The 72,089-nt window shown below is 43.5% G+C and overlaps 1 protein-coding gene across 1 annotated transcript; it reads right to left on the bottom strand.

The window, feature by feature from the left end:
* Nucleotides 1–52,489: 52,489 nt before the first annotated feature.
* LOC124775912 (protein enabled homolog) lies at nucleotides 52,490–62,629 on the bottom strand. Its single transcript, XM_047250755.1, has 2 exons — nucleotides 62,344–62,629; nucleotides 52,490–52,749 (listed from the first exon to the last, which is right to left on the bottom strand). The coding sequence occupies exons 1-2, from the start codon at nucleotides 62,627–62,629 to the stop codon at nucleotides 52,490–52,492; spliced, it is 546 nt and encodes a 181-aa protein (XP_047106711.1).
* Between the last annotated feature and the right edge of the window lie 9,460 nt (nucleotides 62,630–72,089).

The raw sequence follows: 72,089 nt of genomic DNA, 5'->3' as shown, positions 1-72,089 counted from the left end.
TATGAGACAGACTAATGGATGTTTGAAACGAAAGGTAGTTAACAAAATTACGCATACAGGCAGGTATTTGGATAACAACTCCAACAATCATCCGCAACGACAGAAAGATGCCATTAAAAGTCTTGTTGACAGAGCTGAAAGAATTTGCACGCCGTAGCACCTGCACGCTTAATTAAAACATCTGAAGCAGCCTTTCGAGAAAAATAGCAATGAAGGCAAAGAAGTAAATACGGCTCTGCAACCAAATAACAGTAGGACAGCAGCAGGACAACAATAGAACAAAAGTTGTACAACAGTAGGAAAACGATAAAACACAGCGGTGGGCAAACGAGGTTTCTCTCCCTTTTATCAAAAAAGAAAACTAATTAGTTCAGGAAAATTTTACAGAAACTTGATATCAGGAATGGTTTTAGAACAAACAAGAAAAAATGTGAAGGACTCCAATCTGTAATGGATAAACACCCTCTTCTGTCGGCATGTGGGGTATATCAGATTCTGTGCCCTTGTGGAGAGGTCTACACTGGAACCACCAAGAGAAGCGTGAATACAAGACTGAAAGAACATAAAAGTCTTTGTCTACTGGAGAAAATAGAAAAATCAGCCGTAGCAGAGCATGCTCTTCGGTGAGGAAATCTTGATACGAAGTTTTTTGAAACCAAAATTTTATCTACGCATATACTGGGGGTTCAGCTGCCTCTGTCTACGGGTTTTGTGCTACCTGCAACGCCTTCAAGTACCTCGTGCAAGATTTTCACATTCCCGCACCACTACATGTAGACTGTTTGTCCTACAGGAAAAAAGAACAGGACCATTTTGTAGGAAATTTAATGTAGTTAAATTTTGTACTGGAACAAATTTTCGCTAGAGTCATAGTTTTTTTGGACAACTCGAAAACCGTGGCTTCCAGCGGAAACTTATTCCAGGCAAAATTTAGCTACATTAAATTTTCTACAAAAAGGTTCTGCTCATTTTTTCTTTAGATTGTAATACTTCGCATGTAGCGAACGAGAGAATATGAAAACCTTGCACGTGGTTTCTGAAGGCGTTGTGGGTCGCGTAAAACCCGTAGATAGAGGCAACTAAATCCTCCTGTATAAAGCACCCATCGAAGTATATAAACATGGAAAATAATTCTGCACTGAAAAGAAGAATCCATTAAACAGAGAAGTTATTATCGTTGATCCGCGACAGTCGATAATCGAGTTTTATCTCTGACAAGGATTGTTTCTACTGATCACGTGTAAACTAGACAGCGCCCATTTTTACAGATTAGGCCTATTTAAGTCGCTCTCCGACGTCCGACTGGGCAGTTGGCAAGACCTATCGTCACCAGGAGCACCAGTGTCAGGAACCGAAACATTTCTTGGCCCAGGGTCATACAACCCAGAAGACTCATCAGCAGCTAATATAACTCGTGGTGAAACCCTTCACTGTACGAAGTGGACAGAATTTTCTCTTGTAGTGTTGGGTGCCAACTTTATGTAAATGTAAATAAATACAGTATAATCCTAATGACATAAAGAAGTCTATAGCGTCCGATTACAAAGTAAGCGCTAAACTCTTGAAACGCGTCACATGCTTTAAATAGCTTACTAGAAACCGGTATGAAATGCGGTGACTGCAAGAAATGAGTAGTTATGGTGCATGGAAGTTATTTCTACGACTCCATGGAAGTGTAGCATATCTGTAAAGAAATCGAAATCAAAGCGGTAGTGCGACAAATTCTAGTGTACTGTTCCGTTCTTTGGAGTCTATCAAGCAAGCAGGACACCATTCATCGAATGAAATCAGAGGCAAACAGCTACAGTCCTAATAAGTCGATTAGACCGTGCGAAATACTAAGAGACGTGCTAAGGAAACTTTAACTGGAGGATAGGCGACTTGTTGTAAATAACACAGAAATCATTTTCAGTTGCTCACTTTAGATCTCTCGCTCTAATTTTTGCACAAAAAGGTAAATTTTAATGAAAAAGCCTTTACTCTGTTACATATTTACACAGACACAAAATACGCCATACCTTCATTTAGAGAAAACGAAAACGATGCAAGTATTAGCAACCTTTGGTTAGCGTGACGGTCTGTAACTAGGTCCTAACTAACAACCATCGCTCTAACTTCTGCTCTGGATTCCCCTTGAGAACGTAGTTGACATAGCTGTTTACTACAGAGGAATAACCCGGTTGTTACCTGGCTAATTGAACACGTGGCAGCACTGACGGTTATACGCTGGAACAGTGGAGGGAGGTGGTAACACTGATCTCTCCGCTATTCTTAGAAGTGGAGCTCTCACATGATTCACGTCTATGTGCCAACGTTTTGCACAGCACTACAATAAAACACTGATTTGCACTTCTGTTTGACAGTACTCGCCACAGAACCGTTGTGACAACGTTTCTTCTCGGCTTTGTGTGTGTGTGTGTGTGTGTGTGTGTGTGTGTGAAATCTTATGGGACTTAAGTGCTAGGGTCATCAGTCCTGTTCTCGGCATTAAAAGTGTGAATCCACATCTCATCTAAAAAAATCACCAAACATTACAACTGTAATACTTCATCTCTTCGTAAGAATCTAATGTAGTTTGCATTTTTTGTAACAACTTCATCGCATTCGTGCAAGATAAATTCTTTATTCTGGAACTTTTCGGTAACATGTTTCCTAGACAGATGAACTTTTCTTATTTCTTCCCTATCAGTGAAGTCTAGTTCCTTCCGGAAAAACTACAAACGTTTCGTTATTTTTCATAATACCACAGGAGTTGCTGCATACTAAGCCAGTTATGCACACCGTCAATGGGATATTTATTTGTGCAAGGTGCTGCTTTTAGTTTGGCGTAAACATTTCAGCTATACTCAAATCAGTGAGTCCTGCTTGTCGCAATTTGCACAATGTCCACGTTTTCAGCTTTGAATTCCTGTTCGCAAGAACCCATACCAAGCCATATCTTTTCCATCTGCACTATTTATTTCTCTTTCTTTTTCTCAATAAATTCAATATTGTTAGCAAAAAACCACTGCTGTTGCCCGGGAAGCCATTTTCGTGATCACTGTCCATACTTCTCTACAAGGTAAAGACTTGCAATAAACTAAACTGATATGAGGCTGGACCTACTTACGTAAACAACTTCCGTCCCTCTATTGCGAGGTCCACGGTTGACTTTGTCGAGTTTCGAGTTTTACGTGGAACCCGAAGGTTCGCTTACTTCGTAATATTTTCTTCTATAGTCTACCTAGTGATCCTGTCCCAAAATACACTGACAAAAAAAGGAATCATTCAGAAGAAATGGTCGAATGTTAATGTAACTTCGTACATGAATACACCATCCGTAGGTATGTAAATGATTGGAACTGCAGTTCTCTGTGAGCGCTAGACCGGCCACCAGCACCAGAGTGCATTAGTGTCGTTCGTGTTTAGTGTTGTTATCTGGCCTGCCTGGGTGTATAAGGAGCGTGAATAGCCACAGATGTTAGGTGATGACTTTCAAGGACATAGATATTACACGTACTCGTGAGAGGCACGGTTAACAAAATCTGACAGAGTTGGAAGGAGGCCTCTTGTGGGTCACCAATTGGCCTGCTGGTCGAATCGTGCAGTATACAGATTTGTGGGGCTTCGGATATGACAGTGGCTCGATGTTGGACTGATGGTGACGTGAGAGAAAGCGTGCTCGCTGTCAAGGTTTCGATCGACCGTATCTGACCACCACAAGTGGGATTGTAACTCCTCAACATTTGCGCCTCACGTCCCAGTTCATGTTATGGACTTTCTCCAACACTATGTGTCATTCCATGTCATTGGTTAGAGACTAGCAACAGCTGGAGTATGGAATTATCGTTTCACTCGTAGCCTGACGTTAACAACACAAATGGCAGTGCTTGGAATGGTGCCGTGGACGAGAAGCATGGACTGCCGATGAATGGTGCCGCATTATGTTCACCGATGAATCACTGCTCTGCACTACCCAGGATGATTACCGTCAGCGAATATGGTGAAGAGTTGGGGAGGTGTCCGTTTCTTCCAATCATTTTGAGCGACTCAGTGATGCTCAAACTTTTTGGCACCTTAAACCTGTGTACCACAATCGAGACTCGGCTGGCCGGAGTGGCCGAGCGGTTCTAGGCGCTACAGTCTCGAACCACGCGACCGCGACGGTCGCAGGTTCGAATCCTGCCTCGGGCATGGATGTGTGAGATGCTCTTAGCTTAGTTACATTTAAGTAGTTCTAACTTCTAGGGGACTGATCAGCTTAGAAGTTAAATCCCATAGTGCTCAGAGCCATTTGATTTTTTCTTTTTTTTTTGCGTTTTCCAGAAGCTACCTTTCTAATCGTCAATACATATCGCTACTACGCGTACTTTTCACCACACGCAGTAAACTGGTTTGCAAAGCGTGGTTATTTGTTCCACGACTTTATTCTTGTGTTGCTCTGAATTTTTTTCTTTTTTTTCCCAATGGAATCGGCTTCATTTTTAATGCGATTATTTACGATGCTCTCACTTTATTTACGGTGCTCTTGTTTACTCTACTCGAAACCACACCAGCGCTTCAGACAGATGAGAGATTCTACGCCTTCTTCAAGCGCTTTACATCGTTTTTTTTAGGGGTTTTATGCAAACGAGTGGTTGCCCTAGTTGTAACTAGGCTCTCGCATGTAGGCGGCCGTCGAGTGCGCATCGTGTGGATGTTTACGAAAGGCTCGTCCGTCTGTTGCAAGATGCAGCGAGCGGGCAGCGACGAGGGGCTGACATTAATTATGGCCTGTTACGTCAATATTTACGCGGCCATCAGCGGCGACCCAGTGGCTCATAATCTAGTGGCGTATTTCAGCGCGAGTCGCTGTTGAACATTACATTGGTCGCGATTAATGTCTGCGATTCTCGCCGTCGCGGTCTGTATATAGCTCGAACTCGGACAGTCGGAAAATCACGATGGGCAACATGCCGGCAGCTTACTCTCCACCATGACACAGCCAGTGTAAAATGTATTCACTGTGTGCTAATCACTATGAAATACATGAATGATGCTGAAAAACTGAACTTAAATCAAGAAGACAACGACAACGATATGGATGGTTGGAGTCCGTCGACTGAGAGAATAATCTAATAATACCGAGCTTACATCTTCTACAGAAGACTATGGAAAGGTTATTGAATAAAATAAGGGAAATTCACTACCAGCCGGCCGCTGTGGTCGAGCGGTTGCAGGCGCTTCAGTCCGGAACCGCGCTGCTGCTCCGGTCGCAGGTTCGAATCCTGCCTCGGGCATGGATGTGTGTGATGTCATTAGGTCAGTTAGGTTTAAGTAGTTCTAAGTGTAGGGGGCTGATGACCTCAGATATTAAGTCCCATAGTGCTTAGAGCCATTTGAACCTTTTTTGAACAGGAATCAATCCCGTGTCCGCCACATGAACCCATCTACGCTAACCACTCATCTGCGGAGGTGAGCTGAGTATTTATAAGAGGCAGTCAAATTATAACGAGAGAGATGAAGAAAAGTAGTAAACTGTTTATTATTTGAAAAGTAATGGCCATAAGGTGTTCATTTATCAACTGTGAGACCAGACGGCCGGCCGCGGTGGCCGTGCGGTTCTAGGCGCTTCAGTCCGGAACCGCGTGACTGCTACGGTCGCAGGTTCGAATCCTGCCTCGGGCATGGATGTGTGTGATGTGCTTAGGTTAGTTAGGTTTAAGTAGTTCTAAGTTCTAGGGGACTGATGACCTAAGACGTTAAGTCCCATAGTGCTCAGAGCCATTTGAACCATTTGAGACAAGACGGCCAGTACCTACATGGCAATAGTTTATTTAATTTTTATCCCTGTGTGTCAATTTCATTTGGCTGACTATTATACGCCAAAGAGCCTATGAAACTGGTACACTTGCTTAGTATCCTTTATGGCCCTCGCGAGCACGCAGAAATGCCGCAACACGACATGGCATGGACTCGACTAACTTCTGAAGTAGTGCTGGAGGGAAATGACACCATGATTCCTGGAGGGCTGTTCATAAATCCGTAAGATTACGAGGGATGGAGATCTCTTCTGAACAGCACGTTCTAAGGCATTCCATACCTGCTCAATAATGTTCATATATGAAGAGTTTAGTGGCCAGCGAAAGTATTTAAACTCACAAGAGTGTTCCTCGAGCCACTCTGTAATAATTTTGGACGTGCAGGGTGTTGCATTATCCTGTTGGATTTGCCCAAGTCCGTCAAAATGCACAATGGACATAAATGGATGCAGGCGATCAGACAGGATTCTAACGTACGTGTCACCTGTCACAGTCGTATCTAGACGTATCAGGGGTCCCATATCACTCCAACTGCACACGCCTCACACCATTACAGACCTCCACCAGCTTCAAAAGTTCCCTACTGACATTCAGGAAACAAGACTCGTCCCATCAGGCTGTGACGCTACAACGCAGTCCTTGCTATGAATTTTTTCGCTTACTTTTCACAGCAAAGCTAATGCAGTGAGCGCTCAGCTACGATCTACTCTCTTCTGCAAGAAGGAAGTCAGTACCAAGACTAAGTTATCTGTGCACCGTTCAATCTTTCGACCAACTTTGTTGTATGGGAGAGAAAGCTGGGTGGATTCAGGTTACCTTATCAATAAGGCTGAGTTACGGATATGAAAGTAGGTAGGATGATTGCAGGTACTAGTAGATGGGAACAATGGCAAGAGGTTGTCCACAATGAGGAAATCAAAGAAAAACTGGGAATGAACTCTATAGATGTAGCAGTCAGGGCGAACAGGCTTAGATGGTGGGGTCATGTTACACGCATGGGAGAAGCAAGGTTACCCAAGAGACTCATGGGTTCAGCAGTAGAGGGTAGGAGCAGTCGGGGTAGACCAAGGAGAAGATACCTGGATTCGGTTAAGAATGATTTTGAAGTAATAGGCTTAACACCAGAAGAGGCACAAATGTTAGCACTGAATAGGGGATCATGGAGGAATTTTATAAGGGAGACTCCAGACTGAACGCTGAAAGGCATAATCAGTCTTAAATGATGATGGTGATGGTGATGAACACATGAAACTGTTTGTATACGAAGTATTGTCTAGTGTAAATATGAATTGTAAATACTATGTTTAAGTTATGTAATATTTAACACTGGCAAGTCAGGGCATATTTAGTTAACGTTGAAGTCAGAGAGATTGTTTTGTCGTGCCGCTGGGCGCGGTAGCGCGCCAGCGGCAGTAGTAGCAGTGACGCCGTGCTCGGAGTAAGACGTACAGTCGAGTGCTGCTATTCCTAGCTGTGTTACATCTAGCGGCTAGTGTGTGGATCTAAGTACGACGGGAAAGTAATGGTCGGCATATCTGGAAGCATGGCCGGGCAAGTTATTATGGATTAATGGGCATAGTGCTGAAGAGCGAGGGCTTAAATGTGAAGCGCACTGTGGGTCCAAGTCGCAACAGTAAAAGCCCGCTGCCACATTGTGTCGCCGCCGTGGACTGCCGTCGATCCACCGACAACGAGGGAAGTAAGATCTACGTAATTTTCGTAGGATAAAATTGTAGAAGGCTTGCCAGTGACTGTGCTTTTCTCTGAAGTTGAACAATTAATACCAAGTACTTTATAATCGAAGTGTTGCAGTTACATTCCACCCGACAATAACACCTCGTAGGTTCCTTCCGATCCTTACGTTATTGAACCAAGTGTGTCACGTCATTATCAAGAGAAAATATGTTAATTATCAAATTATTTGCATAGGCGGTGAAGAGTAAATTTCAGACTGTTTTGAACGGTTGGTTATCGTAGTTAATTGTTGCACTTAATAAGCTTAAGCCAACCGTAGTCACTTAATAATAGACTGAAGTAATAAATTTGATTATTAAGATTTATTTCAATGCGTATTCAGCTGAAGTTAGTTCAAGGATATTTCATGAAACAATAAAGCTTATTCCACCTGAAAATCGCTCAATTAATGAATTATTGTCATTCAAAACATAGTTAATCAATTATTGGCAATATATTTCATCATCAGTAGATTAAACTGTGCGAAGTACGTAACTTTAAAGACAGAATGACAATCCATTATTCAAAATATCGATAGATAATTATCTGAGTTGTCAGTATTGCACTTAGCTGACAAATTATGAACGAAATAATTATCAAAATACTTACTGAAAGTCAACCATTAATGTTTATGTGTAGTTAGATTGTTATGACATTATTTTGTATGATTACTGAGCCTGACACAGCACTTGCGTAGAAGTTCCCGTTCCACCTGCTGCGCTACAAACAGGTAAACTTTATTTTTGACACAATTATTCACGTACTTAACAGTACTGCCGCTCATCAGTTGAGCTGGTGACCGATTTTTTAATTGCTTTTACAGCTTTATCATTTCTTTAGGCAAAATTTCCAAAATATTTCCAATATTTCATTTACCGATCGTTATTGAATGAAATTACTCATTCAATAACGATCAAGTTATAACGTTTTCTGTTTCCCGCGGAATAATCATTATTTACTTCGGATTCGGATGCCTTATCCCGACATTGGTCAAAATTCATAATTCACGGTCATTGTTAACTGGTAATTTCGCGAATCCTGGGGAGCAGGGGAATGTTAGAAGGCAACATGTTTGCAGTCATCAACAGTCCAATGTCGGTGTGGACCGGCCCAGGCGAGGAGTGAAGCTTTGTGTCGTGCAGTCATCAAGGGTACACGAGTGGGCCTTCGGCTCCGAAAGCCCGTATCGATGATGTTTCGCCGAATTGTCCGCACGCTGACACTGACAGCAATGAAATCTGCAACAATTTGTGGAAGGGTTGCACTTATGTCACGTTGTACGATTCTCTTCAGTCGTCGTTGGTCCGATTTTTGCAGGATCTTCTTCCGACTGCAGCGATTTCACAGATTTAATGCTTTACCGGATTCTTGATGTTCACGTTACACTCATGAAGTAGTCGTACGGGAAACTCCCCACTTCATCGCTACCTCGGAGATGCTGTGTCCCATCGCTCGTGCACCGACTATAACACCACGTTCAAACTCACTTAAATCTTGTTAACCTGTCATTGTAGCAGCAGTAAACGATCTAACAACTGCGCCAAACACTTGTTGTCTTATATAGGCTTTGCCGACCGCAGCGCCGAATTCTACCTCTTTACATATCTCTATATTTGATAACGAATGCCTATGCCAGGGTCTTGGGCGCTTCAGTGTATGTGCAATTCATTGTGGTCGCCGCTGCTTGGGGACGTACCGCTTTCGAGATCTGTTCATTGGGATGCCTGACTAAAGGCAGGAAATAATTCGATGCGTCAATACACGATCTTTCCGGCCTACAATTGGGAAAGAAAGTTTGCATAACATTTCGAATGATAATGGTACAAGGGTGGTTAATTTTGCTGTTTCAAAAGACGTGATCGTTGAAAGCACATATTTCAAAAGGAAGGACATACATAAAGCGACTTGGGTCTGTCCGGATGGACACACCCGAAACCAAATTGATCATGTTCTTGTAGATCGGAGATGGCACACTAGTATAGAAAATGTTAGGACTTGCAGGGGAGCAGACTGCGATTCTGATCATTTTCTTGTAGTTGCCAAAGTTCACCAGCGGCTATCTACAGCAACATCAAGGTATCACAATGCAGAACTTGTTAGGTTTGACACTGACAAGCTAAATGATGAAAGAAGGTATGTGAAAGAGATTTCAAATAGGTTGATGCTCTCAGGACTCACGAAGATCAAGACGAGGATGTAAATAAACAATGGATCACTGTGAGGAATAATATCAAAGAAGCAGCGAAGGTCACAATAGGTACGATTAAGAAGAACAGGAGGAAACCGTGGTTTGATGAGGAAATCAAGAAATTGGTAGAGGAGAGGAGAAAAGCGCGATTAGATTGGGATAGAATGGGAGACAGAAAACGAGAGGAGTTCTTGAACTAGAGAAGGGAAGTTGGTCGTAGGCTACGAGCAAAGAAGAGGGATTATTTGAACAATCATATTACAAAAATGGAAACAAACAGTAAAACAAAAAACATTAGGGAACTTTACCTAGACATAAATGGGTACAGGAAGGGCTTCAGGGCTCGGACAAATGCACTTCGAGAGGATGATGCGGGAATACTGACAGACCCCAGTGCTATATTAAGTAAATGGAGGGCGCATTTTGAGCATCTGTTAAATGTACACCAGGAAGCAGGAAATGAGCAGGCGTACGAAATACATACAGCAGAACCCCAGATACCTGAGCCAACGTTAAAGGAAGTAAGAGATGCAATCTACAAATTGAAAAACCATAGAGCACCAGGATCAGATTGCATAACTGCAGAATTAGTTAAAAACTGGGGACAGAAATTGGTGGAAGTAGTTAACAAAGTGGTAACTGAAGTATAGAACTCAGAGATGATACCTGAAGAGTGGCAGGAGTCGATTCTGATCCCAACTTTTAAGAAGGGCGACAAATGGATTGTAGTAATTATAGAGGGATATTGCTATTACCAGTATGTTCCAAAATTTTCTCGAATATTCTGCTAAGTAGGCTTACACCATATGCAGATGAAATTGTGGGGGATTACCAAGCTGGCTTTCGGAGGAACAGATCAACTATAGACCAAATATTTGGAAAAGAAATGGGAATACAATGAACCAGTTCATAATCTTGTCACAGATTTTACAAAAGCATTGATTCAGTACTGCAATCAAAATTGTACAGAATTCCTTTGGAACTTGGAATACCAAAGAAGTATGTTAGACTTATAGAAGCGAGTTTTAAAAACACAAAAGGTAAAGTAGGCTTGGGGAAACTGGAGTCAGAAGAATTTGTAATAAAGAACGGACTTAAGCAGGGAGATGCCCTGTCTCCGCTACTTTTTAATTTAGTCCTAAAATACATTTTACGAATGGCAGCAAATAATTCAGAGGGTGTGGAGTTAAATGGAAATATTAAGATATTAGGGTATGCAGATGATCTAAACATCATTAGCGGTAGGAAAGAATCTGTAACAGCAAATGCGAATGCGTTAATCAAGGCTAGTGAAGATGTAGGTCTAAGGATAAGTAAAGAGAAAACTAAATACCTGGTTACTACTAAAATACCAACAGCAGTAAATCAGGAAATGTTAAGAGTTGGAGACATTCATTTCGAAAAAGTGAACACATTTAAGTATCTAGGCGTGGACATCACTTCGAGAAATGAGATTGAATCTGAACTGAAGAAGAGATTACGGGCGGGCAATGCGTGCTACTTCTCACTGAATAGATTACTTTCATCACAGATATTGTCTAGGAATTTAAATATTAGAATATACAAAACTATTATTCTACCAGTTATGCTGTATGGGTGTGAGACTTGGTCTCTCACTGTGCAAAATGAAAAGCCGTTTCGAGTATTTGAAAACAAAATTTTGTGGAAAATTTTCGGAGCAAAAAGGGATGACATTAGCGGAGAGTGTCGAAAACTGCATAACGAAGAGGTTCACGAACTCTATTCGAGCCCTGACATGATCAGTATTATTAAATCACGTAGGCTGCGATGGGCGGGTCACGTAGGTCGAATGGATGAGGGCAGGGCAGCGCGCAGAGTACTGGTAGGGCACGTAGATGGAAAACGTCCTGTGGGGAGACCGAGGCGTAGATGGGAGGACAATGTGAAGGCTGAGTAAGTAAGTAAGTAAGTAAGTCGATACACGATCCAGTCAGAAGAATGTGACTACCGCCTACGTTCGACGTCAACGAATAATAACCAAAAAAACAGAGAGCATGTGACAGTGGAAACGCAATGCGGAAACGGAATGATTTATCTGACATTCAAAAGGGCATGACCATTGGCTTTCGTGCAAGCATTTACGAACGGCTAAGATTGTAAACTGTAAGCGTGCCGCCGGCCGAAGTGGCCGAGCGGTTAAAGGCGCTACAGTCTGGAACCGCACGGCCGCTACGGTCCCAGGTTCGAATCCTGCCTCGGGCATGGATGTGTGTGATGTCCTTAGGTTAGTTAGGTTTAAGTAGTTCTAAGTTCTAGGGGACTTATGACCACAGCAGTTGAGTCCCATAGTGCTCAGAGCCATTTGAGCCATTTGTAAGCGTGCCGCCGTGCTTAAAGTATGCCGTACAGGGCGAAATGGTGCTATGAAAAACTGGCACCAAGACAACTGTGGTGCACCACGGGCACCGCGAAACCACTAGGGTCGCAGGTTCGAATCCTGCCTCGGGCATGGATGTGTGTGATGTCGTTAGGTTAGTTAGGTTTAAGTAGTTCTAAGTTCTAGGGGACTGATGACCTCAGCTGTTAAGTCCCGTAGTGCTCAGAGCCGTTTGAACCATTTGAACCAGTTGGTTCTGATTCAGGAGATTCAGAAGGTCCAAAGAAGAGTGGCAAGATTCGTGACTGGTACATTTAGCCATCGCGAGAGCGTTACAGATCTCATAGAAACTTTGAAGTGGAACACACTTGCAGATAGACGACGCGCTAAACAAAAGGGGCTGCTCACTAAATTCCGAAATCCGATCTTCGCCGAGGATGTAGAGCATATATTATTACCACCAACTTTCAAATCGCACAATGATCACCATTCAAAGACAAGGGAAATAAGAGCTCGTACTGAAGCGTTCAGACAGTCGTTTTTCCCTCGGTCGATCCGCGAGTGGAACAGAGAGGGGGAAATATGATTTTGGCGCGAATTGTGCCCTCCGCCACACACCGCTTGGTGGCTAGCGGAGTATATATGTACATGTAGATGTACGTTTATTGTTCTAAGAGCACCAGGATGTGTTTACCGTACTTTCCTGGCCATCAGTCTCCCCGGATTTAAACACACTCGAGAATCTATCAGATCTCTTCAACAGTGCTGTTCGCGATATCTGATGGAGAAACCTATAGCAGTTGGCCACGGCGTTGGACTGAAAGGTCCACATCCCTATCGGTAGCTTCCAGAACTTCACTTACGCTCTTCCTGTACGTTTCGCAGCGGTTCGCGCTGTAGAATGTGGTTATCCAGGGTTTTGACAGGTGGCCACATTAATGTACACATATCAAAAAAAAGTTTTTCATCACCTCGTTTCCGAGAGTTCCAGAACCTGTACAGAATATTGGGACAGACATCAATTAAACATCATTTCCGCCCTTTTAAGTGCTCACAAAAACCACACATTGCATGTTGTACCACCATACAGCGAGACCTTCATAGGTGGTGGTCCTGTTGCTGTACACACCGGTACCTTTAATACCCAGTAGCACGTCCTTTTGCATTGATGCATACCTGTATTAGTCGTGGTCTACTATCCATAAGTTCTTCAAGCCACTGTTGATCCAGATTGTCCCAATCCTAAACGACTATTCGGCGTAGATCCCTCAGAGTGGTTTGTGGGTCGCGTCGTCCACAAACAGCCCTTTTCCATCTAACCCAGGCATGTTCGATAGCGTTCATGTCTGGGGAACATGCTGGCCATTCTAGTCGGGCGATTCATTATTCTGAAGGAAATCATTCACAAGATGAGCACGATGGGGTTGCGAAATGTCGACCATGAAGACCAATGCCTAGCCAACATGCTGCCGATATGGTTGCACTATCGGTCGGAGGATGGCTTTCACGTATCGTACAGCCGTTATGGCGCCTTCCATGACCATTGGTTGCGTACGTCGGCCGCACACGATGCCACCTCAAAACAGCAGGGAACCTCCACCTTCCTGCACTCCCTGGACAGTATGTCTAAGGCGTTCAGACTGACCGGGTTGCCTCCAAACACGTCACTGAAGATTGTTTGGTTGAAGGCATATGCGACACTCATATGTGAACAGAACGTGATGCCAATCCTGAGCGGTCCATTCGGCATGTTGTTGGGCCCATCTGTTCCGCGCTGCATGGTGTCGTGGCTGCAAAGAGGGACCTCGCGATGGACGACGAGGGCGAAGTTGCGCATCACGCACCCTATTGCGCACAGTTTGAGTCGTAACACGACGTCCTGTGGCTGCATGAAAAGCATTATTCAAGATGATGAGTTGCTGTCAGGGTTCCTCCGAGCCGTAATCCGTAGGTAGCTGTTATCCCCTGCACTACTGCAGGGGATAACAGCTACCTAGCCCTTGGGCAGCCTGAGCGAGGCATGTCATCGACAGTTCCTGTCTCTCTGTATCTCCTCCAAGTCCGAACACTGCAAGACGCCTGGACACTTCCCTTGTTGAGAGCCCATCCTGGCACAAAGTAACAATGCGGACGCGATCGAACCGCGGTTTTGACCGTCTAGGCATGGTTGAACTACAGACAACACGAACCGTGTGCCTCCTTCCTCGTAAAATGACTGGTACTGTCGGCAGAAGGGCCCCCTCCGTCTAAAAGGCGCTGCTCATGCATGATTGTTTACATCTTTGGGCGGGTTCAGTGACATCTCTGAACAGTCAAAGGGAATGTATCTGTCAACGTCAACGTCCTGTCTTCAGGAGTTGTGGGAACTGCGGTGATGCAAAACTTTTTTTGATGTGTGTATCTGTTCAGTGCACGAAACTCATGATTTGTCAACAAATTCTGTTACGCAGCGAACACATAGTGTGTTGTGGGGCGATCACTCTGTTGTAGAAATAATTTCAAAAGCCAAGATCACTTAAATACTGTTTACTGGGTGACCGGTTTCAACACACTAAAGGTGCCATCATCGGATCTGAATGTAGCTTAATATTTATCAACCATTTGGATATAATGATACATGAGGCAGACGAGCTGATATAAAATCATTGTCACAGAAATAAAAATAAAGAGAACTGCTCTCATGGTCATTCTGTTCTATCAGATATATAAAACCGAAGTCACAAGATGAAACTATTTGGTACATGACCGCTGCTCGACTAACAACGGTCGGCATCACAAGTTCTGTTACGCCTGCTCCCTAGCGGCGTGCGCTCTGCAACTGCACCACTGCGCTTAGGACGCATTCAAACTGATCTATCCACTAACGCGCCATTTTTAGTTTTAGCACCGTCGTCTTCTGGTACTCCGGAGGTACTTGACAAAAACCCGATATGAAGCGCGCAACAGGAACACGGAGAAGAAGTGATTATCGGTAAGTGACGAGCGGAGTGGTGTAGCGGCGACGGCGACATCCTCGAGCGGCTCGGCGCTTTGTATGTTGAGCGCCACCCGCCGCCGTCGCAGCGGCTTGGAGGGTGTCCGGCTGTAGCGGGCCGCAGTTGCGACGGTGTCCGGGCCTGCAGGCAGCTATCGATCGCGCAGCCGCCGCCGGGAGCGGCCGCGGCCGCCGCACCACGTGCGTGCCGGAGCGTCACGTGGCGCGCACGCGGCGTGCCCACGTGGCCACGTGACAACGCCACAGCCGCGCTGCCGCACGGCCACAGCTCCGCCGCGCTGCCCAGCCGGTCCACAGCTACCACAGCTCCAACGCGCACTGTGGCCTCGTCATTTCCGGTAACACCGCATTTTCCTATTTTCGCGTGACATGACTCTGCTGTGATCTGTGCGTCCGTCTTTCGACGAAATTAAAACATAATACGTAAATTGAAAGTGGCGGAGGAGGAAAGAAAAGGGAAGGAAAAGAACTATTGATATCAGCTGCATTGGGACTTTTTGTGCAATTAGCGGCGGCATAACAGGTGAAGTTGTCACAATATTTTTCGCTGTGAAGATTGAGCCGTGGTAAAAATTGCTGTTTTGAAGAGCGCGCCGCAGCGCGTAGTGCGAAGCAGTCGTCCTCCGTTCCTGGCGGTGGCGCCGCTGTGGCAGTCGCAGCTTTGGTGTCTTCCTCTGGTGGGAAAGGGGAAAGGTTGCCTGTTCACGTGCATTTAAGGGGCGCTAGGAGCTCGCCTGTTGTCCGGAGTGCTAAAGCGCGCGTCATTTATGACGACGGCCGAGTTTAGGTTCGTTCTGCGCATCTGACGTCACAAAACACAGTCAGCCAATGAACAGAGAACGACGTTGCCAGAGCTCGACTGCAGTGCAGAGCACGGACGAGCGTCCTCAGTTTTAGAAACGTTCAGTCATAAATAAAGTAACTGAACAAAAGCAATGTCTTGATAGCAGACTTTCTTTAATAAAAAGTTTGGAAAAAGCATTCTTTATACCAATTGCTTCATATTCTATTAATTAATTAAACCAAACAAGCAATAAGCCTCCTAATTCAGGCGATAGCAAGGAAAGGCGTTTGTATTATTCTCACTAACCACTTTTTCGCAATAAAGAACAGCGGTAATTGTTTATTTGCTATTGTACTTCGACGAAACGTGAGTAATTCATAATCCTACCAACAGTGTTTGTCGGTATTTTGCGTGATATTTTAAAGTCCTCCAGGAGATACATTGTACGACGAGTTGCGTTAGCGTAATGGTTAAAGTGTATGATTGCTAAACGTAAGGTTCTGAGATCAAACCTTGGTGGGTGCTCAATATTTTCTTTATTTAAAAACAATATCGAAGTGTCTTACTTCATGAATTTTATTCGTTTGAATGTAATTTTTTGAAATTTCTAGTGCCAACTAAAATCGACCATACAGAAAGTATACGCTATGGACTTTAACCTCTGCAAACTCTTCAAAATTTCGTGCAATGGTTTACTACATGTAATGCTGCACAGTAACTGCGTTGAACATCGAAACAAAATTAAGTCATTTATGAGGGGAAGGTATCAGTCAAGAAGAGGTGTAAAAATCAAATTTTTGGGCCAAATAGTTTTTGTGAAATCGAATGATAAAATGTGTCAAAGCAGTCGAAACACCATGCGTCTGCACAGGCGAGCAGTGCAATGATGACAGAATGGCGGAATGCGGGGAGCACGTCTCTGTAGCAGCGAAAGGGTTAATGCGGCCATGGTGGCTTTACTTCATAAACTGCGCGCTCCCCCCTAAACGTAAATTTGCGAACTATACTGTGGCGCTGCTTCTCTTGGCGCGTACAACTGGCAACGCAGCAATCTCCAGCGTCTGGGCGGGCATGCGCGAACCGCCAAGATAAAAGAATTGAACTTTAGTATGTGTTAGGCCGCCAGTCTGCTCGAGTTTGTTCAGGGAATGGTCATCGGCGGTTACATCGATCGGTTGGTCCGCCGCGCACTGGGACACAAGATGACTTGTCCGTCTTGAGCGTCGGCGCATGTGAGGTCACCACGTGAGTCCAGTGAGCCGCGCCGTATAGCGAGGGGTAGTGGCTTCGCGGCCGACACGAGAGCAACAGGAGCCAACCCACGACGGCGGACTGGCCGGTGCGAGCTGCGACCCCGTGAGACGGGAGATCGGCGCGCCTTCCTGTGTCCGTTGAAGCGGCTGGCAGCGGACGGTTCGGGAGAGCGTTTTGGGGGTGCTGCGCCAGTTCTTCGCCAGACATTGCAGTTTGTTAGAAGTTAAGTGATTCGTGAGATGTTGTTTCATCTACTTGTTAAATTCTACTTGTTTCCTTGGTCAGTCTCTCGTCCGCAGCTTGCTCGTCTGTCTCACGTCCGCATTTGTTAGGCAGTTAGTGTCTGTCTTTCTGTCGGTCGGTCTGTCGTACGTTAGTAACTGCCTCTGTCATGTTTGTCGGATTCGGTGTTAACGAATTTATTGCTTAAGGTGTAAAGGCCGAATTCCTGAAATATGTTTTTATCTTGCCTACCATCTGGAGAGGCGGTATATGTGTAATGTAGAGCATGTTTGTACATTTTATGTAAGACCGCATTTCATGGGTTTTTATTTAAATGGTCATTTTAGTATATAAAGTTGCCACCCTTCCGCCGGAAGAGTTTTCTTTTAAAAACAAGTTGCACTTTCGGTAGAAAGTAATTTTTCCATTTCCGTCCCTCCTACGGGGTGCATAGTTTATGTGTTTGTGTGAGTTGTTAAAATTTTTAGTTTAAAGTAATCTGGTGTGTTGCAGATTTGTACCAGTCTAATCTTTCAGAGGTTGTTGTGAGCGGTCGTTACTACGGCCGTGTTAAAAGGGGGCGGCAACGTTCTCAGCCCGAAAGCTCATAGTGTCAACAAAAAAAAATTGTTATTTCTGCCTCTGAATATATTGTAACTTAATATTTAGAGGGTGCTTTCTGATTATAATTTTTAAATCAGTTTTTTTTAAATATAGAAAGGGTATTTAGGAATAAAATTTCCATTTGTTGAAAGAAATTTGTTTTCATCAGTTACCCACTGGCAACTACTTCCACGCTCGCATAGTGTGATTAAATGTGTTAATGTTCTTCATGAATCGCTACTAAATAAAGTAAATTCTTTAAGAAAGGATTTTGAAAGTAAATCCACAGTTCAAAGATGATCGATACCGGTTGTAAATAAAACTATTGTAAGGCAGCACAGTGTTCATCGTGCATTTTTCCAAGTTCAGATGGTTCAAATGGCTCTATACACTATGGGACTTAACATCTGAGGTCGTCAGTCCCCTATACTTAGAACTACTTAAACCTAACGACCTAAGGACACCACACACATACGTGCCCGAGACAAGATTCGAACCTGCGACCGTAGCAGCTGCGCGGTTCCAGACTGAAGCGCTTAGAACCGCTCGGCCACAGCGGCCGGCTTTTCTCCAAGTTACAACAGTGGTTTGTTGGTTGGTTAGAGATTATCTTACAGCAAGACGCACATTTAGCGTTACAGTACACGTATTTGAGTGATTAATTTTATACTTAAAACATTTATTTTTAAAGGTTTTTGAATTACAAAGAAAGTTTTCCGTGATACATTTTATTCCATTGCAATAATCTGTAATACCTGAGGGTATAATTACATTAATCCTCAGGGGGGTACACGCCTACTTTGTGTACCATGTGTTCGGCAAGCACAAGGAGCCCTAGCTAATATGGTATTTGCTTATACAATTTTACACATCGGTACCATATTTTTCTAATACACAAATTACACAGCTATCTGATCATTTGACTGAGAGATAAACTTTTTTAACTACGTCAGTGACACATGTTTACGCAATTACACAGTTGGGTAACTTCACACTTATGTAATTGTATTTTGTCTGTACTTTGTGAACTCTTCATATTTTTTTCGGAACCATTGTGATACTATGAGAGCTTTGAATGATGTATTTGGTATGGGATTATGATTTTTAAAAGTACATTTGAGGTAGATGACACTTTTGAAATGAGCAGAGAATTTTTTGTAGGTTTAAAATATTCAGAAAGCTACGACGATTTTGAGATGTGATTGATCTGTTATGATGTTATTATTATGACGACGATGTGTATTATGCTGTTGAGGTATGTTTATGATCAATAAGCTGATGCTATATGAGTTATTTGAGTATGCTATGTATCTGTTATCATGAAATATTGATGAAGTGTTGACGAATAAGGTAAGGAATAATGAGTAGTGGTTAGGGACTCTGGTTTGTGAAAAATGTTGTTGGAAACCGAGAATCGTACTTTAAGAGTTATGAAATGTGTGTAAATGCATGAATGTATCACAATGCCGACGAAAACTTTTTGAACACTGTTATATTCATAGGATTTTGTTTCTACACATTTGCAACGCAAATTCTCGACCTGTGAAATATTTTTATATGAGACTGTCACTGTAGCGGAAACCGGTGTCGTAAATATTTCGGCAAGAAAATAAAAGATTCAAACTACGGAAGGCACTAACTACTGATAGGGATAGTTAGCAAATGAAAGATATTAATAGAGAACAAACAATGTATTTACCTTAATATCATCAAAGGTCATAATATATATAGGAGTTCATAACATCCATTCTTACAAATATCAAAACTCCGCCATTTCTCTCTCCACATCCACCACTGCTGGCGGCTCACCTCCAACTGCGCAACGCTACGCGCTGTTCACATCCAGCTGCCCAACACTACAATGGCAGACAACAATGCAAACTAGCCACAGACTGCACACAGCACAGCCAGTGATATTCATACAGAGCGCTATGTAACGTTGCCAAGAAGAAAACATAAACAACCTACTTACATTCATCGTGCATTTTTCCAAGTTTAGATGGTTGAAATGGCTGTAAGCACTATGGGACTTAACATCTGAGGTCATCAGTCCCCTAGACTTAGAACTACTTAAACCTAACTAACCTCAGGACACCACACACATCTGTGCCCAAGACAGGATTCGAACCTGCGACCGTAGCAGCTGCGCGGTTCCAGACTGAAGCGCTTAGAACCGCTCGGCCACAGCGGCCGGCTTTTCTCCAAGTTACAACAGTGGTTGGTTGGTTGGTGAAGGAGACCAGACAGCGTGGTCATCGGTCTCATCGGATTAGGGAAGGAAGTCGGCCGTGCCCTTTCAGAGGAACCATCCCGGCATTTGCCTGGAATGATTTAGGGAAATCACGGAAAACCTAAATCAGGATGGCCGGACGCGGGATTGAACCGTCGTCCTCCCGAATGCGAGTCCAGTGTCTAACCACTGCGCCACCTCGCTCGGTTACAACAGTGAATTACTACTCTTCTCATGTGCTACCAAATTAAGATCGTCATGTCTTACAATCCTGATAGTTGTGCATTCATTCAGTATGAAGAAATTATTGTTTATTACAAAGAATAAAACAAAGGAATACGTAATTCGCATAATTATAACCTGTTGACCAGTACCGCCTAATAGCTGTAATTATGCAAATCCCCAAGTACATGTATTCTTGTGTTTTATCCGTTCTAAGAAACCATAACTTGTTCGCACTTGCACAACTATTAGGATTATAAGACGATCTTAGATTGATCACACGTGGCAAAAAGTTTGTAATAATTCAGCGCTCTAAGGTGCTGTTTTTATTACTGCTTGCATACGAGGCGTGACGCACATTTTCTGCTACAACTATTGACAAAATTTGCCTTCAGTTTGATTCTGACTTGCATAGTGAGCTTATATATATATATTGTGACTTTTATCTACCATCACTGTGTGATCCATGTATTGCGAATTTTACATGACTGTTATTAAGATCAGGCACTTTCACTACATTTATGTCTTAATCACATAGTTAACTACTATTCATATTTGTAAATCCATGTTTGTAATTTACTGTTCACTTACGACTGTTTTTGTATTGTAGCCTCAGTAGGTATCGCTTTATAATGAACCAGTCGATTCGAAACCAGTCGCACAAAATATATGTACTGCAACTGTGACAGATTTGTGATAGTCTCTTCTTAGGCCAGATATATTCTGCAGTGTATCGAGTGGCTTATAACCTAATCATATGCAGGGTGTTACAGGCAAACTTCGAGGGGTTTCAGAGGGTGTCTTGAGGAACAAACGGAGGACAGCAAGCCATGTCGAGAAACGTTATTCAACGACAATACGGAGCATCTGAAGTATTCTTAAAATTTTGCTCCCCCGTCCTCGCATGTAAATAAAAATGAATTCCCCTTCTGTTGCTCCGTGTTCCTATATTCTATGTACCAGTATCCGTCTGCTTATGTTTATCATGAAGATAAGAACTTGTTTCGATTTGTGCCTTCTTGTCTTTCTCCAGAATCAGTGGAAGAATCAAGATTCATCTTTCTAAAATATCACCACTTGACCACTGCTACTACAGTGCCCTGTCAAACGGTGGAAGTATGAGGCCAACATCAATGGCGTCACAGAGCGCACTGTCTGTAAATGCAAGTCCGTCAAAACTAGTTTCCGATTGAACATTGTGAAAAGACCTGCATCCAGTGTAAATTTGTGTTCGGGTGCTTCGCCAAAGGCCATTGCTTATAAAATCACGCCAAGTTACCTTGTCTGCTGCCGTCAAATAAAACTTTGTCTGTTATTTCACGTACTAAATACAGTTCATCTTAATATTCAGCTGTCTACATTTTAAATGTTAAGTAGGCTACTAATATTTACGGCTACGAGACGGCACTCTTGGTGTAATGTTCCCCTGCCCGCAGTTTCTAACGCGGACGCCTCAGCCTGTTTGCTACCTGTGGTTTTATATGTATGAGTAGCCCATAGTGGCTCGCCTTCCATGTATTCTTTTGCAAAATTTTTGTGAATGAAGCCTTTCTACCTTGATATTTATCTTATATGTGACATGTAAGGACTGTTTTTTTTCTGTGCTGTAACTCAGTACTTTTACTTTTACATAAAAAAATGTCCCATAATTTTTTAATTATGTTATAGGCCAATTTGAATGTTTAATTTCTGATGAAGGTACTCAAAAAATTGTTGAAACCTGGTCAAAAGACTTAAATTTTGTGACCGAGGGCTGTAATTGCTTTAAAACAAAAAAGTCTTAGCCTAAGGAAAAACAATATTTTTGTACACATAAAGCTGGCTAGTGGTTAAACTCAATGCGGAATGCAACCCATTATTTATAAGTTTGTAATGGATATCCATTGCCATAGCAATGTCCTACTGAATTCTTTCGCACTTGCCGAAGACACAAAAAACATCTGTTGACCTAAAGATTTCTGAATATGCCGATGACATTTAAGCGTATTAATGGGATACGTCACGTGGAACTACCTAAATAACGTTATTACATGGGAGTGATGTTTCAGTTATCAACAAATTAACAATATGAACGGGATTAAAATACAGTCATAAAATTCACTTATGACTCAGTGAATGTGAGAGAGAATTACAGGATCCACTGAACAGAATGGACTGTCTAATGACTACGATGTGCCAGAAAGAGTAAAGAGCTGCAGAAAGAGTAAAGTTACATCAAAATTAATAAATCAGCAGCAGACCATGTGAAGGAATTACGCAAGGCGCGCGAAGCAAGGAGGATTTAAGAGGCAGACTAGCATAGGCTACGGGACCATTCCACGATAGTAGAATTATAGTATGGAATATATGTCTCAAAAAAAGGAAGAAATTTCTGAGAATTTCTGGAGCACAGTACTGTACAGAAGTGAGCCATGGACTGTGTAAGAAGCGGGTAAAAGCGAGAATCGAAACTTTTGACACATGGTGTTGCCGAAAAATACCGAAAATTAAATGGACTGACAAGGTGAAAATTCTACGAAAAATCGGCGAGGAAAAAATGTACAGTAAACACTGACTTGGAAAAGGGACCAGATGATAAGATTTACGGTAAGACTTTGGTAGGACGTAAGACAATAACTTAAAAGATACTAGATGGAGCGGTAGCGGGAAAAACCAGTAGTGGACGGCAGAGACTGGAATAAATCAGGACGTTTGTAGATGCCAAGTTGAGACGAAGAGGTTTGAACTGGAGAGAAAGTTTTGCCGGGCCGCGTCAAACCAGTCAGAAAACCGATAACAGAAGTCACTTCCAATGGAAACTGACGTCCATTAGCTATCATGGTGTAACATTGTAGAATTTGATGGAAATGCGTATACTCGTATTTTCTGCCGCCCCTTATGTGAGTAATGCAATTTAGCTCTTGGTTAATGAAGGAATATTTTATTACTTTAATTTTTTATTCTTCAACTCGTAGACAAACAATGATAGTTTTTTATTAAAGGCATTTTGGCTACAAATTGCAAGCATTTATAGTTTAACCCGGAGCAGTTAAACTGCGCAAGAAGGCGTCGGATTCTACTAGCTGTGATGGATAAAAAAGGTACCTAACAGTTCCGTTGGCCCTCAGATTTACGTAATTTGGCTACAGCACAGGTCGTACGAGGTTAGTATCACTACTACAGACATCATGATGATATAATCGGAGACAAAAAGTGTTGTCTGCTCTGGCCTCATAAAATGTTTGAGTCATCGTTGCAGCTATCGGACGGAACAGTCCAAGTGATATGAAATGTCACTGAAATTTCAGACTGAAAATTATTAATATTATTCGATCTACAGTTGACCGTACACAAACTTTTCGTCAAACTTTCATCATGTATTCTAATTCTCAATAGTAGGTTATCTTCGAACAGTATGCACAGTTGTTATTGTCCATTAGTGTCAGGACGTCGACTTAGACGTCAATAAAGGACGCATAATACGTTCATGGAGTCATTATCTGGAAGCAAGTGACCAGATCAGTGGAACGGGAGGAACGTTTCAAAGAATTAGATGGACTGCTGTGAAGAGAAATTCGATCTTCTCTCGATTGACAAGGATGACGCCAGCCGTTTCAGTAATTGATTACAACGTTGGATAATTGTTCGCGTTTTAAGGTAAATGTACTGGTGTAAAACGAATGGATTATCTAATGCCTCCAGTGGAAGAACTCCTGTGAGAAAGAAATGCTGTAGCTTGCAATTGGAAGAAAATAAGTATACCGTCGAGTCACGTTAACGTGACCAAAACCTAAATAACCACTGATGGCAGGTGGCAGTATTAGCAGTGGGGCAGTATACAGGGTGTAAATTTTAAGTTGACAATCCAGAATAACTCGAGAAATAAGCTTCATACGAAAAAATGTGTAGAAATCAAAGTTGATAATTTTCGAGCGGGACATCTGCTGGTGCTAAAATTAGCCCGCCATCCCAGCCCCCTGGGGGTGTAGCGGGAGGCAACTTTAAAATTACAAATAGGAACCTCCCATTTTTTATTGCATCCGCACACAAGAAGATGGTCAAATTGCCGGTGAGCCTTACCTGTACATATGAAGATGGTATCTGTCCTTTCGGACATACTATATACTTAACTGAGAAGTCCAAACCAGGCCCAACAATGAGTGCGCTGTATGGGAACCAGATTACAAAACTGATCTACTTTTGTTTCTTTTCCTGCGTTTCTGTACAGCTACTACAGTCATAAGTGAACGTAAGATAGGGATAGATCAGCTCGTATCTCAGTGTTCTTGACCGAAGCTTAGCGGTCTACTACTTTTGGTCTTTTAGTTGATACAGCTCATTGTCATCGGAAGCTGTCGGTGAGATATAAAGTACAGACAGACAAAAGTCACCAACACGTCAATTTTTTTACCTATATTTAGAAACCGAACCGACTGATACACTCGCTCCTCATTACTGCTACAGTTAAACGTCTTACAGCAAACACAGCTAAAACGTTTTACAGTATTACAACAAAAGTATCCTCTTTAATTTAGCTCTATCGCAGCCGCCGAGTTAATTTGACATACAAAGGACTCATTTTTTGTCGCGCTTAGCGGCTAATACATCACTCGCTCCTAGCCTATGATCACGCCGGCTCATTATGTATTGATAATTTCAGCCCATCACGTAAACACTCTGTTCGGTAATTTCTCATTAAATATTTAAGATAGTGTAAGAACAGCGGTTTTGGAGGCGATTATGCCGCCGAAGCATCAAAATGTATGATCCTAGTGAAAACCGATACCGGGATCGATTACATTCGGTCAGTACCCTACGAAAGTGTACGCCAATATCTGTATGAAATAAAAGACACCATTATAAATACATGTTTACATGAAAATGCCTGTTATTACTAATTTCACAACTACCTAATAGTTAATCCAATCGCCGCCATTATGGATTATAGCTCGGTACCTTTTTGGCTTGCTTTTCATGAAATTTTCTGCACATTCTCTCGATAACGATCTCCATATCGTCCTGATTTTATATGTCAGCTGCTTCAAATTATATACTGGCTTTCCTTTAAGCTTCATCTTAATATACAACCAAACACTGCTATCGGATTTGTCCGGAGACATTGAAGACCAATCCATCGCGGACGCCCCACTGTCTTGTTTCCACGCTGTACAGAGGGGGCTGCGATTTTACGGATCATTATCCTTTCGAACCACACAGTTTACATCGTTCGAACGAAATAGCTTCTTAACGGACCTCAGAAGGCATTTTTGTTTAATACTGCATATTTTTTCAGCGTTTAAATTGTCTGTAAATAAGTGCAAATAGTCAAAACTACAACCGACAAAACAAAACATTCACCCCTGACACTGTTTACACACCGAGGAAAAGCGCATTGAGTACAGATTCGAGATCACTACCAGAGATGTCGCTGCGGACGTCACACTTAAAATTATGGCGTATACTTTTTTGCGGAACTGACTGTATGAGCAAGAGGTTCATACCGATCTCCATTTTCCATGACGCTCTTTTATGTGATAATCACACAAATCTGGAGGCTGTAATTTTCAACTAAATACTTAGGGATTACAATTGCAAATAACCTAAATTGGAACGATCACATAGATAATATTGTGAGTAGAGCAAACCAAAGACTGTGATTCATTGGCAGAACACTAAGAAGGTGCAACGGGTCTACTAAAGAGACTGCTTACACCACGCTTGTCCGCCCTATTCTGGAGTATTGCTGTGCGGTGTGGGATCCGCATCAGGTGGGACTGACGGATGACATCGAAAAACTACGAAGAAGGGCAGCTCGTTTTGTATTATCGCGAAATAGGGGAGATAGTGTCACAGACATGATACGTGAATCGGAGTGGCAATCATTAAAACATAGGCGTTTTTCGTTGCGACGGGATCTTCTCATGAAATTTCAATCACCAGTTTTATCCTCCGATTGCGAAATCATTCTGTTGGCATCTACCTACATAGGGAGAAATGATCATCACAATAAAATAAGAGAAATCAGGGCTCGCACAGAAAAATTTAAGTGCTCGTTTTTCCCGCGTGCCGTTCGAGAGTGGAACGGTAGAGAGACAGCATGAAGGTGATTCATTGAACCCTCTGCCAGGCACTTTATTGTGAATAGCAGATTAATCACGTAGATGTAGATGTAGATCCTGTTGGCGGTATAGCGGACACCATTTCTGAGTGGCTTGTTGTTCAAAGTGTTCGATTTAACTTGAGACAACTGTATATCTCGAAAACGACGAATCGCACAAAAAAAAATTCTATGGAAAGAGGTGGTTTCGTTGATGCCAATTATGCCACTTCTTGAGCCCTTCACGTGTCGATTCTGAGCGGCGGTGAGTCTGAAATGTTTTCCTCGGTCACCCGTAAGAAAAATGCGTGATTTCGTCGTTGGGTTTCGCGGTTATGACCTCAAAGGAAGGGGTAAAATCTGGGTACGGGGTAATCTGGGTGGAATTGAAGAGAATTTTGATGAAATTTGGTGCCAAAGTGACATCAGTTACCCACTTCATGGCTCACGTGAACTTACGAGCAGTGGCCTTTTTTTCGAAGGTGTCGACGCCTTGCTGTTTGAGGCGTCGCCGAGCCCAGGGGTAATGTCACAAGGCGCCATGCTTTCACAGTAAGGTTTTAGGCACGTTTCAGCTAAATTTCAAACTTATGTGTCGCAATGGGAGAAACAGGGTTTCGAAAAAGTGACCGTTTAATTTTACTGCGCAGCGTAGTTTCAAGAACCAGCCAACTGTACGTGGCCATATCTCTTACATGATTCCACATAAGACCTTGGATTCCTACTTAAAATTACGTTTAGTTTTCATGAACATTTGACAAATGTTCAATGTGCCCTCTACCGGATGCGCAAGAAACATTCAGACGATAGTCAGACTCGTACCATATGGTTGAGATCATGTCCGCGGATCTGCATTCACAGTTGTTCCTAAGCGGCGTATACTTTCACCCAGAGTTATTGGAACCGGAGGAATTAAGTTGTAGTCTTTTACAAACCTGTCCAAAAAAGCAGCACATGCGATGACATCAGGCGACCTTGGAAATCGAAGGTGCATTGCGACATCGGTACAACTCTTTTAAGTTATAGGAGCTGCAGCGCTTTACTCTCGACTAAAATCACGCGGCACAGTTATTATCGAAATGCATCTGTTGAACTGCAGAACGCAAATCGTCTGTGTTGTCGCCATCTAGACTAGACTCATATTTGGTAATGAACGAGCGAGCAAGCGAGTTGCAGCGGCCCCGTACCGGCAGCCACAGGTATCACACATTACAGCCGGCGCCAAGGTAAACCTTTGTGTTGTGTAAGCTAAAATCTTCACCAAGTGTTTGTGTGTCTTCATTCACGTAGAACGTATAGTCTTGTGACATCGGATGAATCTTTTTGAAATAACCTAAATTCCACAGATTGAGAATGGTCAAGTGCTGCTATCATTAACGATCATAACCAACGTAAAACAGCATCCCGAAAAGTAATCGGTCAACGCCTTTGTGGCAGTGTCGTGATTTTTGGAGAATTATTCCCAACAGCTTTCATTAGGGTGGAGGAAAGTTATTGTGTCTTTATACTCGAGGACTCTTAATGGTACTGCTAGTTTTAAGTACCAACCCTAATGTTACGAAACAATACTGATTATTTAAGTATAATCCAAGTACTATCCTCTGTAAAATGGACGAACGGACACGAAGCCAGGAAGAAGTTTCTAATCGTTCTAGATATTATTTAAGGGTTCTGGTAAATGCTCGATGCATTTACAGAAATAGCGGAAGGTGTATTAGTACCGGGAAGATATGTGTATCGGACACAAACTGTTTCTCAACACTAGCGTTAGTGACAGCACCTGTCGCACAACTCCAGTGCGACATACGGAAGAACAATGTGGCTCATTTTGAATCAAAATTCAACTTTGTGTTTCACAGTGGCAAAAAGTTATGTGTTTCTATAGAGTCTATCAATACTCAAACTTTACTTTGAAGTGTATTGTTTCATCTACTAGTAAGTAATATTACATTTTTATTGCATCTGTAGATACGACTGATATTGTCTATATTGTAGGTTGTGGAAATGTATAGCCATTGTAATAACGATAAAAATATTAAACTTCCACAGTAGTACTTTCGGGTTGCGTCGGGCACAGCAGTTCCGGTTTGTTTTGGACAAAACGCATAACACAAAAATTCAAATTTTTCATTTTTCTTGGTTAGCAAGGGCATGTGGAGAGGACGGGACACAAATGGGATGAGGTCATCCACATGAGTGCTAACAGGAGTCCGTCAAACTTCGGTTATACGATGAATCGGTCAAATCTGAAGGCCGTAAATTCAACTAAATACCTGGGAATTACAATTACCAACAAGTTAAAGTGGAAAGAACACGTAGAAAATGTTGTGGGAAGGTGAACCAAAGACTGCGATTTACTGGCAGAACACTTAGATTGTACAACAGATCCACTAAAGAGACTGCCTACACTATGCTTGTCAGTCCTCTTTTGGAGCAGTACTGTTGCGCGGTATGAGATACTTACCAGAAAGTATTAACGAAGTACATCGAGAAAGTTCAAAGAAGAGTAGCACGTTTTCTATTAACGAGAAATAGAGAAGAGAGTGTCACTGACATGATACAGGATTTGGGAAGGACATCAATAAAACATAATCGTCTTTCGTTGCAGCGGAATATTCTTAGAAATTTCAATCACAAACTTTCTCCTTCGAATGCGAAAATATTTTGTTGACGCCGACCTACATAGAGAGAAAAGATCATCATTATAAAATAAGGGAAATCAGAGTTCGAACAGAAAGATACAACTGTTGGTTTTTCCCGTTCGCTGTTCGAGACTGGAATAATAGAGAATTTTCCCAAAGAAAATTCCGCACTGGCTGTATCAATGATTTTTATTAAATCTGCGACCGATTTCGCACCACTTATCGGTGCATCTTCAGGCAATATACGCTATTTATAACATGGTAACGTTGAACATTGCCCTGTAGCCACTCCCCACCACTGACGTCCAGTATACCGTGATCTGGTGAAAGCGGTAGTTAAAAATTTAAAAATTAAAAAAAAAAATTTAATGATGGGAGTGGCGATGACCGTGGAAGTTGAGAGGAGCCGCGCGCCAGCGGACACGGCCTGACTGACTAGCCGAAACCCGGAAAGCGCTCACGCAGCTTCTTTGGAAAAATGTCCAAGTTTGGCTGTGGTTGCCCGCCCTGCAAAACAACATAATAGAGAATTATTTTCAAAGTGGATCGATGAACTATCTGCCAGGCATTTAAGTATGATTTTCGGAGTATCAATGTAGATGTAGATGTGGATAATAATACTAAGGAAGGCATAGATGAAATCAGACTTCTTGAAGTGAAAATCGGGAAAGCGAATGAGAAATGATCTGTTCCGAGAAGAAATGGTCCCATCAACACAAACTTCATGCAAAAACAATATAGTAGCTGTGTAACCTATTTTAGCAAACAATAATTTTGTTTTCCGAGAACACCAGGTGATGAACAAGAACCAATACCGTACGATCAATGAAACCTTTGCGGATGACTGGAGTCAGTGCGACACTTGTGAGGGTTGAGACCATAAGAACTGTGCCCGTGTAGAATGGACTAGTCTTTACTATATGTGCGTTAAATCTTTCACTTAAGGTTAAAGTAATATTCTGATTTAAGTCTACGCTGCTGTGGCAAAACCCCCTGTGCAGACATCACAAATCATGGCGAGGTGGATAAGCTAGCTGCCTATGAAATTCTGCTTCCTGGGCTGGAAGCACGGTGCAAGGCCCTTGTACGCCTTGGACGGGAGCTGAATTTCCTCATCTGCGCTGCATTCGTCCCCTGCGTGACTGAAGGCAGAGCCCTGTCACAAAAAAGTTCGGCAGAACCACTGTAAATGCTCGCCACTCAGAACTCAGCATTGCCCTGGCTCCTAGTACTGCCGACCTCGGGACGTACTCAAAGCCACTTGACGCTCCCGTATCGGACAATCAGACTCGTCTACGTCCGGCTGCTTCATTTGCTAGTTGCTGGTCCACGAGTCGAGACATGGTGATCCCGGGCCACAGGGCGCAGCCATCAAGAAGGGATCACCTCCAGTGTGACTTCACTCTGCCTCTGGGCGTATACAAGAGGGGATGGGTTCGGGGCCAGAGCCCAGCGCGCCACGCGCTTGCAAATCACCAAAGCAGCAGACTGTCCAATACAGGGGCGACTGCTGCCTGCCCACGTCATGCTCGCGTCTGAGTGGCCCCCAGCAGCCGCTGCCACTTTGCTGACTTCGTGCTTCTGCCCCGTCTACGTGATGCCGCGGCCAACCACGCCATCGTCAGTTATGTTCAGGTAGCCGGTGCTGCCTAGAGGCAACACACGCTATCGAGTCGGCGTCATCAACTACTGTTCAAGTGTCTTACTAAATAAAGGTTGTGTTTGTTAATTGAACAGAGGAGAGAGCAGATAGGTGGAAAGAATACATTGAAAGCCTCTATCAAGGTGAAGATTTGTCTGATGTGATAGAAGAAGAAACAGGAATCGATTTAGAAGAGATAGGGGATCCAGTATTAGAATCGGAATTTAATAGAGCTTTGGAGGACACCGTCATATAAGGCAGAAGGGATAGATAACATTCCATCAGAATTTCTAAAATCATTGGGGGAAGTGGCAACAAAACGACTATTCACGTTGGTGTGTAGAATATATGAGTCTGGCAGTATACCATCTGACTTTCGGAAAAGCATCATCCACACAATTCCGAAGACCGCAAGAGCTGACAAGTACGAGAATTATCGCACAATCAGCTTAACAGCTCATGCATCAAAGCTGCTTACAAGAATAATATACAGAAGAATGGAAAAGAAAATTGAGAAAGCGCTAGGTGACGATCAGTTTGGCTTTAGGAAAAGTAAAGGGACGAGAGAGGCAATTCTGACGTTACGGCTAATAATGGAAGCAAAGCTAAAGAAAAATCAAGACACTTTCATAGGGGCCGGCCGCGGTGGCCGTGCGGTTCTGGCGCTGCAGTCCGGAACCGCGGGACTGCTACGGTCGCAGGTTCGAATCCTGCCTCGGGCATGGGTGTGTGTGATGTCCTTAGGTTGGTTAGGTTTATGTAGTTTTAAGTTCTAGGAGACTTATGACCTAAGATGTTGAGTCCCATAGTGCTCAGAGCCAACTTTCATAGGATTTGTCGACCTGGAAAAAGCGTTCGACAATATAAAATGGTGCAAGCTGTTCGAGACTCTGAAAAAAGTAGGGGTAAGCTATAGGGAGAGACGTGTCATATACAATATGAACGACAACCAAGAGGGAATAATAAGAGTGGACGATCAAGAACGAAGTACTCGTATTAAGAAGGGTGTAATACAAGGCTGTTCAATCCCGTCTCCAGCCATCCAGATTTAGGTTTTCCGTGATTTCCCTAAATCGTTTCAGGCAAATGCCGGGATGGTTCCTTTGAAAGGGCACGGCCGATTTCCTTCCCCATCCTTCCCTAATCCGAGCTTGCGCCCCGTCTCTAATGACCTCGTTGTCGATGGGACGTTAAACAACACTAACCTTAAAAAAAAATGGTTCAAATGGCTCTGAGCACTATGGGACTCAACTGCTGAGGTCATTAGTCCCCTAGAACTTAGAACTAGTTAAACCTAACTAACCTAAGGACACCACAAACATCCATGCCCGAGGCAGGATTCGAACCTGCGACCGTAGCGGTCTTGCGGTTCCAGACTGCAGCGCCTTTAACCGCACGGCCACTTCGGCCGGCCACTAACCTTACCTAACCTACAAGGCTGTAGCCTTTCGCCCCTACTCTTCAATCTGTACATCGAGGAAGCAATGATGGAAATAAAAGAAAGGTTCAGGAGCGGAATTAAAATACATGGTAAAAGGATATCAATGATACGATTCGCTGATGACATTGCTATCCTGAGTGAAAGTGAAGAAGAATTAAATGATCTGCTGAACGGAATGGACAGTCTAATGAGTGCACGGTATGGTTTGAGAGTAAATCGGAGAAAGACGAAGGTAATGAGAAGTAGTAGAAATGAGAACAGCGAGAAACTTAACATCAGGATTGATGGTCACGAAGTCAATGAAGTTAAGGAGTTCTGCTACCTAGGTAGTAAAATAACCAATGACGGACGGAGCAAGGAGGACATCAAAAGCAGACTCGATATGGCAAAAAAGGCATTTCTGGCCAAGAGAAGTCTACTAATATCAAATACCGGCTTTAATTTGAGGAAGAAATTTCTGAGGATGTACGTCTGGAGTACAGCATTGTATGGTAGTGAAACATGGACTGTGGGAAAACCGGAACAGAAGAGAATCGAAGCATTTGAGATGTGGTGCTATAGACGAATGTTGAAAATTAGGTGGACTGATAAGGTAAGGAATGAGGAGGTTCTACGCAGAATCGGAGAGGAAAGGAATATGTGGAAAACATTGATAAGGAGAAGGGACAGGATGATAGGACATCTGCTAAGACATGAGGGAATGACTTCCATGACTAGAGGGACCTGTAGACGGCAAAAATTGTAGAGGAAGACAGAGATTGGAATACGTGAAGCAAATAACTGAGGACGTAGGTTGCAAGTGCTACTCTGAGATGAAGAGGTTGGCACAGAAAAGGAATTCGTGGCGGGCCGCATCAAACCAGTCGGTAGACTGATGACCAAAAAAAAAAAAAATTGAACTCTTCCGATTCCACAACCGCCGTGTTACTGGCACCAAGCAACACATTGTCCTGCACACGCCATCCTGAGTTAGGGACGACTGTTATTGTTCTGGTCTTCAGTCCGAAGACTTGTCTGATGCAGGTCTCCGAGTTACTCTTTCCTGTGTAAGCCTCTTCATCTCCGAATAACTACTGCCACCTAAATTCTTCTGAATCTGCTTACTGTATTTATATCTTAATCTCCCTTTACGACTTTTACCCAGCGCACCTCCATCCAGTACTTAATTGGTAATCCATTGATATTTCAGAATGTGTCCCGTCAGCCGAATCCTTCTTCTGGTTAACTTGTGCACATGTTTCTCTCCTCCTCGGTTTTGTTCAGTGCCTCCTCATTAGTTATGTGATCTACCCATCTAATCTCCAGCATTCCTCTATAACGCCACATTTCAAAAGCTTCTGTCCTCTTTTTGTCTAAACAGTTTATCGTTCATATTTCACTTCGTATATGGCTACACTCCAGACAGATACCTTCAGAAAAGACTTCCGTACACTTAAGTTTATATCTGATGCTAGCAAACTTCTTTCCTTTAGAAACGCTTATCTGGCGATTGTCAGTCTAATTTTATATCCTCTCTACTTCTGCCGTTATCAGTTTTTTGCTGCCTATATGGCAAAACTAATCTAATAATTTCAGTGTCTCCTTTCCTAGCCAGCCGACGTGGCCGAGCGATTCTAGGCGCTTCAGTCCGGAACCGCGCGACTGCTACGGTCGCAGGTTCGAATCCTGCCTCGTGCCTGGATGTGTGTGATGTCCTTAGGTTGGTTAGGTTTAAGTAGTTCTAAGTTCTAGAGGACTGACGACCTCAGATATTAAGTCCCATAGTGCTCATATCCATTTGAACCATTTGAACCTTTCCTAATCTAATTCCTCAGCACCAGCTGATTTAATTCGACTATATTCAATTATCGTTGTTTAAATTTTCTTGATGTTCATCTTATATCCTCCTTTCAAGACACTCCATTCCGTTCAGATGCTCCTGCATGTCGCTTGCTGTCTCTGACAGAAAATAATGGCATCGGCAAACGTCAAAGATTTTACTTCTTCTCTATGAACTTTATTTCCTACTCCAAATTTTTCTTTGGTTTCCTTTTCTGATTGCTGCAGATTAAATAACATCGTGGATAGGCCACAACCCTGTCTCACTCCCTTCTCAACCATTGCTCCTCTTTCATGCCACTTGACTCTTATAACTACCGTCTGGTTTCTGTACAAGTTGTGAATAGCCTTTCGCTCCCTGTATTTTACCCGTACTACCATGAGAATTGCTAATAGAGTATACCAGTCATCATTGTCAAAAGCTTCCTCTAAGTCTGCAAGTACTATAAACGCCAAGTTTGCCTTTTCTTAACCTAATTTCTAAGTTAGGATGTAGAGTCAGTATTGCCTCGCGTGTTCCTAAATTCCCCCGAAATCCAAACTGCTCTTCCCTGAGGTTGGCTTCTACCCGTTCTTCCCCTCTCCTGCAAAGAATTGGTCTTAGTATGTTGCAGCCACGACTTATTAAATTGGTAGTTCGGTAATTTCCAAATCCTTCAGCAACTAATTGCTTTGGAATTAAAATTGTTGTATTCTTCTTGAAATTTCAGGGTATTTCGCCTGTCTCATATATCTTCCACAACAGATGTAAGAGTTTTGTCTTGGCTGACTCTCAAAGGATTCTTAGTATTTCTGACAGAATGTCGTCAACTCTCGGGGCCTTGTTTCTACTTAGGTCTTTCAACACTCACTCGAATTCTTTTCATAATATTATGTATCCCATCTCATTTTCATCTACGTCCTCTTTCATTTATATAATACTCCCTTCATTTCCCTTGCACAGACCTTCTAAAGACTCCTTCCGCCTTTCAGTTTTGCTTGGGACTGGTTTTCCATCTGAGATATTGATATTCATACACCTGCTTCTCTTTTCTCCGAAGTCCTCTTTAATTTGCCTGCAGGCGTTATCTATCTTTCGCCTACTGAAATACCCTTAGAAGTCCTTCGCTTTCTTCATTTTCTGCATTTTTGGACTTTCGTCTCTCATCAATTAAATTCAGTATCTTCTGTGCTATCCTTGGATTTCTACTAGTCCTTGTCTTTTTACCTATTTGATCCTACGCTGCCTTCACTATTTCATCTGATAAAGCTACCCATTCGTTTTCTACTGTACTCATTTCCCCTGTTCTTGTCAAATATTGCCTAACGCTCTCACTGAAGCTTATGAGTTAACGAGCGTTTCGCTCTCGTTTAAATATATGTCCGAAAGAGTCAGTCTTCAGAAATTGTGAAACGAACTTTGTCGTCCAGGACCGCGTGCCACAAAGGGCTTAGATTTAACATGACATGGAGAAACTCACAGGCGTCTATTGTCTGTTGAGACTTAAAGCGCTGTAGTGTGCGAGTGAGACAGACGAGAACCTACATCATAGAGAATCCCAGTAGAAGGCTTTTGTGGCCAAGGAGACGCAGCAGTGTTAAATATAGCGGACCTATGATCGGCCATAAAGGGAAACGTTTATGAAAACTATTTAATTCTGTAGTAATGCAGGGAATCAAGCCACAGTAATTTTAATCTGCCATCCTCCATAAATTTTCATGGTGATCGGAATAAAACTTCAATATTGATCATATCTATAATAGTTTAGGATTTACTGTTAAAGTGAAATTAACAAGTTTTCTAACAAAGACCTGGATGCTACAATCTGAACGCTTTGGTCGATCTTAACGATCGACATTTCATATAGCAGCGCATCATTAAAATTTTGTAAATATCAACTCTGTAACTTTATTTGCGTAAAAGAAACAGTAAATTTAAATTATCAGTATTTACAGTTAAGAATCAGATCATCATTTCTTCCACACAAAACACATTAAACGGTTACAGCATGACACCTTATTGAATCATTAGGTAATAGAATATTTGTTGTAAAGTTTAGTGCATAATAGTTACTTTTGTTCTTTATTTATTTATCAGAAGGCACATACGTGCAAGGCTACTGGCCGTGGCATTCAAAACTAAGAAGGAAATTGTATTGGTTTTATGTAAAAGAAATTAACGTTTATTATGTAATGGATATTACTATTACTTTATTTAGAACGTGAAAGTGGTCAAGCTTTGAGTATTCAAATATATCAAAATGTAAAATAATGTAGAATAAGCTGCAGCCAATCAGATGCACAGCTTTAGGAAAGGGAATCGCCCTAGTCAGTTGAGTAACGATGTTCGGCGCGCGGGAAAACGCTGCCGGAGACTGGTAGAGAGGGACAGTTATGGTCGAGACAGCAAAAGGGGACAGTTCAGATGAAGACGCGAAAACCGACAGTTCGGCTGGAGACACCAAAGGGTACAGTTCGGACTGACACGCGAAAGCGGACGGTTGATCTTTAGGCAGCTAGGAAGTGAAACGACTCAGAAAATTTCGCGTTGTGTGGTATCGCGGTACTTAGTCTCTGATCGGTGAGCAGCCGCACGCCTGATGTGAACTCTAACATTTAACGTAGTTCACAAGATGGACTTGTAATCCGCGATGAGATTCTGAATGATCGAACTGCGTCAAATGGATATGCGCTCGAGTGTAACAGTAATTCTAAATACGACCACTTTCGCTAATAGTTTGTTTTCTGAATAAAAATCATTATAATAACATAGCAACTGTGTGGCCCACATCATTTACGGGTCGTTAATTTAGTTCCTGATATTATTATTACAGTTATTATATGTTATGTTAACTATGTATTTCGCAAACGTGTCATCAGCCTGACAATTTAACCATAGTCTAACGTGTCTAATTTAGGGCGTGTAATGCGACACGTGCGATTCAAACCTTAGACAAGTTTGAGCCAAGACATTTCGACGAAGAGGAACCGCATGTGAGCTCGAACATCTTTGGGATGTTAGCTCGCGAACTCCCAACAACTTCTGGTTCTTTCAATTTATTAGGACCGATTATCGTGGCAATTAATGATGCCTGCACCCCTGACACTACTACAATTCTGTTCAAACTTTAACTTAATAACATTATTACGAATTTATGCTCATTAAAGTCAACTTTCTGTCGACGTGGAAACTTGGTGCCAAGATGCATAACACAGTAGTTTAATGTTTGTAGCCATTTACGGTCATATTAATACTTTTCTGCTACAGAAATGAATATATTACATGTTACTGTTTCATACCCGATAAAGCCCTCCCATAATGTAAATGAGCAAAACAGAAAGGTTGAAAAAAATCAGCAAAGTGTATTCTTATGAAACTGAGTTTCATAATTTTATTAACCATTATCTCATAGAATTGTTTTGTGTGAAGAACATTCCCACAAAACCTTCAGAAAAAATACGGTGTCGAAAAAGCTAACATGTCCGACAGTATCCAACCTTCTCTTGCTTTAACAATTAACATTTAAGTGTTATTTTTTTCATTTTCAGTTCATGCGTAGTATGAGACTGCATGTACAACTCTGAACGAGCTCTATTTTCCTTTGGCACAAAGTGTATTCTCACCAATTACAAGCAGCAACTACTACATCATGGAAGTTTTAGAGCTTCAGGTTCTGCTATTCAGCATATGGTGAGGATATGCAATCTTTCTTCGAAGAACCACGGCACCACTGTATTCTTGGCGTGTCGTTGGCAACTGTTTCTGTACCATTCACCAATAACAACATTACTCACAGCAAAACCACTCGGAGTGGGATTTTCCACGAATATCCCCAGGTCACGTTTCACACACTGGAGCAGCTTTAGTTCTGTCTCCACAACGTGCAGCTTGCATAGAATACAGAATTTTCAAAGTCAGAGATCATATAAAGTTCTGAACTCCATTTCCATTGTGTATTCTTATGTTCGTAATCTCTGTCATTAAGTCCATTTCGATCTCAAGTATCCATCTTAGTACCGCCTTTTTCATAAATAAAACAGTTTGTATTAGCTGGCGTTCAAAGGCACATAAAACTTTTTGAAAACCAGCATCATCGCCTGTGACCGTTAAAACTAATTACTCATAAAATCCGCTACAGCAAATTCGTCCGTTTAGCCACTTCCCAGTTAAGCAAAGGTGCAAAAACAGATCGTATATATTCTCCCATCCTACTATGCATAGGTAGAACACAATTTAACACAGTTTATGATAACTCCCATCGGCAGTAGATTAGAGGCCGGTGAAAAGGAACAAGCTGTTTCGGAAGCAAATGACAGCGGAAATCACGAAGTAGACGAATAACCAACGCAATTCCCGAGAGCAGCAAAATCGTTTTCAGCGTATACGACAATACGGAGAACAATCCAGTCCACAAACGTAAATCTGGCAAAGTCAAAACTCTGCTGATCAGTGGCGCAGAAGTGACTTGAGAGAGACTGGCCAGCAACAGCCGGGCTGCGGTTCAAATGGTTCAAATGGCTCTGAGCACTATGCGACTTAACATCTGTGGTCATCAGTCCCCTAGAACTTAGAACTACTTAAACCTAACTAACTTAAAGACATCACAGACATCCATGGCCGAGGCAGGATTCGAACCTGCGACCGTAGCGGTCGCACGGTTCCGGACTGAAGCGCCTAGAAACGCTCGGCCACTCCGGCCGGCCGGGCTGCGGTATTTAGCAGTAAACACTCGTCGGAGGGCAGCGCCACCTCACGCGGTAGCCGCGGCTGCTGTCGCGTGGAGCCCAAACAACTCTCGCGTGTTCTTTTTGTTCATACTCGGGCTAGGTAGAGAATCTGAAACACCGTCAGAAAGTGAACATACATTATTGAACATTTGGTAATTATATTATAAAATGACAAATTATTTATATTTTGCACCTCATCAAATGTCCGAATTTTTAGAGGTATATGGGCTGTATCTAACTCATCAACACATCTTTTTTAATTTTTTTCTCTTTAACTGTAATTTACGTATACCACCCACTCCCATCCCCTCCCCCATAGGAGTGAACTGCAGTGTCCAAACTGCGAGTATTCAATCAATTGTAAAGCTTACAATTTTAATATAAAATCTTAAGAGTGTAAAAGAAAGAGGGTGATGCTTATTAAAAGATGGTTATTTGATGGATATTGTATTTATTATGAAGGGAATAGGGACTCTTGGATAATGTGAGTAAGGATTGGTCTGTGGAAGTATTTAGGAGGATGTTATGCGGAAAGGATTTGGGGTTCCTTGTGGGAAGGATCTGAAACGTAGGATGTATGTATTAGGAGATGAGTGGGATGCCAGATGGGTAAGGAAATGGTCGTCGACTGGAGCTTTCCCTTGTGATGGGAGCGATGTGGTAGGCTATGGTTCGAAGTAAGCGTAGAGTTCAGAGCTCGAGAAGGTGATTGAAATTAACTTTGGAAAGAACCTGCTGAATTTGGAGATGAAAAGAGGGGGGAATATGTTGTTAGAGGCACAGCAGATGTCTGAAGCTTTTAGGATACCATAGTGTGTTGGAACTCAACCTTACGGGAGATGTAGCAGAGGCGAAGCTATATTAGGTGCTGAAGGAAGTGTGCAAACTTTATGAGCTGCTTCAGCATACGAGTGGGAAACGATAGTCGGATACAGAAGGTGAGGTGGAGTGCATATTGCTCCAGGATTTGGAGGCAGCAATAAAACTTGGGAGAAATTACATCGGCAAAGATAACTATGATGATTGTAAATGTATGGATGTTGGATGTACAAGCTGATCTTCATGTTCAGTCATTCACTAGTTACAGGAGTTTTGGTCGATTTTGGGCTTTCTTATGGATTGTTGGTAGGTGAGCGTTCCAGTTAGTTTTTGATCGAATATTAGTCCAAGTTATTTTAATATTTCCATTAGGTGGATCGGATGGTTGTGGATTGTTAGGTTAAGGTCTGTGGAAAGGAATGAACGGGTGGACTTTTCTATAAGTCTTGCATGTATTGTTGCAGGATTGATTTTAAAGGTATCACTGGTTACACAAAGAGGTGAGATTGACGAGGTGAATAGAGGCCAGCAAATGGTGTCGTCAGCAGGCTGAAGCACCCACACCGGAGACGATGAATGTGAGCCTTCGGCTATGTGTAGCACATAAATAAGCTGTAACAGTACAGTTAGTACGTGCTGCGGTTGGACAGAAATCATCACAGCCATAGACTGAGCATTTAACCGAAAGAATGCGTCGACATCATGGGAATGAGGCAATTTACGTAGCAAAGATGACGTTAATCATGGACACCCTCGGCTCTTTTTCTTTTTTAGTCATCAGTATTTTATCTGGTTTGATGCAGCCAGCCACGAATCCCTCTGCTGTGCTAAACTTTTCATCTCTGAGTAGCACATGAAGTTGCTTCTTCATTTAACTGTTGGATGTATTCCAATCTCTGTCTTCCTCTAGAGTTTTTTCTCTCTACATGTTCTGCGTAACATTAAACAGCTCCACATGTTCATAATTTTTTCTCGAAACTCTAACCTGTTCTGAAGCGCAGACGTTGTGCTGTACTCAACTTGAAAATGGGTAAACGACCGAATCTGCAATAATGTGTTTCACGAAAAAATAATTTTAACAGTCAAGTCACAATGACGTCTTTCAAAACGTCTTTCACAAACATTAATACTCGTATATAGCGTCAACGCCAAGCCCACAGACAAAATTTCTAAATATTCTGTTATAAGACACCCGTGGTCTCCAGTGAGGTAAAGTAATTATGATTTATTCTGTTCGTTGCCAAAGTTGCCTTTGTTTACGTAAAAAATACCTTCATAACAGTTAAGAGCCATAACTTACACCACAAATCGGAAAGAAATTCAACAACCCTCGTCTGCAAAAGTACTGTGTTGTGACTGCCATCACGACAGTAATGGTGTTGTGCCGCTCTTCCGCTGTATTCAATGAACTCATACGCGAGGATAATTTTAGGCAACTGTTCATCAGTAAATTCTTCCTGCTGCTGTTTATCACTCTTAACAATCAGCACTGCCAGAAAAACACACCTGGGCCAGAATCGAGCGAATGAAAGGTTAAGGGCGAAGAGTTAACTGCAGGTTACTGCTGAAAGCAGCAAGTAACGCGAGTGACAGAAACAATTTTTTCTCAAACAAGACAAACAGTGCATAACGACTATATTTGCGATGTTGTGCAGATATTTTCACTTCAGTACATCTGAGAAAATAAATGGAGGTAAGAGACTTAACGAAATATAATTTCTTCACATTTACGAAAGGTGGTCGAAATTTGTACCGCTGTGCGGCAATGTGTAACACTGCTCCCTACTGGCGAGTGCAGGAACGACAATTCCAACAGCTGCACATGTGGTGAGGTATGTTATTTGGTGACGTCACATATTCAACATCTGTCATCCACTTTTGGGATATTTACCGACATTTGCGGCAGCACGGATTCCTTATGCCAAAATATTCAGAAAATATCCCGTCCGAAATTTTGTCGTTGGAATAAGGGTTCACCTCGTACATTCAAGTTGGAAGGCTGCAAGGAGAGAAGGTGAGTAAAACGAAAAGCGCACAGCTGCAAACAGTGGGTAGTTGGAGAGCGGAGCGCGGAAGACGACCGGGCGTTGTTTGTGAAGGCAATCAGCTCGCATTGTGACCGGCGCGGCGGATCCCATTAGGCCGGCCTCACGGCTCTGTGTGCGACGCCGTCTGCCATTCAGCTGCACCTGCGCTGTGGGCAACCCGCACAACGATCCGCGCTGAGCGGACGGCGCATTGCGCACAGTCCGCGAGTCACCCGCAGCCTCTCACCCCCACACGCTTATCTACACACGCGGCAGCTGGCAAACCTTTCGCAAATGGCTCACATCAGTTTGTGACTTTTTGCAGCAACTCTGACTTTGATACGCGGGATTGATTGGATACTGCCGTAGTGTCGAACCAGTTGCATGATAGGTATCTCGACACCATTTCCATCCCTCCAGTGTTCTGTTATTCATGTGCTTCCGCAGGAATATTTTACACACTGTAAGCGATATGGTCTATCACACAATCAGCTTAACAGCTCATGCATACAAGTTGCTGATAAGACTTATACTGGGTGATTTTCATTTACATTTAGAAAAACCCGAAGCGACGTAGAAGCCTCTGTGAGAAACATCTTAACGTAAGAGGCGTGCTGCCGCAAATGCCGATAAATATCCCAAAAGTGGATGACAAATGTTGAATATGTGACGTCACCAAATAGCATACCTCGACACACGTGCAGCGGTTGGGTTTGTCGTTCCTGCATGCGCCAGTAGCGACCAGCGTTACACATTGCCGCACAGCGGTCCAAATTTCGACCACCTTTCGTAAATGTGATCTGTTGTAAATGTAGAAGCTACAAAATTACCATCCCCGAAGTGATGTAACAAATGCAGTCTTTATTTTTTACTTTCCTTTTGTCGTTTTTTGTTTACAGACATTATTTAGTAAAGAAAACGTAGGTCATTCAGAATCTTATATTCATTTACTTGTGACGCAATATGGTAGGTTTTTGTTGTACTGTAATTTGCACTTTAACCAGCGGACACTGCAAGTTCGGTAAATAAAATAGTAAATCTTACCTCAGCGTAAACACTTAAGTGTCTAAAGCAATGAAAAAATACTGCCTGCCAGACGCAAGACCCACGCACATAGGCACGAAGTCACACCGACGTAAATACTTGACTCGTTTTGGGATGATCAGATACGTCAGACCCATAGACTCAATCTCTGCACATGTCCTCTAGAGACGTCACATGTTCAGCATCTGTCATTCACTTTTTGCGTATTTGCGGTCATTCGCGGTCCCATGGGTCTTCTATTAAATTACTTGTCTCAGCGTCACCTACTTCGCCTCCGGGTTCTTTAACATTAATAATAATCGCCCTGTACGCAGAGGAAAGAAAAGAAAATCTGGGATCTGTCAGCTGGCGATCATTTTTGCTTGAGGAAAGGGTAAATGCATCACAGAGGTAGTTCTCACGTTGCACTTGGTAATAGTAGCAAGACTTACGGAAAATCAAGGCTCTCCCATATGATTTGTCGATCTAGATGAAGCTGTCACCAATGTAAAATTGAGAAAGATGTTTGAAATTCGCTGAAAAATAAAAATGGTTCGAATGGCTCTGAACACTATGGGACTTAACATCTGAGATCATCAGTCCCATAGAACTTAGAACTACTTAAACCTAACTAACCTAAGGACATCACACACATCCATGCCCGAGGCAGGATTCGAACCTGCGACCGTAGGGGTCGCGCGGTTCCAGACTGAAGCGCCTAGAACCACTCGGCCACTCTGGACGGCGCTGAAAAATAGGTACAACGTATAGTGAAAGAAGAGTAATCGACATTATGTTCAAGAACAAATGGGAACAATTATAACGGAAGACCAAGACAGAAGTGCTGAACTTAAAAATAAGATTAGGTAGGGGTGCAGTCTTTCTCCCCTACTGTTATGTGCATCAAAAAAGTAGAGATGAAAACAAATAATGGTTTCAAAGCCGTCATTAAAGTTCGTGTGAATGGATATCAATCAAAAGATTCGCTGTTGATACCGGTATGTGAAAGTTTGTAAGACCCCAGGATCTATTGAATGGAACCAACAATTAATGAAATTAATAATAAGTTATTAAAAGAAGAAAGTAATGAGGAATAGCGTAAATTAGATTAGTAATGAACATAACGTCAAACCTCATGACCACATAATGAACGGTGTGAAGGGATTCTGCTAGCCTGGAAGTAAATTAGTGCATGACAGATGAAGCAAGGAGAATAGAAGAAGCAGACTTGCACAGGATTCGTCGCTGAAAAAGATCGATTAGCAGGAAAAATAGGCGTTAAATTGAGAAACAGATTTCTGAGAATGTACTTCTGGAACACAATAATGTATGAAAATTAATCATGAATGTGAGAAAACCGGAAGAGAAGATTCAGTTATTTACTAGCTGATAAACACGGCATTACACGGGTATTCATTTTGACAGTTTTCTATTACAAACGAAAACAAAGAATGAACTGTGATTTTAGCGAAGTATGGAAAAAATTTCATTTCCATGTGTTCGTGAAAATATCCATGAAATTATGAAACAGACCTACAATGGAGCATGTTTATGTACAAACGTATAAGTGCACTATTCAAATTAAGAAACATGATCCCAGAAAGTTTGTGTATGCTGGGTGCAGCTGTTTCGCGTATGTACAACGCGATTTTGTGCACGGCTGTTCGCAGTTCGTGGTCGTGCGGTAGCGTTCTCGCTTCCCACGCCCGGGTTCCCGGGTTCGATTCCCGGCGGGGTCAGGGATTTTCCCTGCCTCGTGATGACTGGGTGTTGTGTGATGTCCTTAGGTTAGTTAGGTTTAAGTAGTTCTAAGTTCTAGGCGACTTATGACCATAGATGTTAAGTCCCATAGTGCTCAGAGCCATTTGAACCATTTTTTTGTGCACGGCTCTATAGCAACACCTCTTCTTATCTCTGTAGATGGCTACTGTTTCCACCTCCTGCCGTTTGCGCTTCGCAGTTGAAATCTGCCCAGAATGCTACAAGGTGTCAGGGATTTCCTTAATTTGACTCGAATATACGAGTGTGTTACTACTACTGTACATTGAAGTTTCACGGATGATGCGGCAATTTTTCATGCATCTCAGTGTTTATGACGTCATATCTCTTGAACTACGTGTCATTCAATGGTATATTTGTGTAGGTATGTTCAACGGCATATGTGGATACTGTCTGCCAACTAAGTTGCGAACAAAGGTAGTAGCAAAGGAGTAGTAAATGTAAGCCTCAAGCATAACGCGGAAGAGCATAATGCGATGTTTTTCACGCATCTCAGTGTTTATGACGTATCTCCTGATCTATGTATCATAAAATGTTATAATTTTGTAAGCACATTCGGCGGCATATGTGGATACTGGCTGGAAGATGTGTTGGGAATATAGTTAGTAGAAAATATTAAGTAAATTCAAATGTCATGCAGAATACAGCAGTTTTTCACGTATCTCAATGTTTATGACGTCATATCTTCTTAACTCTGTTAGATAAGTGTTTCTTATGCCCATAACGATTGTTGCCTGCAAGTAATGTATATCTGTAAAAAGTTTGGTTGAAGTCTCTCCAGTGGTTTAGGAGGAGACGTTTAACACACACACACACACACACACACACACACACACACACACACACACACAACACAAACACGTACATCCATTTTATACCATGTATGGATTTATCGTGCGGCATACATTAAGAGCTTTTGAGTCACATGAATATCTAGGCACATACAAAGACAACTAAACTACTACATACCAGCATTTCAACACAGTTCTCCTGAATAATGCAACACAAACGATAATAGGACCAAGTGAATATCAAGGTCTTTTATGTTATCACGCCCGTCACTGTCAGGAAATCTCCGAAAGGATTCGTACAGGCACGCACCAGACAAGCTGATACAACATGAACAGCTGTCTGTCGTTCCCTACAACTCTCACAAGATGGTTATGAAGATTAGTTCTGCTTATGGAAGGTGTCTGCAAATCTTCCATCGCCCGTTTTAATTCGATTCAAGATAGTCTAAATTGTCTGAGACTGGTCAAATGCAGACGATTTCTCTTGGATGCATGGCTTTTCAGACATTGTGCAGGACAATTATGTTGCCAACAGCGTTTCCGTTCACCGATGGTTTTGGATTCATTTTTAGTAAGAATCCTTTTTGCTCCATAAGGAATACATCTTTCAGTACGGGAAGGTGAGGTTACCAACAATCTTCTAGTAGCCACGGAGTAGCTCACTCTTCCCTCTGATATAAGGAGGTGGGATGTGACTAAATGTAAAGTACAGATCTGAGGGAGTAGATTGTATTGATCCACTAACAATGCGCATGGCTTCGTTACGCTGTACACGTATGGATTATTAGGCCAGACAGACGCACAGCAATTTGTGGGTGAGTACGCCAACCCGAGGAGCTGATACTCGAAGATTGCCTGCTGATGATCCGCAGATGGTGTCACAGAGCTTATGAAGAATGTTATTTCTGCTTTTCAGCTTAAAGTGCTCCTTAAAAATCTCTACTCATTTTGGACGCATTTTATGACGAAGTAGAGATAAAAAACTGTCGCCTCGAAGCAAATATTTAAAACCGAGAAGCAGAGGAAGAGATCTCCTGGCTAAAATGAATTTGTCTCAAGATATGGAAAAGAAGATAACTGAAGCGTTTGAGACGTGGTATTACAAAAGGATGCCAAAAATTAAGTGGACTGAGAGGATAAGGAAGTGAGATAGTTCTCGCAGAACCGACGAAAAAGAGAATGTGTCAAAGAGACTGATTAAAAGGGAGCACAGGATGATACCAGCTGTTTTAAGACCTCACGGATTAACTTCCAGGGAACCAGACGGAGCAGTATTGGCCAAATACGGTAGTGCAAGACAGAGATTCTAAAATATCTAAAAATCAATTGAGCACAGTGCTACTCTGACATGAAGAGATTGGAACAAAATAGAAAATCGCTGCGCGTCGCACAAACGCGGCGGATAACTGACATCTATCGCCATTCCCTCGCCCCTCCCCCCCTTCTCTCTTGAACAAAACAGGAAGAAGAGCGGTATGGTTCATGCGCTTTTTCGTGTTTTCGTGGATGTAATTCCCGTTATAAGCTGCCATACACGTAAGCTCTTACATATTTAGTATTACTTTCCGTGTAAAATACGAAAAGGTTTCAAATCATACAGTATATTTATTAGAAATTTTCACATCAAAATTCAATTTCGGTAATGTAATTACGACAAAAGAATGAATCTTGTTCGTACATAATAAATCGTGTTTACGGGTTTGAAGAATAAGCTGCTTAACGTCTGAAAGCGCTGCAGTTCTGTGAAATAAAATGAGAAATCACTACAGCAAGTGCGTTACCTTCCCTTTATACGATCAGAATTGGCCATTTCAGTCTAATAAAATTATCTATGAGTTTACGGTGCTGATCTGTCTGGTGCGATACGCGTTGTCGCCGGAGGAACTACAAGCTCATTTGTAAAGCATTAAAGTATGCTAATTTGCGAAAAACAACTTTCTGTGGCACGGTACAAAAAACACACCAGTTACATGCTTACGAGCTTGAAACTTTCCAACTACTGAAGTCTAACGGTCCTTCAGAAAGTTCACTTCCTATCGTTATAGGGTGCTCAGTATACGTGTAAGCTCTCGTTGAACAAGTTCTAAATAAAATGGGAATCAATTTTCGGTTTGGTTACTGCAATGCCACTCATTGATCTGTTCTTCTTCGTTGAAAGTAGACGCACATACAGTGCAGGAGTGTGGCGCCCTTCCAGCTACTACTTCAGTGCCTCATAATGCAATTCCCTAAGCATCATCTGATTTAATTCGACAGCAGTTCATACCTATGTTTTATTTTTATTTACAGTCGACTCTTTTTCGAGATATTATCAATTCCGTTCAAATGATGTTCCAGTGCCTTTGCCAACCGTGGTAGAACTACGTCATCAAAAGTCCGCCCCTGGTTGTTGAGTGGACGCCGGCATGGTAGCTCAGCGTGATCGGTCAGAGGGCTGCTTGCCCTCTATAACAAAAAAAAAAAAACTGAGTAAAGTAAACAACGATCAACTTGAACGGATGTTTTGTGGTGTCCACCCAGACAAAACGCAACGAACTATATCAAAAAAAAGTGGTCAGCGTGACGGAGTGTCAAACCTAACGGCCCGGGATCGATTCCCGGCTGGGTCGGAGATTTTTCTCCGCTCAGGGACTGGGTGTTGTGTTGTCCATATCATCATTTCATCCCCATCGACATGAAGGTCGCCGAAATGGCGTCAACTCGACAGACTTGCACCAGGCGAACGATCTACCCGACGGGAGGCCCTAGCCGCACTGCCTTTCCATTTTTACGTCATTAAAAAACTGCGTAGTTTTAATTTTTTCCCCTAAACATATGCCCTTTCCGAATTTAAGGGATTGGTGCAATATCCAGGTAAGTCACATTTACTTAATTTAGAGTAAAACACAAAACCTTGTCCACAAATTTGAAAAAAATAGATTGATCAGTCTTCTGTTTTCCTAACCTTTATTTAGGCCACCAGCACCACGTAATAGCTTCTTACATAAACAAATATTTATAGTGATATTTATTGAATTTTAAAAGATTATACTTGTCTCTCTCTTGCGCTAAACAACTTCATTTTATGAATATGATGTGAAATGAGTTAACAAGTAACTAAAAAAACAACAACTATTAGCTCTTCACAGGTTACTGAATATTATGAGGAATCTAAGAATTAAAAAAAAATGGATATCCTAATAAAGGCCTGAAGTGGGAAAGGTTAATAAGAAGATTGTTACTCTTCTCCTTCTGATGATCTGGGTGTAGCAGCTTCCGCAACACTTGTCTCACAGATCAGTAATAATAAAATCCCATGTCTAAGGCAAGCACATATTTCTTGGGAAGTTTCATGAGATCTTTATATGTCTCAGAGTTTAATTGAGAGAGGGACTTTATAAAGTCCTTCCTCACGAAAAGCCAACGTAGTTGAGGTTTTCAAAATGATGAAATCGTGAGAGACAAATTGTAGTATTGATGCACTACAGCGAACTACACGGTTGTGTTCAATGGAGTATTCAAAACCCTTGTGCTTTTAAAATATTACAATGGCAAATGACAGATAATATGAAAATACATCGACACTGAATTATTACAAATATATACAGCAAACAGTAAATGTTCCATTAGAATGCGTAGACTTTCACTTATTCAAACCCCATGAACGGAAGTGAAACACAGTTTGTAAGTTGCTGCATTACTTAAGTTCAATAAAATAAGTGAATGTCTTTATTTAAGCACGACTTTCTGTTCACAGAGATATCACTGCATAAGTACCCGCATTATGCTCAGCTCCTTCCACACGGCAGTACCTGACTACTGGTTGGTGTAATTACAAGGCAAATCCCGGACATCTGTGGTTCTTGCCTCAAGCAGCCGATGTCGACAAGCCGATTCCCTATGTTATTCTGAATTGATCCCGCCGACAACTCTCATTTTTGTGTCATATTCTCGAACAATTTGCAAACGATCCCATGGTAACAAAGCCTCATTTTCGGCCAAAAGTGGACAGGTTTGGTGACTGAACCAATTATTTGAATTTCTTTTTAATGCATGTTATAGGCATATATTTGGTTCGAATAGTGACCAGATCAATTATAGAAAATTATTTGCTTCAGTTTATAATAACAGTTTTAATTTTGACTAACGCTGACAAAGTACACTGACGGAAAAAAAATCCCAACGCCAAGAACGAGAAGTGCGAGATAAAGTTGACAGGCGTGTTTCTACACTACCAGTATGGAAATCAGGTTTGCTTCAAATATACGCTGTAGTGGATGTGAGCATTAGATACCTCTGAGACTGGAGGTGGAGAGTTGATGTTAGTCGAAAATTCCTTTAAGTCGACAAAGACACCGTTACCAACATCTCACTGAGTTTGAACGAGGTCGTGTAAATAGGAGCACGAGAAGGTGGATGCTCCTTCCGCGATATTGCAGGAAGACTTGGCGGAATGTAGCCACTGTACATGATTGCTGGCAGCGGTGATCAAGGGGCTACCGAGAGGTAAGACGTCGTGTTCGGCGTATGGCTGTGGCGCATCGCTTTGCGTCTGCACCAGCAAGAAATTCGAGCAGCAGTTGACATCACAGTGACACAACGAAAATTTGAAAATCGGTTACTTCAAGGATAGCTCTGAGCCACGCGCCCTGTAGCGTGCCTTCCACTGACCCCAAACCACCTCCGTTTGCGACTTCAGTGCTCTGAAGCAAAAGCAGTTTTGAGGACTGGGTGGACGTCTGTTGTGTTTTCTGATGAACGCCGGTGCTGCCTCGGTGTCGGTGATGGCCGTGTGTTGCTTAGAAGGAGACCAGATGAGCGCCTCAAGTAATCCGTCTCCGCCCTAGAAACGTTAGATATACATCTGGAGTGACGGTCTTGGGTGCAATTTCATAAGTCAGCAGGAGCACTCTCGCGGTTATCACAACCACTCTGACTGAAAATCTGTACCCCAGTCTGGTGATTCGATCTGTTGTGGTGCCATTCATGAACAGCATTTGAGGGGGTGTTTTCCAGCATGATAACTCTCGACGACATACCCTTGTTGTAACCCATCACACTGAACGGAGTTGTTGCCTTGGCCTGCTCTATCACCATATCGGTCTCCAGTCGGGCTCGTATGGGACTTTATCTGACGACAATCGCAGCGTCATCTATAATTACTGCATCGACGAAGTGCATCATGCATGGCACTCCGCCTAGAAACTGTCATCCGGCTCCAGTACTACACGTTTGCATGCTTGTATTCACCATTCTGTCGGTTACGCCAGTTATTAGTATACCAACCATTTCACATTTCTCGAACGTACATTAACATTTGACTTTGCAGCATTAATCATTTACGTACGTTATCTAGCCAAACATATTTCTGAAATTTCATTACTCTACACTAATTATTCCTTGATGTTGGTATTTTTTTACGCCAGTGTAACTGACACAGCTGCTCGGGAAATGGACATGACGACAGACCCCAATAGGAAGCCCTTATGATGGCACTTGGTACCGAAACCGATAGCCAGGATGCAAATTAAAAAGTGCGTTTTTAGGCTAAAGCAAGTGATTTTTTTTTCTCTCGTTACAGCTTGCTCAGTGCAGATAACACTACTGGCCATTAAAATTGCTACACCACGAAGATGACCTGATACAGACGCGAAATTTAACCGACAGGAAGAAGATGCTGTGATGTGCAAATGATTAGCTTTTCAGAGCATTCACACAAGGTTGGCGCCGGTGGCGACACCTGCAACGTGCTGACATGAGAAAAGTTTCCAACCGATTTCTCATACACAAACAGCAGTTGACCGGCGTTGCCTGGGTGAAACGTTGTTGTGATGCCTCGTGTAACGAGGAGAAATGCGTACCATCACGTTTCCGGCTTTGATAAAGGTAGGATTGCAGCCTATCGCGATTGCGGTTTATCGCATCGCGGCATTGCTGGTCGCGTTGGTCGAGATCCAATGACTGTTAGCAGAATATGGAATCGGTGGGTTCAGGAGGGTAATACGGATCGCCGTGATGGATCCCAACGGCCTTGTATCACTAGCAGTCGAGATGACAGGCATCTTATCCGCATGGCTCTAACGGATCGTGCAGCCACGTCTCGATCCCTGAGTCAACAGATGGGGACGTTTTCAAGACAACAACCATGTGCACGAACAGTTCGACGACGTTTGCAGCAGCATGGACTATCAGGTCGGAGACCATGGCTGCGGTTACCCTTGACGCTACATCACAGACAGGAGCGCCTGCGATGGTGTACTCAACACGAACTTGGGCGCGTGAATGGCAAAACGTCATTTTTTCGCATGAATCCAGGTTCTGTTAACAGCATGATGATGGTCCCATCCGTTTTTGGCGACATCGCGGTGAATGCACATTGGAAGCATATATTCGTCATCGCCATACAGGGGTATCACCCGGCGTGATGCTATGGGGTGGCATTGGTTACACGTCTCGGTCACCTCTTGTTCGCATTGACGGCACTTTGAACTGTGGACGTTACATTTCAGATGTGCTACGACCCGTGGCTCTACCCTTCATTCGATCCCTGCGAAACCCTACATTTCAGCAGGATAATGCACGACCGCATGTTGCAGGTCCTGTACGGGCCTTTCTGGATATAGAAAATGTTCGACTGCTGTCCAGGCCAGCACATTCTCCAGATCTCTCACCAATTGAAAACGTCTGGTCAATGTTAGCCATGCAACTCGCTCGTCACAATACGCCAGTCACTACTCTTGATGAACTGTGGTATCGTGTTGAAGCCGCATGGGCAGCTGTACCTGTACACGCCATCCAAGCTCTGTTTGACTCAATGCCCAGGCGTACCAAGGCCGTTATTACGGCCAGAGGTGGTTGTTCTGGGTACTGATTTCTCAGGATCTATGCACCCAAATTGCGTGAAAATGTAATCACATGTCGGTTCTGGTATAATATATTTGTCCAATGAATACCCGTTTATCATCTGCATTTCTTCATGGTGTAGCAATTTTAATGGCCAGTAGTGTATATGTCAGTCACAAGACTCATACCCTAAAACAAATCATTTGGTAACAATACAGGTAGACGGTACACAGTATTACGATCTCGTCTGTCGTCTTTTCATTGCCGGATGTTCACGCATTCAGAAGTAGACCTGCAATTACTATTCGGACTGCCGCTATTCAACAGTTCGTCAGAGATCCGACGGCAAAGAGAATTTCCGGTAAAGGAGGATTTAAAGATTCATACGGCGGACTTTTCTCGCCTCGCCGGCGGCGGAGGGTGGAGCCATTAAAACGGAATGGAGCCGAGACGGGACAGGCGGTATTTGGCAGAGGGGGGCCCCCGGCCGCGTAGGGGAACGTCCGGCTGACGAGCGGCGGGCTCCGAGATCATCGTCGGCGGGCTGCTGTATTATTCAGGCCGGCTGGCGGCGTGCCGGAGACGATTAGCTGCCGACTCAGCTCGCGCGGCGCTCCATAATGCACGCGGCCAGGCGCGGCTGGCCGCAGTTTGGCGTAAATAACGCAACAGCCCGCTGCGGGCGGGCGGCCCGCCAAGCGCCCGACCACAGCCGGCGGGCCGGCAGACCGCCGCCTCCGGGGCCGCTCTGTCTGCTGTCTGCTGTCTGCTGTCCGACAGGGCGGCCACCTCAGCCACTGCTGTCGGCGACGCTAACGAGGGGAAGCATACTCCCAGCAGGCTGCTCGTATTTCTCACGATTCTACCAAGGTGTAGGGAAGCTAGCAAGCAGAGCTCCGCCGTTATGGCCACATACGTGCAATCCACCGCCGCGTCATCTTCAGCCACTCGTCTGAAAACAGTGTACGATACTCCTCGGCCGTCAGGTCGCCTTGTACGAGCTCTGCTGGACCCATGGAGCCAGCTTTTCTCCATCCTGCAGTATAGGTTCTAAGGTGGCATGGTCTCCTCACCTTCATTTCTTACATATTCCGCCCCCACAACCGTATTCTGCACATCAAGACGCTTCATTCGAACCCAAACTCGATAAGGTACAGTAAATTTTGTATGAATTCATGTAATCGATATACAGATCTAGTAAGAAAATCGCAAGTGTGCACCGAGTTTCGAAAAGTCGAGGCTGGCGTACACAACATGACGGTCACAGGAATTTTCGTTCTAAAGAGGAAACCAGCCCACTGGGAAGACCGTCCCTTCAGAGGGCTGGGTCAACAACATACCCACTTTGGCTGAAGCGACCGCCCAGAGAGAAGACAGCTTTTGCCGGAGCGAAGAGATAACGACCCCCGTGTTCGACTTAAAAGCAAATTCCGCTACATTGTGTGGGAGAGCCCAGAAGACGCATTTTTTCACAGACAGTCTGCGTAGTTACGGAGTTCTCACAGGAGAACAGTATACGCCTAACGGAGATGCTACAGATTTCCGCATTGACCGACTTAAACGAAACGTCATTCTCCCATTTAAAAGAGCAATGCTGATTGGCAGAATATTTCTGATACAAACAGTCAGAGGAGTGAGGAAAGGCAGCGAATGATGTACCCTTACAACTTTTCCAGAAAAAGCGGCCGTTCCGTTGTCGCTCTTGGAGCGGAACACTTAACAAGAGCGAGTGCGCTCGTACGTGTACGCAAAGAGCGAGGAACAAAGTCTCTCATCAGTACTTCACTGGGAGAGCACCTCTGTCGTTAGCGAATCGGAGTGACCCTCTATATTGAATCGCTCGCGATTAAGCATTGTTAACTGTGTTGGCCACCACACTTATTGTGCTATGTGAACACGGCCAGAGTACTGCAAGCGAATATTGAGTGGCCTTGGGGTGGACTGGTTACCCAACTGGTGTACCACGCCAATAGTCAGACTAGGGGCGGATAGGAGTCCTTGGCTTCATCAAGGCGTAGGGAGAGTTTGATTGGCGAAGGTCAATCCAGATAGAATAGAGATAGTTGTGTCAGCAGCGAGCGACGCTGGCAGCAGTCGTCGCAGCTCACGGTATTTTGGGCTACAGGGTATGCGAATCCCATCTGTCCTCCACTAAATTTCTCACACAACAGCCTTAACTGTACCTAGAAAAGTTATTCAAGTTGTGTAGGCGCAGCTCCCAGCCATTCTGCCGAGTAAATAACATTCTTAAAGAAAAGGAGAAAAGAACCTTTCAATACTTTGTAAAATAATAGCATTCCTATCCATAAGAGGCACTCTACTGTTTCCAAAAGAACCCGGAAATTTATTAATTTTTATAAGAAAAAGTTTCACTTGATTTCTCAGAATTTTTTTTTTTTTTGCAATAAATAATATTTTTCGTCCGTTTAATGTTTTTCTTAAACTAACTAGCAAGACTCCTGTACCCAAGTATCCCACTAGTTATGTAAGAATATAGAATATTTTTGTGTCTTTTCCTTACAGCGGACGACTCCAGAAGATATTTGTTGCTGAATTATTATAATATTTATTTATTTTTTTTATTTTATTTTATTTATTTATTTATTTATTTTTTTTTTTTTTTTGCAGTTCTTGTTGGTACATTAGGAGCGTCTGTCTGACTTCTGTAGTAGTGTGAGGCGGAAACTGTTTCCTGCAGGAGCCAAAGGGTACTTGTTGGATCAATCCATTGCGCAACTTGACAAAATAAAACCCACACACTCACAAGGTACCAAGGAACTATACCCCTAGTATTGTACAGATTCGCGCCCTCCCATCGGCATGATGAGGAAGGTCTCCGGATTCATCTGACCATGCATCACTCTGTCACTGCACCAACGTCCAGTGCCGATGGTCATGTGCTCATTTCAGTCGCAGTTGCCGATGTCGGGGCACGCGGTAGAGGCATCATGGCTCATTTTTTCTGCAAGAGACTTCCAGCGATTTGCAAAGGAGACCCTACACGATATTAGGAGGTGTTCCATGACTATGTATTCATGCAACCATCGCTAAGCGCTAGCACGTGTCAAACAATACGTGGTCTTTCGTATCCTACAGTAGTTTCATATTTGTCTAAAAACAGCAGAGGTATGAGTTAATCAAGTCGGTTATAGTCTGGCATTAACCAGGCAGTAGTATTGTTTGAGGTGGAGAATTGGTTAGCAGGCTTGCGGACTCTTCGCTTTCGCCTGCTGCCGTAAAGAGAAGCTACTTTCCTGCTTGGTCGTGCCATAAAAAAAAAAAATAAAAAAATAAAAAAAATGGTTCAAATGGCTCTGAGCACAATGCGACTTAACTTCTGTGGTCATCAGTCGCCTAGAACTTAGAACTAATTAAACCTAACTAACCTAACGACATCACACACATCCGTGCCCGAGGCAGGATTCGAACCTGCGACCATAGCGGTCGCTCGGTTCCAGGCTGTAGCGCCTAGAACCGCACGGCCACTCCGGACGGCGGTCGTGTGGAAACCATTAGCGCAGACGCTTGTGATAGTGAATGGTTATGCTGAAAGCCACGTCCTCCGACATTATGGAGAGATGGGTTGCCGTATTTGGTTTTTCAGATTTATTCATGCGACATACTTTGCAGCTCATTTCACGTTAGTTCCTTTGAACGGTTTCACAACTTCTTTGATACACTTGGGAATCAATATTTGTTTTCTACTCATTCATCCTGGCCTGCAAGCAGTCAATCCCATTGGTTTTTCACCCACCAAATACTATTATGGGCATGAATATAGGATTATTTTTTTGCCTTTTTGTAAATGTGTGGTGATTTAGTCATGTGGTCCATTGAATGGCACTTGTGTCCAAAACATGAGACATTATTTCCTGCACATTATATCCCGACAGTGCAAAAAGGCCGCGCGGGGTAGCCGTGCGGTCTGGGGCGTCTAGTCACGGTTCGCGTGGCTCCCGCCGTCGGACGTTCGAGTCCTTCCTCGGGCATGTGCGTGTGTGTGTTGTCCTTAGCGTAAGTTAGTTTAAGTTAGACCGAGTAGTGCTTAAGCCTAGAGACCGATCACCTCAGCAGTTTAATCCGATAGTTATTACCACAAATTTCCAGAATTTCCAAAAAGCTTCAAGACTGCATTAAAAAACAGTGAGAAGTTAAGGTAGGTTTTTAATACTTCAGTTCTGCCCCCCCCCCCCCCAATTGAGTACAATACAGAAAACGGCCATACAACTATGCGAAACAGCCTAAAAAGCAAAAGTCGTCCTTAGGAATATTGCTCAACTCGTGTGTCACATTGGCTTGCATGTCGGCTGCGTCGTCAAAGCGTAGACACGCCGTGTGAATTTCTGCACTTTGTCGTTTCGTAATATGTCCTGTTGTATACGTCAGGTAGTCGTTTCCTCCTCACACTAGGCAGGTTGTGTGGACAGCCGCTCCGGCAAGAAGACGTGCGAAGACGGCTTTCATAAACACCGAGATATTTCCCTGAAGGATCCGGGCTGTTAACCTCCGAGTTACGCGTCGCCTCCACAGCCTCTGAGGGCGCCAACCTCGCCGACAGGCAGCGCGCCTTGGGAAGGGCAGTATTTTGGTGCGTCCGGTCATGTGCTCTCTTAGCGCCACACGAATGTCCATCTCTGCCGACTATTTCGGCCACCGTCGGACCGTGCGCAGTGAGTTTCGCCCTACACCTCAACCCGGCCGTGTCAGCAGTTCAGTCCCAGCTAGAGATGGGTCGAACTCGTTCATTCCCGTGAACTACTTCACTCATTTCACTCTTTGCCGTGAAGCGTTCAAATGAAGTAGTTCATTCATGAAGTACGGAAGCATAGCGAAGTTGCCCAGTTCGCCACTCAGCCGCGGCTACGCTCGCTTCGCCTCGCTTTTACAATACAGCTTCGTAATACTTCATAATTTTACCAACAGATGGCCGAACTATGCAGTAACGTGCACGCAACGCTTCACGCTCTTAACAGCGTCTGACAGAGTTAAATAGAGCATGGTCGAAGGGGACAAAGGAAAGAAACAGAGAAGCCTGTCACATATAAAGAAGGTATTACATTTAATCTTGCTCGACATTTTCTCATGAAGCGCCCAAAAAAGTCCTTATCTGCCAAATGAAACATTATTTGTTGTATTAATGGACTGAAAACTAGGGCTACCAACGAAATGCAGTCCAATTTTATGGACCTTTTAAAATTTAATCCAAAATAGAATGAGTTTGTTTACCACTGCCACAAAGTCTATGTACCTACATTAAGTAATTATTCAGAAGTTTCCCGTAGATTTTATTTTTGTTGAGAATAATAACCCTCCAGCTTCAAAACGTAAACTGTCACCTGTAATCATTGGCACGATTTCAGGTACAATCCCTCTTTCAGTGTTATTAACAAACCTTTTATTTTCATGTTGGCTGTGCGTGCTCACACAGTCAGCCTCTTCGTTTGTATCTTTAATATTCATTTGTCTGCAAGCGCTGCCAACGGTAGGCTACCCGTTGACGCGAAGTTTAACTGCACAAATAGTCACGGGTAATGATGTCAGCACTGCAGGAAGCAACTGACGCTGCTTTCGCCTCGCCCCTAACTTCCCCAACCCCTCGTAAACCTATCGTTCGCCACAAACACCGCGCGATTCGTCGACAGGCAGTAGAGGTATTTTTTTTTACGGACCTTGAGTAGAGGGAGGACTGAAGTGAAGGGAGGATGAGTGACGTAGCGCCGATGTAGAGGGAGAGGGAGAGGGGAAGAGAGAGAGTGAACTAGAAAAAAGTGTGGAGTGTGCTGTCTGTGAAGAGTTTGAAGTACCAGTTCATTGAAATTGAGTGGTTAGTTCACACTTCACTGAAGTGAAGCGTTCATTTGAACGACTCATTCACGAGCTCCCCATCTCTAGTCCCAGCGCTACAATTGGCGGTGCCAGTTGTTTCGTCTCAGCGCGGCGGCCCAGTTCGACCTGGTCTGCACCAGCAGCACGTCAGTCGTCACACACCGGCAGCACCGGCTTAGTAACATCCTCCTCTCCACACTTCCGCCGACCACTCTAGTGTTCGTCGTGTAGGTCCCAGCAGACAATGTCATAGAGACAAACATTACTGAGTTTCATTTTGTCATACTGATACCACCAAGTGTAGAGACGCGGGATAATTTTTTTTTCCAGGAAACAGTTGTCCCCGTTTTACCTTTCAGTCAAGTAATAGAAGGCGTTCACACATCCTTGTTTCAGTGTGGGAGTCGGGACGTGTGTGACAAACTTTGTACACACTTTTATCTTCTTCAAAACATTCTGGAAATTGTCTCAAACACTTGATTTAAAGATGTTACTCCATTGCGATTTGTGGCTTAACAACGTTGACACACTACGAGTATGTCAACGCGTTCACCAGTTAACACCGCCTGCTCAATAAACGGCTCTGAGCACTATGGGACTCAACATCTTAGGTCATAAGTCCCCTAGAACTTAGAACTACTTAAACCTAACTAACCTAAGGACATCACACACAACCATGCCCGAGGCAGGATTCGAACCTGCGACCGTAGCAGTCCCGCGGTTCCGGACTGCAGCGCCAGAACCGCACGGATTCCTGACTCGAAATGGAGGAAAAAAGGTCCTGTGAACATGCGTCCGCTAATGGACGGTATGCGTGCAACGAGAACAAAGGCCGGCCTGTGTGGCCGAGCCGTTCTAGGAGCTTCAGTCTGGAACCGGGCGACCGCTACGGTCGCAGGTTCGAATCCTGCCTCGGGCATGGATGTGTGTGATGTCCTTAGGTTAGTTAGGTTTAAGTAGTTCTAAGTTCTACGGGACTGATGACCTCAGAAGTCCCATAGTGCATAGAGCCATTTGAACCATTTTTTTTTGAGAACAAATCGTTCTGGAACGTAGTACAGAACTGCATCGCTTCCACGTCACAATAGTGTTCAAAATGGCCTCCATAGCATTGCAAATGATAGGGATTGTAGCGATTGTCATGCAGGGTACAAATAATTGTAGTTAGGCTTACACCAAGTTATCTGGTCACTTGCCTGGAGCTTGTACTAGAGTTCGTCTCAATATCCTGTAGAACAACGTTGACACACTACGAGTATGTCAGCGCGTTCACCAGTTAACACCGCCTGCTCAAAAAACGGCTCTGAGCACTATGGGACTCAACATCTTAGGTCATAAGTCCCCTAGAACTTAGAACTACTTAAACCTAACTAACCTAAGGACATCACACACAGCCATGCTCGAGGCAGGATTCGAACCTGCGACCGTAGCAGTCCCGCGGTTCCGGACTGCAGCGCCAGAACCGCACGGCCAGCGCGGCCGGCCCGCCTGCTCACTGACTGGCCGAATGCACATCTGTTATTTGCAGCTGTTATTTCAAGCTGTCGCCGCAGTTACTGCGCTGATGTCGCTTCTACGCCATGCTGGGAGTTGGCCTATCTTCTAGAATGTAATTCAGTTTTTCGCGATGTTTTCGCGCTTATATTCGTTTTTACGGCGCGAAAACATCTCGAAAAACTGAAATACATTCTAGAAGATAGGTTAACTCCCATTAACTCCCAGCAAATAAATAAATAAATTAATAAAATAAAATTGTCATCGACATCGTTTTGTTGCAGATTACAAGCTACCTGTAGTAATTAACACGCAAATGATCCAGAAAATTCATGCACACCAAATATAAAGGTATTTACAAAAAGAAACGATCTGTTGTTTGAACTAAAAATGCACATAATTCTATAATCATTTAACAAAAATGTTCACATTGCAGAAGAAATAAAAGAGAAAATCCACTGATGATGGCACAGTGTTGCCGAAACATGTTTGGGTACTGAGAAAAACGGTGTTTTGCATAGCTGCAGGGCCTCACATCCAACAATTTCATATGACACTGTTCATTGTGATCCGTCCATTGGATGGGAGTGTTAAGCTCGGCGGCCCTCTGGGTGTTAGTCGATAAAAGTAGGCTATGTGCTGCCTCTGGGCTTCCCCCTCTCCCTTCTCTCATCATCATCCAACACAAACACAGAGCCTGATCAAAAGTATCCAGACGGTTATTACCGGGAATTAATATGGGGTGTGTCCACTCTTCGCCTTTATGACATCTTGAACACTGCTACGAACACTTTCAACGATGTGTAAGTCACTGTGAAGAAATGACAGCCCGTTCTTCCTCAAGAGCTGAAGCCAGAGAAGGTAGTGAGATTGAACGCTCTGGACCGAAGTCAACTTCCTGATTCTTCCCAAAGGTTTTCCGTTGGGCTCAGATCGGACCTCTGCGCAGGCCAGTCCATTTCAAGAATCTTTTTGTCCACAAACCGTTGCCTCGCAGAAGCTGGTTCATGACGGGGTGGATTGTCATACTGGCACAGTCATATTCTTCTAACTGTTCTTCTGCTGTACACGGAACACAGTGCCGCAAAATGTGTTCATTTTCCTCCAAAGGTTGCGTTTTCGTAAATGCAATAGCCACGAAAAATAATGCCATACCGTAACACCACCTTCTCCCTACTTCACTGTGGGTGCTACACTTGAAGGCAAGCGTAGCTCTTTGCACCAACTCAAGCGTTGCTTACCATCGACTACAGAAGTGTGGGTTTTTGCCCCTAACTCCCCATGTACAGTCATTGTGCTACCTGGACTGCTGAAAGCACTGCGGAACTCGCGATTGATTCCTTCCGCTGAACTCATGCGATTCGTTTCCAACTTCCGCAATGCTGGACGGTACCCGTCCGTCAGTATGTGAGATCCGTCTCGTTTTGGTTTAGCTGTGGTTATTTCTTTGCGTTTCCATTCCACAGTCGCATCACCAACAGTCGATTTAGTCAGCTTCAGAAGGGTTGAAATATCTGATGGATCTGTTGCTCAGGTGACATCCAGTGACTGACATTCTGTCGCACTGACCACTCAGCTACCGGGGGGCGGACACGTCTCTAATGAAAAGCAGGAAAACTTTCGATTGTACTGGCGCTTGTGCATCGCTATGATTTCCGCTCGGTGGTCTTAACGGTCTTTTCACCTCAGTGGACGAAAAATTAGTCCTGAGCAATGCATTGGTGAGATGTTTTAATCCCGCGTCAAGGAGCTCTGGTTCGCAGGTGTTACTGGCTCTATCCGCGAACGTCTTATGATGCCACGCCTTTTTTGTCGGTGGTGGTTCGAATTCCGGTATCGATTACGGTCTGTGTGCGTTAGTTTTCGGTAAACTGAGTTGGTTAAGCTACCATCTTATTTCTTGAAAACTAGTACGTCAAGAATATTTTATCTTCCGCCTGCCTCCTCATCCATGATAAACCGAATCTTCAAGCATCTCAACGGAATTAGTCAGAAGCATAGGGAAAAATCTTGATAAAACGAAACATCGGGGTAATCTACAAACCCACTCAGAGACGATAATTGGCCAAGGATGCTCAGAGAAGTTTATAGGATTCCGTATCGTTGTGGGAAGGTGTACGTGGGTACAACGAAAAGAACGGACGAGAAACGACTAGAAGAACACAAGGGTAACTGCAGAAAAGGGAGATTGACAGATCAGCTATTGCGGAACATGCTTTGCAGCCAGGAGACGACCATATTCATTTTGATAGGATGTAAGTACTGACAGCCACAAGCGGATACCATGAAAGGCTATACAGAGAGGCCACAGAGATTGTAAAACACCCAGAAATTTCAGTAGGAAGGAGGGGGCCGTGAAAGTGAATGATGTATTGACACCGGTGCGGAAGAAGATGTGTACCAGTCTTGCACCATGGGTTGACAGCAACAGCTGACGACGCAGTCGACAACGGCCATTTGCACTCGGGTATTCAGAACGTTTGATGTCACCCCACTGCACGGAAGCACACATAAACGGAATTTTGCTGCAGGGTGCAGGGTGCGCAGGGTGTGAATCAGACACTCAAAGAAGTTACGATCCCCTTTGAAAATGTCCTCCGCATATGAGGACTAAACATTCGATCACGGCATAACAAAAAAAATGGCTCTGAGCACTATGGGACTTAACATCTATGGTCATCAGTCCCCTAGAACTTAGAACTACTTAAACCTAACTACATCACACAACACCCAGTCATCACGAGGCAGAGAATATCCCTGACCCCGCCGGGAATCGAACCCGGGAACCCGGGCGCGGGAAGCGAGAACGCTACCGCACGATCACGAGCTGCGGACACACGGCGTAACAGCCAGGAATACTTTATTAACTGTGACATGTCGGACTGTGAAAGTTTACAGTGTACAATTTCCAGGACATTCTCGCAGCCGAGGCTTCCATGTCATAGGCTCTCGAAGGTTTTGACTTTCCAGTAAGTGTCCAGGACAAGTGAGACGCAGCCCGCTGGCGCGAGACGCGCTAACAAGACGCCAGCTGCAGCACAAAAGAGCAGCCCGGCGCTGCAGCGCGGCGTCGCGTCGCCTCCAGCCGGGTGGCGGTGGCGGCGGCGGCGGTAGGAGCGCTGCAGCGCGGCGGGGGCGGCGGGGCGGCGAGGGCGGCGGGGGCGGCGCCATCGATCCGGTGGCTGCGGGGGCGACGTCTCCGTCCCTGGCGACGCCCTTAGCGCTTGTCGTGTTCGTTTTCCTCCCCCCACCCCCTCCTCTCACTCTCTTGCTCTCTCTCTCTCGCTCTCCTAGCTCCCGGGGATGCGATAGGCTGAGATCTCGGTACCAGAAGCCGAGGAACGAGCCCTTCAGCGGTGCTGGCAAAAACATATTCCTGTTGTAACTTAAGACTAGGTACACTTAGGTGTGTACAGTAAATTGCAATCACAATAGTGCTGTTAAAAGCCGTCACGCCTTGGTGATAAAAAGGGAGAGTCACGTGTCTTGAAAGCTCTTGACCTAGGGACCATTTGTATACACAACAGAAGGATCGTCTTTGTGTCACTATCCTGCAGAACAGTGTCAAAATATGAATATTACGTACTTCCTCCTGCTTAGGCAAGTAGAGCAAATCGGTTGGTTCTTCTATCATTTGTTCTACTGTTGGCTTAATGGAACATATGGTGGCACCATTAGTTCATGGACGATTGTCCAGAAAACCCGACAAAATGAGTTTTTTCACTACATTTTCGTCGTCACCAGCGGACCAAAAACAGCGTAGAAATTTAAAACAGCTATGCACAGCAGATTCCTGAAACTTCTGCGACATATTTCTTAGACCTCGTTCTGGAACGACCTTCAAAATTTTCTTGATATATTTATCCTTTTCCAAGATACAGAGGTTCAAAGTTGCACTACTTCATGTAAAATCCAGTATGAGGCGAAATCCAAACAATAGATAACTGCAGCAGTTTGCTGCAATTTTAAATGTATATTCTCTAGTTATTTATCTAAAAAGCTATCTCCCCGTTTCCAAAAATCTTTACCCGTTATCGAGAAACACCCAAAAAACACGTTCTTTTTGGGTACCAGAACCCATCCGTCGATTCCGAAGTAGCTATGCACAGCAAATACCTGTAATTTTTAGGATATATTCCTAAGATCCCGATCTCGAAAAACTTGAAAATTTCATTCATATCTTAATCCGTATCCGAGACACAGAGTTTCAAAGGTACCCTACTTCCACACGTAAAATACACACGTAAAATTCGGTGCGAGGCGAAAACATAATTTATAAAATGAAGTGGCACCGAGAAATACGCTGTAAAGTGTACCCATTATCATCTGGGAACCCTATGTTATAGCACTGAAGCTCAAGCAAAGTTTTTTTGTACGTAACATCCGATCTCAGGCGTAAAATTATGTTTACCTTATTTCACTTTTACGTGAACAATACATTTATTGTCATATGAGTTCATTTCCTGTTGCAGCAGGGAACCGAAGGGAGTCAGCGGAAAAATGATCCTATTGAAGCACAAAAAATACGAATATTTTCCCATTTATTTATAAGGCTCTGACTGAGAAGTTGGGTACCAGCAGCCTCATTCTGCCTTTCTCAGCACCTTTTAACATTTTCCGAAAAATTCGAGCTTTGGAGAAGAAACTTTCGTTATTTTAGGAGTTGTCTGCTAAAGTGTTACCACATTGGTGGTCTGACTTCCTGGGTGACAGATAGATTGGTAATTCACTCTTTTATTTAAGTATAGGAAGGGCTATGGGCTTTGAGAGGGCGTTGAGCCCTTCTGAAGTAGGGGTTGAGGCAATGAGGTGTGGGTTGATTTTGTTTGACTTTATTTAATGTTTTATTGTGTCGCCTCGACGATGGCTCGAAGTAATTGGATGCAGTGGCACTGTCCCCACGTAGACCTGCTGTCCTGTCGAGGTCCTCAGTGCTTCCACTTTGTCCATACGTTTGCGTGTGTGGGAGAAGATAAATTCCTGGACAGTCGGCATGTCGAGATTCTGGTGCAAGTCACGGATCCTGGTCCATCTAGGTGTCCCACGGATGTGCCGAAAACATGGATTTTGTTAAATCTACAAGAGTCTGACATTGGACACACGCACTATCCCCCAGATGGAACAGCCAAACAACGTGACCGGAAGGACTATGACTTGATAGAGGCAGACATCATATGGATGCTAGCCAAGAGTGGAAAGATTTGGTGGATCAATCCAAGGATTTTCGCTCTGCCCTCAGTCAGGTGGAGTTTGAAGAGGATCTTGCTCTCAAAATGCACACTGAGATACTTCACAGGTTTGCCCAGGCGATTTCCATTCCGCCTGCCCCAAAGGTAGGTACTGCGATATGTGAACATTATGGCCCTCTTTTTTTCAATGTGAGTTGAATGAGGTGGTCGGCCACCCAGTTGGCCATGAGGTTGAGTTGGCACTGTATTCTGTTGATGACGGCGATAACTCGTCGACTACTGGTGAGCAGGACTCTATCGTCAGCGAATTGTGCAAGCACCAACTGGGGGAGCAACGATACATCGTCGACATTGATAACAAACAATGTGTGGGACACCTCTGAGAGTTGTAAAATTCCTTGTACAAAGCCTTGATGGTAGATCGCTGCCCCTCAATGTTGACAAAAAGTAGATGGTCCATTAGAAATGTAGAGATAGTTTTGATTAGGCAGTCTGGGAAAATGTGGAGGTTCAGTAATTGAAGGAGAAGTTTTTCCTTCTGGATCCTATTGCATGCGTTCTCCGCATCCAGGAACACGGCTACAGTAAAACAGACACGGTTAAGGTTGAAGGCAAGTTTCCTGAGACCCGCAGTACTTAGAGCTTGGCAGAAAGGGATGGCTGGATGATCAATACCCGTTCAAATACCTTGGCCATGGTAGGTAAGAGGCTGATGGGTAGGTATTTTACTGTTTGACTTACGTCTTTACTTGGTTTGGGGATTGACAAGACCCTTACTGTCTTCGAGGACATATTACACATCAAAATGCGGTATATCACTTCACTCTATATATTGCAACGTATTTTCACCACACTCATTGTATTAAATTTTTTAACATTTGTATCATATGAGTTATATTCTCCTCAACTAGGCAGAAACAAATTACATAGAACCACTTTAACAACTGTTAAGAATTCAATTCTCTGTAACCCTAGAGAAATTTTATATATTACGTTATCTATATTTTTTAAAATAGCAATAACAACTGCATAACAATAAGATTGTAATAATAGGAAGTCTATGCTGTTAAATTTAGAAGCATCCAGCCTACCTTCCCACCTTACATTTCAAGGCGGTGGGTTACTTTGTACTACTAATGAAATAAATAAATGTCTTCCAGGAGGATGGAAAGAAGCCCAGACGGAGGCAACTGTAAATCTTGGTGATGAGGACCAATGCCTTGCATGGGACCTAATTCAGATGAGAATTTATAATGCCATCCAGTCCTGGCACCAAGTGAATGCCCAGGTTTCACAGGATCTTCCTGATCTAACCAGGTGTTTTGATTGGTATATCAGCCTGGGAGTCAGTCAGTTGAAGTTCCCTCAGCCGCCGGTGTACCCAGTCCGCTTCAGTGTTGTTGTCTTGGATTTCAGAGCGTTTTGGAGTTTGTAAGCCTCGGCGAAGATTTCTGCCTTTGCCCAGTGGGTAGACAAGGCCAGTGGGGTCCTGCAATGTGTGCTTTGGCTTACAAAATATTTTCAACGCCTTTACGAGCGACCGTTCATCACGAGACTTAAGTATGAAGTTGACCATCCTGTCTTCCCAAACTCCTGTGCGATGTTCGATAGCGCGTTAGTGCAATTTGCGGTAGAGCCGTCTCATGTCTGTATGATGGGTTTCAGTAGCCCTGCTGATCTGATGGAATTTACTGGTAAGAGAACATCAATGGTGGCAGTATTGGAGATGTCTTCAGTTGGTCAGACATTGTTATTGAGTCATGAGCTGTACCGCTGGTGGTCCAGGATGGCCAGAGTTGGTCCACAACTGTACTGAACACTGGACTGTGGTCTGAAGTTAAATCTGTTACTATGATAAGGTGAAGGTCCCGACGCAAATTTTTCGTCATGGCGATGTCCAGGTCATCCAGTCTATGGTTCTAGTTGGTAGGAGTTGGCTCATCGGGACGAAAGGTAATCGCATCAAGGCGTCCTTCCAATGTGTTCAGTATATTGCCATGGGGGGTTTGTCTGCCTAGAGTACATGCAGAGTACTTCACGTTGAGTATTTTCTCGAAGCCATCACATAGCACTGCAAAATCGTCTTCTTCAAACGTCCTATTATGGATAAGGTATGCTGGGATGAGTATTACCATGCCATAAGCAGTGGAAATGGCGATATCCATGGCCTTGAGTGTTGCTAGTTGTAGCAAGGCGACTGGAATGTGGGTGATGTTTCTTCATACGTGTATGGCCATGCCCCACCACAACCATCGTCCCTATTGGTGCAATCATCCACCGTATTCCAAAGCTTGACTACTCTCTGTCGGTCAGAGATGTGTTTCTGTGAGAAGGAGGATGTCAACATGTTAATAGCATAAGAAGACTTCAAGTTCATGCTTCTTGGTTTGCAGACTATTGGCGTTTAATATAGAAAGTGTTGACTTTTCAGTGGTTGAAGGTCTAAGGACCATGACTTGAGGTAAAGACCATCACACCTCCCTCAAAGAGAGCTGATTTTTGTCAATGTGATTGGTGTTGCACAGAATTTCTGGAATGTCTCCATTAGGATGGTAAGGATGTTCCCCGCCGGCCGGTGTGGCCGTGCGGTTCTAGGCGCTTCAGTCTGGAACCGTGTGACCGCTACGGTCACAGGTTCGAATCCTGCCTCGGGCATGGATGTGTGTGATGTCCTTAGGTTAGTTAGGTTTAAGTAGTTCTAAGTTCTAGGGGACTGATGACCGCAGATGTTAAGTCCCATAGTGCTCAGAGCCATTTGAACCATTTTTTAAGGATGTTCCTCTGCTCTAAGATATCCAGGAAAACTGCGATACTGGGTATAATGGACGCAAGATCGTCGTTAGTGGATAACATCTGATCTGGCTGTTGGGTGCTTGCAGGTCGTCTTCCACTGGCTTTTGTGTTGGTCTGAGTGATGGATGTCCAAACTGACAGCTTTGGTGGATGAGAAGGGAAATCTGACATATTGGTCAATGCTGCTGCCGCTGGTACTGCTGCTTATTGGGTCCTTCCGTTCCATGCTTGAGCCTGTGCCATGTATTTTTGTAGCGCCTGTTGAAATGCGCTGCAACCTCTCAATGTGGCCACGTGCTCCCCATTGGATTTGGCGCAGGTTTATTTTTGGTTTGCCGGCTTGGAGCAGTTTTGTCCCTCATGATGGGCTCCACATTTTGCATATCTCCCTGGAAGGGTGCAGTAATTAGCGGTGTGAAATTATGATTGGCATCTCTTTCATTGCATCCTTTGGATGGTAGGTTTCAACTCGAACTCTGGTGTCCAAGACATGCCATAGGCCATAGATGGAGCTGCTGATAGGTCTGTCCGGTAAGCTGACACAGTACACTGCCTGATCAACTAGATAATTTTTCTTCTCGATCTGGTTGTATAATTGATGTACTGACGCTTGTGAGAAGCCAAGTTTGTGTAGTTAAACTTCCACCTCCATAGCTAATTTTGGCATGTAGATGTTTGAGGACAACTTTCAGCGTTTCTTCTGAAGGGGGTTGATAGGTATAAAAAGTTCAGCGCCATCCTGTCAAAGTCTCAAGGTGATATTTTATGGAGCCCCTTTATGCATGGCCTTGATGGGTCTGGTAACGTGTTTCTTCAGTTCCACATTAAATAATAGGTATTTTCCCATGTAGTACATCGAGATTGACAGGATCCTCACCGGCAGGGTAGGTGGTGCTTGGGAGAGGCTGGATTGGCCTGCTCGGCTAGCATCATCTGTTGTTGGCTGAATTGCGACATCTGTGTGCTCGCCCTCTGCTTGCAGAGGGTCGAATTGCGTGGCGATGGGCAGTGACAGTTGTCCCTTGGGCGCATCGTTGATACCTTGCTTCCGACGAGACTTCTTTCGGAGGACGAGCTGGAATTGAGCGTCGTCATCGTCAACTTGGAGATGAGCTGGAGAGGGATATTAGAGCTGATCCCCTTTTGCTGTAGTCGTCTGATGTGGTGTAGTGTTCGTGGTCGGAAGTTTTGAGTCTGCTCCTCGTAGCCAAGTCCTTGACATCACGCCGTTGCCGATTGGTGTCTGTGATCTGGTTGTCCTCGGAAGCCATATGTTGTTGTGGTCTTCAGTCCAGAGACTGGTTTCATGCAGCTCTCCATGCTACTCTATCCTGTGCAAGTTTCTTCATCTCCCAGTACCTACTGCAACCTACATCCTTATGAATCTGTTTAGTGTATTCATCTCTTGGCCTCCCTCTACGATTTTTACCCTCCACGCTGCCCTCCTAAAAATGGCTTTGAGCACTATGGCACTTAACAGCTGTGGTCATCAGTCCCCTAGAATTTAGAACTACTTAAACCTAAGTAACCTAAGGACAGCACACACATCCATGCCCGAGGCAGGATTCTTACCTGCGACCGTAGCGGTCACGCGGTTCCAGACTGTGAAGCGCCTAGAACCGCACGCCCACACCGGCTGGCGCTGCCCTCCAATACTAAATTGCCAATCCCTTCATGCCTCAGAATATGCGCTATCAACCGATCCCTTCTTCTAGTCAAGTTGTGCCACAAATTTCTCTCCTCTCCAATTCTCTTCGGTACCTCCGCATGAATTACGTGATCTACCCATCTAATCTTCAGCATTCTTCTCTAGCTCCACATTTCGAAAGTTTCTATTCTCTTCTTGTCTAAACTAGTATTTATCGTCCATGGTTCACTTCCATACATGGCTACACTCCGTACAAATACTTTCAGAAACGACTTCCTGACACTTAAATCTGTGCTCGATGTTAATAAATTTCTCTTCTTCAGAAACGCTTTCCTGCCATTGCCAGTCTACATTTTATATCCTCTCTACTTCCACCATTATCAGTTATTTTGCTCCCCAAATAGCAAAACTCATTTACTACTTTAAGCGTCTCATTTCCTAATCTAATTCCCGCAGCATCGACTACATTCCATTATTCTCATTTTGCTTTTGTTGATGTTCATCTTATATCCTCCTTTCAAGACACGGTCCATTGCGTTCAACTGCTCTTCCAAGTCCTTTGCTGTCTCTGACAGAATTACAATGTCATCGACGAACCTCAAAGTTTTTATTTCTTCTCCATGGATTTTAATTCCAACTTCATATTTTTCTTTTGTTCCCTTGATAATAACATCGGGGATGGGCTACAACACTGTCTCACTCCCTTCCCAACCACTGCTTCCCTTTCGTGCCATAAGTGCCATCTGGTTTCTGTAAAAATTGTAAATAGCCTTTCGCTCCCTGTATTTTACCCCTGCTACCTTCAGATTTTGAAAGAGAGTATTCCAGTCAACATTGTCAAAAGCTTTCTCTAAGTCTACAAATGCTAGAAACGTAGGTTTGCCTTTCCTTAATCTATTTTCTGAGATAAGTCGTAGGGTTAGTATTGCCTCACGTGTTCCAACATTTCTACGGAATCCAAACCGATCTTCCCAGTGGTCGGCTTCTACCAGTTTTTTCATTCATCTGTGAATAATTCGTGTTAGTATTTTGCAGCCGTGACATATTAAACTGATAGTTCGATAATTTTCACATCTGTCAACACCTGCTTTCTTTGGGATTGGAATTATTATATTCTTCTTGAAGTCCGAGAGTATTTCGCCTGTCTCATACATCTTGCTCACCAGATGGTAGAGTTTTGTCAGGGATGGCTCTCCCAAGGCTATCAGTATGGAATGTTGTCTACTCCCAGGGCCTTGTTTCGACTTAGGTCCTTCAGTGCTCTTTCAGACTCTTCACGCAGTATCGTATCTCCCCTTTCATCTTCATCTAAATCCTCTTCCATTTCCATAATATTGTCCTCAAGTGCATCGCCCTTGTATAGACCCTCTATATACTCCTTCCACCTTTCTGCTCTCCCTTCTTTGCTTAGAACTGGGTTTCTATCTGAGCTCTTGATATTCATACAAGTGGACCTTTTTTCTCCAAAGGTCTCTTTAATTTTCCTGTAGGCAGTATCTATCTTACCCCTAGTGATATGTGCCTCTAAATCCTTACATTTATCCTCTAGCCATCCCTGCTTAGCCATTTTGCATTTCCTGTCGATCTCATTTTTGAGACGTTTGTATTCCTTTTTGCCTGCTTCATTTACTGCATTGTTATATTTTCTCCTTGGAAGGCATCTATTGATGGATAATTTTAGAAAGTGGTGAATAATCGGCCAGAAAGACAGACCTACCCGCAAGTTTCGCCTGGTGAGTGACCTCGATTGTTGCCTGGGGGACGAAGTGGGGGCCCCAGCGTTTCCTGTTCTTGTTGTCCCTCTATGTGCCGTGACTGTAGCCGAAGTTGTCATGGTCGGGTGTTCGCATATCACAGCCTGAGTCGTCGTAATCGGATGTCCACTTGCCGTAGCGTCAGTCGTCGCAGCCGAACGGCGGTCAGCTGGTCCCTACACAGTCGAGCCAGCCGCCTCAGCCGCCCGCGCACCGCTGTCTGCGAACTGTGGCATAACGCATTCCACTGTGCATATTTTTGTCTACTGATACGTGTCCGGATACTTCTGATCAGATAATGTACTGTGGTGAGCCTCTAGTTCCGACAGCGAACTTGAACCGTGAATTTACTTTCGAAACCTTTTCTTAAGAATTTACTTTATTTACTAGCGGTTCATCAAGAACATTAACACAATTAATCATACTATGTGAGCGTGGAAGTAGTTGCCAGTGGGTAACTGATGAAAACAAATGAAATTCAACAAATGGAAATTTTATTCCTAAAAACCCTTTTTTTAAAAAAAGAAATATAGATTTAAAAATTATAATCAGAAAGCACTCTCTAAATACCAAGTTACAATTTATTGAGACGCAGAAAGAACAAATATTGACAGTATGAGGTTTCGGGCTGAGAAGCTTGCCGCTCTCTTTTAACACGGCCGTAGTCACGACCGGTCTCCACAACCTCTGAAAGACTACACTGATGCAAATCTGCAACACACCAGATTACTTTAAACTAAAAATTTTAACAACTCACACAAGCACACAAACTATGCACCCCGTAGGAGGGATGGAAATGGTACAAAACACTCACATAAAAAAATTACTTGCCACCGAAAGTACAACTTGTTTTTAAAAGAAAACTCTTACGGTGGAAGGGTGGCAACTTTATATACTAAAATGACCATTTAAATAAAAACCCTTGAAATGCAGTCTTGCATAAAATATACAAACATGCTCTACATTGCACATATACCGCCTCTCAGGATGATAGACAAGATAAAAACATTTCAGGAATTCGGCCTTTACACCTTAAGCAATAAATTCGTTAACACCGAATCCGACAAACATGACAGAGGCAGCTATTAACGTAGGGCAGATTGACGGGGGGATTACTGAACATACCGAATCGCAGATTGCACTAACCTGCCCCAACTCCACAAGGGAAAACGGACGACCCAATTCATAAATAACCTCCTTCCCGCGGGTGGGCGGTGGGACGACCCCAAAACAAAGCGGCTGGTGACCTCACCAAGAAAAGAAGTTGAATTTAACAAGTAAATGAAACAGCATATCTCCAATCACGTAACAAATGGTTCAAATGGCTCTGAGCACTAAGCGATTTAACTTCTGAGGTCATCAGTCGCCTAGAACTTAGAACTTATTAAACCTAACTAACCTAAGGACATCACACACATTCAGGCCGAGGCAGGATTAGAACCTGCAGC

This window comes from Schistocerca piceifrons, chromosome 2, assembly GCF_021461385.2.
Source record: "Schistocerca piceifrons isolate TAMUIC-IGC-003096 chromosome 2, iqSchPice1.1, whole genome shotgun sequence".
Lineage (NCBI taxonomy): Eukaryota > Metazoa > Arthropoda > Insecta > Orthoptera > Acrididae > Schistocerca > Schistocerca piceifrons.
The sequence above is the reverse complement of the archived record's forward strand: the minus strand, read 5'-3'. Positions and strand labels throughout refer to the sequence as shown.

Coding starts and splice junctions, on each gene's coding strand:
- LOC124775912 (XM_047250755.1), bottom strand. CDS start 62,629: ATGTTTTTGCCAGCACCGCTGAAGGGCTCGTTCCTCGGCTTCTGGTAC. Junction 52,750..62,343: donor GCCGCCGCCACCGCCACCCG/GCTGGAGGCGAC, acceptor TCCCCTCGTTAG/CGTCGCCGACAGCAGTGGCT.